The sequence below is a fragment of the Heteronotia binoei genome, chromosome 3 (assembly GCF_032191835.1).
Source record: "Heteronotia binoei isolate CCM8104 ecotype False Entrance Well chromosome 3, APGP_CSIRO_Hbin_v1, whole genome shotgun sequence".
NCBI lineage: Eukaryota > Metazoa > Chordata > Lepidosauria > Squamata > Gekkonidae > Heteronotia > Heteronotia binoei.
The window spans coordinates 16,168,071-16,240,159 of NC_083225.1; positions in this window are offsets into that span (position 1 = coordinate 16,168,071).

A 72,089-nucleotide genomic window follows, 5' to 3' on the forward strand; every position below is an offset into this window, starting at 1 on the left:
TTAAAAAAAAGGTCCCTGAAGGGAAGCTGAAGATGCTTACTCCTGATTTTGCTCCAATATTCAGAAATCCCCATCCTAAGAGGACATGTGGTCATGGTGGAAGAAAGTGTTGTCAAGTCATAGCTGGCTTGTCGATTACACTTGAAATATTGATTCTAGGCAGCCCAAGATGCCTCAATATAGATAGAACAAAATGGGAATTAATCTCAGTTTTGCTGTCAATAGCAAGAAACCTAACTGCAACAAAATGGCTTGACAACAAGCTGTCTTCCATAAACCTTTGGTTAGAAGAAGAAGAATTGCAGATTTATACCTCGCCCTTCTCTCTGAATCAGAGACTCAGAGCGACTTACAATCTCCTATATCTTCTCCCCCCACAACAGACACCCTGTGAGGTGGGTGGGGCTGGAGAGGGTTCTCACAGCAGCTGCCCTTTCAAGGGCAACCTCTGCCAGAGCTATGGCTGAGCCAAGGCCATTCCAGCAGGTGCAAGCGGAGGAGTGGGGAATCAAACCCAGTTCTCCCAGATAAGAGTGCGCACGCTTAGCCACTACACCAAACTGGCTCTCAAAACTATGGGATTATTTTATTTTATCAAAGCTTGCACATTTGACATCAAGTATAGTGTCCAGATCACGTGATGTGATGGCATTGCTTTACTCTGCTCTGGTAAGACCTCACCTGGAGTATTGCGTTCAGTTTACTGGTTTTTTAAGGTTTTAACTGTTTAAATATTTAATTGTTTTTATACTTAAAATTGTTTAAATTTTATGTTTGATTAATTGTTGGAAGCCGCCCTGAGCCATTCGTGGGAAGGGCGGGATATAAATCTCGAATAAATAAAAATAACTAAAATAAAGTTTTGGGCACCACATTTTAAGGAGGATGTAGACAAGCTGGAATGGTTCCAGAGGAGGGCGACAAAGATGGTGAGGGGTCTGGAGACCAAGTCCTATGAGGAAAGGTTGAAGGAGTTCGGGATGTTTAGCCTGGAGAGGAGGCGGCTGAGAGGTGATATGATCACCATCTTCAAGTACTTGAAGGGCTGTCATGTAGAGGATGGTGTGGAATTGTTTTCTGTGGCCCCGGAAGGTAGGACCAGAACCAATGGGTTGAAATTAAATCAAAAGAGTTTCTGGATCAACATTAGGAAGAACTTCCAGACCATTAGAGCGATTCCTCAGTGGAACAGGCTTCCTTGGGAGGTGGTGGACTCTCCTTCCTTGGAGGTTTTTAAACAGAGGTTAGATGGCCGTCTGACAGCAATGAAGATCCTGTGAATTTAGGGGGAGGTGTTTGTGAGTTTCCTGCATTGTGCAGGGGGTTGGACTAGATGACCCTAGAGGTTCCTTCCAACTCTTCTATGATTCTAACAAGCTTCCTCCTCAGGAGATGGTGGGCTCTCCTTCCTTGGAGGTTTTTAAACAGAGTCTAGATGGCCAACTGACAGCGATGAAAATCCTGTGAATTTAGGGGGAGGTGTTTGTGAGTTTCCTGCATTGTGCAGGGGGTTGGACTAGATGACCCTGGAGGTCCCTTCCAACTATATGAGTATATGATTCTATGGTTAGTGCTTGGATGGGAGACCACCAAGGAAGTCCACGGTTGCTAGGAACAAGCAAATCAACGGCAAACCATTTCTTATTGTCACTGGCCTTGAAATCTCTACAGAGCTGCCATAAAACAAAGCAGTAGACAAGTGGCACCTTTAAGATCAGCTAACTTGTATTCAGAATGTAAGCTTTCATATGCTCTAAGCAGACTTCATCAGACAAAATCGGAATGGCAAGCCATCCTTAAGTATAGAGAAAGTGGACAGTGTGTTGGTATGTAGAGTCATGTGAATGTTTTTAGCAGATTTAAAGAATCACAAATTGGGGTCTGGGTTTGTTTGGACTGGACTGGGCTGAAACAACAGTGGAGGGCGATAAAAAGCAGCTTGATGTCATAGGTGTGAAGTCAACACTAACTAACAAACACAGACCCCAATTTGTGATTCTTTTAATCTGCTAAAAGCATTCCCATGACTCTACATACCAACTCACTGCCCATTCCAATTTTGTCTGATGAAGTCTGCCTCTCCCCATATGTGCCCCAGAGAGCACTGAGATCTAGCTCTCAGAACTTACTAACAATCCCTGGGCCAAGAGATGCTAGGTTGAAGGCTACTAGGGAGCAGGCCTTCTCAGTGATGGCCCCTCGTTGGTGGAACCACCTTCCAGAGATGGTGCAAGCCCTGCGGGACCTGAACCAATTCCGCAGGGCTTGCAAAACATTTCTTTTCCAGCTTGCTTTCGAGATAGAACCCGATTAATCTGACATGTGGACATCTAGCCATCTTGTGGATATTATGATTACAGAATTTAGCACCCATTTTATACATTTTATCTATTTTAAATAATTTATTATGCAATTGATATATTTAAAATTGTTTACATTGTTTTATATGAATCAAGGGATCTCCATGTCTGTTAGCCGCCCTGAGCCCGCTTCGGCGGGGGAGGGCGGGATATAAAAATAAAGTTGTTATTATTATTATTATTATTATTATTATTATTATTATTATTATTATTATTATTATTATTATTATTATTATTATTATTATTATTATAGCATGCGAAAGCTTACATTCTGAATAAAACTTAGTCGGTCTTAAAGGTGCACTTGTCTACTGAATAGACAAGGCAGCATCATAGGAAGGCATGGCCTCAGAGCCCTCTTGTTGGACCTCCAGAGGAACTGGGTGGCCACTGGGTGAGACAGGAGGCTGCTCCACTCATCTGATCTAAAGCTCAAGGTAGTCCCCTGGGCAAGCACCAGTCGCTTCTGACTCTGGGGTGACGTTGCTTTCACAATATTTTCACAGCAGACTTTTTAAAGAGGTGGTTTGCCATTGCCTTCCCCAGTCATCTACGCTCCCCCCCCCCCCAGCAAGCTGGGGACTCATTTGAGCGACCTAGGATGGGTGGAAGGCTGAGTCAACCTTGATCCAGCTACCTGAACCCAGCTTCTGCCAGGATCGAACTCAGGTCATGAGCAGAGCTTAGGACTGCAGTACTGCAGCTTTGCCACTCTGCACCATGGGACTCTATCTGATCTAGCAGGGCTCTTTTTTCAGTTCTTATGTTCATGTTAAAAAAAAAATCTCTTTGCTTATATTCTGGCCATGGAGCAGGGGGCCACTTGTGGTGTGGAGGGAGGTATTTGTGGGGTTCTTGTATTGTGCCGGGGGTTGGGCTAGATGACCCTGAAGTGGCCAAGTTTGCGGATGACACTAAATTGTTCAGGGTGGTGAGAACCAGAGAGGATTGTGAGGCACTCCAAAGGGATCTGTTGAGGCTGGGTGAGTGGGCGTCAATGTGGCAGATGAGTTTCAATGTGGTCAAATGCAAAGTAATGCACATTGGGGCCAAGAATCCCAGCTACAAATACAAGTTGATGGGGTGTGAAGTGGCAGAGACTGACCAAGAGAGAGATCTTGGGGTCGTGGTAGATAACTCACTGAAAATGTCAAGACAGTGTGCGATTGCAATAAAAAAGGCCAACGGCATGCTGGGAATTATTAGGAAGGGAATTGAAAACAAATCAGCCAGTATCATAATGCCCCTGTATAAATCGATGGTGCGGTCTCATTTGGAATACTGTGTGCAATTCTGGTCACCGCACCTCAAAAAGGATATTATAGCATTAGAAAAAGTGTAGAAAAGGGCAACTAGAATGATTAAAGGTTTGGAACACTTTCCCTATGAAGAAAGGTTAAAACGCTTGGGGCTCTTTAGCTTGGAGAAACATCGACTGCGGGGTGACATGATAGAGGTTTCCAAGATTATGCATGGGATGGAGAAGGCAGAGAAAGAAGTCCTTTTCTCCCTTTCTCACAATACAAGAACTCGTGGGCATTCAATGAAATTGCTGAGCAGTCGGGTTAGAACAGATAAAAGGAGGTACTTCTTTACCCAAAGGGTGATTAACGTGTGGAATTCACTGCCACAGGAGGTGGTGGCAGCTACAAGCATAGCCAGCGTCAAGAGGGGGTTAGATAAAAATATGGAGCAGAGGTCCATCAGTGGCTATTAGCCACAGTGTGTGTGTATGTGTGTGTGTGTGTGTGTATATATATATATATATATATATATATATATATATATATATATATATATATATATATATATATATATATATATATATATATATATATATATATATATATATATATATATATATATATATATATATATATATATATAAATTTGGGCCACTGTGTGACACAGAGCGTTGGACTGGATGGGCCATTGGCCTGATCCAACAAGGCTTCCCTTATGTTCTTATGTGACACAGAGTGTTGGACTGGATGGGCCATTGGCCTGATGCAACATGGCTTCTCTTAAGTTCTTCTGTGCCTTCCAACTCTGTGATTCTATGAAAAGACATTTCAATCTATGAAATATTGCTGACTCAGATGAGTATACAGCGGGGTATGACAAATGTTGCCTTTGACATGCAATAAAGGACTGTATGGAAGGTTGTTGCACAAATAAAATTGTTATGTACGTTGGGTAAGTGCTTTGAACACAGGCACACTCTATCAGTGTTTTATTGCCTCTGCATTGCCTTGGGCAGTTAGGCAATTGCTTGAAACCTCAAGAAAACATTAGCAATTTCCTGTTCTTCCCCATTATCTTGAGTAACTATTATAATTGCATCAGTTTCTCAATCACAAGGGCGTGGAGTCTTTAATATGCCCAGACGGATGTGTCTTTGTGTACACGTTTGCCTTTATGCACACTGATAAAAATATTTATTATTTTTGTAAATAGGGTTGTCAGCCTCCAAGAGGAGCCTGGAGATCTCCTGAACTTACAACTGATCTCCAGAGTACAGAGATCAGTTCCTCTGAAGAAAACAGCTGCTTTGGAGGGTGGACTGGATGGCCTTATATCCCGCTGAGGTTCCACCCATCTTCAAAGCCCCCTGTCCCCAGGCTCCACCCCCAAAAAATCTCCAGGAATTTTCCAGACCAGAGTTTGCAGTCTTATAATGCCAACCACAAAGTTCTGTCCAAGCAAATTTGTGGAAAGACGGACTTCTCCTGCAGAGGAGATGATGATGAAGAAGATGATGATATTGGATTTATATCCAATTTTGAACTGTTGGTTCTGGTCCTACCTTCTGGGGCCACAGATATTGGATTTATATCCAATATCTGTGGCCCCAGAAGGTAGGACCAGAACCAACAGGTCAAAATTAAGAGTTTCCGGCTCAACGTTAGGAAGAACTTCCTGACCGTTACAGCGGTTCCTCAGTGGAACAGACTTCCTCAGGGTGCGGTGAGCTCTCCTTCCTTGGAGGTTTTTAAGATTATGTGAATTTAGGGAGAGGTATTTGTGAGTTTCCTGGATTGTGCAGGGGGATGGACTAGATGACTCTGGAGGTCCCTTCCAACACTATGACTCAATGATTCTATACCCTGCCCTACACTCCGAATCTCAGAGTGGCTCACAATCTCCTTTACCTCCAACCTCCCAGCAACAGACACCTTGTGAGGTAGGGGCAGCTGAGAGAGCTCACCCAGAAGCTGCCCTTTCATAGACAACTCTGCGAGAGCGATGGCTGACCCAAGGCCATTCCAGCAGCTGCAGTGGAGGAGTGGGGACTCAAACCCGGTTCTCCCAGATAAGAGTCCGCGCACTTAACCAATACACCAAACTGGAATAAACCTGGAAGTAAAATGCAGGGGAAATTTAAAAAAATGAAGAAAAAGAGCTAGAGGGGACCAGCTGAATGGAAAAATTCATCTGAGGAAAAGAGATAGGATTGCCAGTGCTTCTTTGCAAGAAATTGCCTGAATATTTATTTGAAAAGCAAATTTGGACCTGTGCCACTGGTGTGTGATCGTAATCTGTGTGCTCCAACACACCTATGCATTTCCCTTGTATGGCTTCCCGTGTTTTGTCAGGCAGAGTGGGAGAAAAACCCTCAGAAGCGGGAATCTGACCTCACGGATACGGAAGACTTGATTTTTTTGAATGGCACAAATGCTCTTTTGGAGCTGAGCATTTTTTCCCCTCTGAGGAGCTGTACTTTTTGTGTCTAGTTACATTTAAAAAAGAAAAAGAAAAAGCAACAAAACCCTGCATACAGGAGGGAATTCTAAAGAAAAGGAATCCAAAGAGAGTAGAAAAGGCAGTAAACAAACGTTTGATTTGAGAAGCGGCATCCTGCCTAACAAAGCAGCTGAAGGCGTGTGTGAAGAAGAGACGTTCTGTTTCTCATGGCACATCCCCCAGTGTCATTGTTAAGTGTTGCAAGTTTCATCCTAAAGGTAGGCTGCTATTACTCCCAGCAGATTTCCATCTACATGGAGTGAGTTAATGTCAGACTGCGTTCTGTGATAGGACTGAAGCAGCTTGGAAGTCGCTCAGAGAGAAGATTCACAAGCCAAAGATCCTGCAATCTGACCTTGTGGACTTGGGTTTTCTCCTTTGTCGCCAGGCAACCAGCAGGGAATGGGGGACAGGGACATGAGGGGGGGGGGCACTGTCACCAACCTTGTGATGTCACTTCTGGGGAAAACCTGGAAGTGACATCAGTTGCCCCAAGGTAGGGTTGCCAGGTCCAATTCAAGAAATATCTGGGGACTTTGGGGATGGAGCCAGGAGACTTTGGGGGTGGAGCCAGGAGACATTGGGGTGGAGCCAGGAGCAAGGGTGCGACAAGCATAACTGAACTCCAAAGGGAGTTTTGGCCATCACATTTCAAGGGACTGCACAGCTTTTAAATGCCTTCTTTCCATAGGAAATAATGAAGGATAGGGGCACCTTCTTTGGGGGCTCATAGAATTGGACCCCTAGTCCAATCTTTTTGAAACTTAGGGAGTATTTTGGGGAGAGCCACTGGACACCATACTGAAAATATGGTGCCTCTACCTCAAAAAACAGGGCCCCCAGAGCCCCAGATACCCGTGGATCAATTCTCCATTATTTTCTATGGGAATAAGTCTCCATAGGGAATAACAGAGTACCCAGCAGACATTTCCCTCCCCTCCCCCACCAGGGGATTGGCAAGCCTACCTCAAGGATTGGTAAAACCATAGAACCGTCAATTCCTAGCAATGACTGACATTACTTCCAGGTTTCCCTCGGAAGTGACATCATAAGAACATAAGAGAAGCCATGTTAGATCAGGCCAATGGCCCATCCAGTCCAATATTCTGTGTCACACAGCGGCCAAAATATACACACAAACACAAACACACACACACACCCTGTGGCTAATAGCCACTGATGGACCTCTGCTCCATATTTTTATCTAACCCCCTCTTGAAGGTGGCCATGCTTGTGGCCGCCACCACCTCCTGTGGCAGTGAATTCCACATGTTAATCACCCTTTGGGTGAAGAAGTACTTCCTTTTATCCGTTTTAACCTGTCTGCTCAGCAATTTCATCGAATGCCCACGAGTTCTTGTATTGTGAGAAAGGGAGAAAAGTACTTCTTTCTCTACATCATGTGACATATGAGTTCCTGCTGGGCTTTTTCTACAAAAAAGCCCTGTATTTATGTATTACGTAATTTACAGCACTTTTATGTCATCTTTCCAGGAACCTACCCAATCTATCTTACAAAATAAATAACAACAACAGCAACAATAATAATAAATACCAACTAAAAATTGAAATGATTTCATTAAAATCCAGCATTTTAAAAGCCCCAGGAGATCATAAAAAAATCACAGATCACAGACCAATTTTTGTTTACTTAGCCCTAGGGTTTTTGTGGTTCTTTTCCGGGGTTTTTTCTGGGTTCGTCTCTCCAAATTACAACCTCCCCTCAAAAAAAAAAAAAAAAGATGCAAGTCAATGGATTGCTGATGTAAAATGCTCAAAATGGAAAGCAGGATCAGCAATGCACCCCGATAACAGTGGCAGAAGAGGCAAGCTGTTGTGGCAACTATGCAAGAAGTGCAAGATGACGTTGCAGCCTGTAGGGTAAGAGAGAGAGATGGGCTGCGACCAAAGACAGGGCTTTTTCAGTAGTGGGTGGCATCTCTCTTGTGGTATGCCCTTCCCCAATGAGGTTTCCCTGGTGCTTCTGGCACTTTTTTTAAAGCACCAGGCCAAAATGCTTCCGTTCCCCAAGACTTTGAACTAAGGGTTTAGATTTTTAACGCACTTTTAGCCTGAAACCTGTTGTTTTCAGTTGTCTGTGATCTGTTATTTTTTATTATATTCTGGGGCTTTTAAAATGCTGGATTTGAATGGAAATATTTCAATTTGTAGTTGGTATTATTATTATTTTTTATTTTGTAAGCTAGATTGGGTAGGTTCCTGGAAAGGTGACATAAAAGTGCTGTAAATTAATACATACAGCAGGAACTCATATGCATATTAGGCCACACCCCTGACATCACCATTGTTTTATACAGGGCTTTTTTGTAGAAAAAGCTCAGCAGGGACTCATATGCATATTAGGCCACACCCCCTGACATCACCATTGTTTTATACAGGGCTTTTTGTAGAAAAAACCCAGCAGGGACTCATTTGCATATTAGGCCACACCCCCTGACAACACCATTGTTTTATACAGGGTTTTTTATAGAAAAATTCCAGCAGGAGCTCATTTGCATATTAGGCCACACCCCCTGACATCACCATTGTTTTATACAGGGCTTTTTGTAGAAAAAACCCAGCAGGGACTCATTTGCATATTAGGCCACACCGCCTGACATCACCATTGTTTTATACAGGGCTTTTTGTAGAAAAAACCCAGCAGGGACTCATTTGCATATTAGGCCACACCCCCTGACATCACCATTGTTTTATACAGGGCTTTTTGTAGAAAAAACCCAGCAGGGACTCATTTGCATATTAGGCCATACCCCCTGACAACACCATTGTTTTATACAGGGTTTTTTGTAGAACAATTCCAGCAGGAACTCATTTGCATATTAGGGCACACCTCCTGACATCACCATTGTTTTATATATGGCTTTTTAAAAAGAAAAAACCTAGCAGGAACTCATTTGCATATAAGGCCACACACCCTGACAATACCATTGTTTCATACAGGGTTTTTTGTAGAAAAATCCAAGCAGGAGCTCATTTGCATATTAGGCCACACCCCCTGACATCACCATTTTTTAATACAGGGCTTTTTGTAGAAAAATTCCAGCAGGACCTCATCTGCATATTAGGCCACACCCCCTGGTGCCAAGCCAGCTGGAACAGCATTCCTGTGCGCTCCTGCTAAAAAAAGCCCTGCATGAATAATATTAATTGCAGCAGGGAAGGGCAGAGAGTAGGGTAGCCATCCCCCCTCTGGGGGCGGGGGAGACCCCCTCCAAGACCCACACCCCTGCTCCCAAGCAGCTGGTCAGTGGGTGGACTCACCGGCAGCAGGGGGTGCCCACACCAGTGTCTCAGCCTCATTGCCGGCAACATAGCATGGCCATTTCTGGCACCTGCAGGAAGTGATGTCATCATGTAGCTGGAGATGCAGGGAGACTCTGGTGTTTGGGCAAAAATGTCGAGTTTTAGCCCAAATACCAGAGCAGTGCCATATTGCTGGTGATGTGATGATGTCACTTCCAGCGCACAGTGGAAGCGAAGTCACCACATTGCTGTGATGAAGCTGATATGATGGCGTAGGCTGTCTCCTCCTGCCCGTCACTGGTTCACATAGTCATATGGGCGGGGCTCTTTTGAGCAGGAACACACAGGGATGCAGTTCCAGCTGGCTTGGTGTCAGCGGGTGTGGGCTAATAAGCAAATAAGTTCCTGTGGGGCTTTTCCTACCTAAAAAGCCCTACATTGGGGCTGATGCAAGCAAGCAGAGAGTTTTGCTCACAAGACAACCCAGTGGTTTCCTGTGACTTCCCTCCTGAGGAACTGAAGCTTGCTGTGAAAGCTGGTGTGATAAGAGTTCTCCAGGGTCACTTGACTCATGCTAACTGGTTCAAGATGAACATTAGAAGAGCCACTAGTGGGAAGGGCGGGATATAAATCTTAAATAAATAAATAATAAAAAAAAAGAGTGTTGGACTGGATGGGCCATTGGCCTGATCCAACATGGCTTCTCTTATGTTCTTATAGCTTTTGTAGGAGTTGTCCTTGAAAGGGCAACTGCTGTAAGAGCTTTTTTAGCCCAACCTACCTCACAGGATGTCTGTTGTGTGTGTGTGTGTGGGGGGGGAGGTAAAGGAGATTGTGACTGCTCTGAGACTCTGAGATTCAGTGTATAGGGTGGGATATAAATCCAATATCTTCTTCTTCTTCTTCATCATCATCATCATCATCATCATCATCATCATCTCCAACTCCAGGATATCCCAAACTGGATCTGGCAACCCTATCCCCTGACTGTGGCCTGGGAACCTGGCAACCCCACAGGCCAGTGATTCTGCACTGTAATGTTCAGCCATTCCGACCTGCAATGCAAACAGTTCTTTGTTATTCATAATTGTTCGAGATTAATATATGGGCATGAACCGCGATGCAAAGGCCACCGACCGCTGGTGGTTATTTACATAGCAAAGTGCGGCCATGTGCTGTGTGTCTTGTCTCAAAATAATTGGCTCATTAACCTTAAGCATATCATTAACCTGATAATATTATTAAGGTCAAACACAAGAACAGATGAGTGTTTTGGGTTCAGCGTTGCTTCATAAGGCAGGTACGTGCCATGTTTAAGGTTGAACGTTTGTAGGCATTCGGCGAGGGCTGTTCGCGAGGAAGAAAATTATGGAGTAGCAGCTGGAGGTTCAGTGTGAGAAACACTTGGAATTATTTCTTGACGCGAATGGAAATCTGTGCGGATCGACCAACTTTATTAGCACCCAACTATTGTCCAGAGTCATGCACTGTTCAGCTCAAGATGAGTTTTGAATGGTATGCTTAGAAATGGTGGGCAGACACCTCAGCCGGCATCCTTGTGTGGAATAACGGGGTGGCAAATGTGCACAGTACTGAACTCCAACTCTGTCCAATTAAGGCAGGGGTACCCAACCTTTTTGAGGCTGTGTGCACCTTTTGAATTCTTACAGTGTGGTGGGGGAAGCCACGGAATGGCTGCCACAGGAGGTGGAGCCAACCACAAAATGGCTGCTGCGCCTTCCTTTCAATCACACTGTGAAGATCTTTGTGCAGTGGTGGCAACCACTGTTGGGTCATTTAAAATGCATGCATTTTCTCCTTTAGAATTCTAATAATACAGGAAGCTTGTCTTCCCATTGTGAAGCTCAGTGGAAGCTGAAGGATTAACAGTGCAATCCTAGGCAGGGTTACAGCCTTCTAAATCCATTGATGTCAGTGGGTTGGATCCCATCAGTTTTTTTTTTAATCGATGGCATCCAATTCTCCTCCTTACCACACGGCCTTTTCTCCATGTAGGCCTCTGCACAGCCTTGTTTGGTGGTCATAATAAACCTCTCCTCTCTTTTTTCGCCAACAGAAAAAGCTGGTTGAATCCAACCAGCTTTTTTCACTCTGGGCGTTTTCGCACTCACCTTCAGCCAGCGCGACCCCCCTCTTCACCGCGCAGGATCTGCGCGGATTTCGCACTAAATGCTGCGGAGCAGCCGGAAGAGCTGGAAGCTCCCGGCACAAAAGCCGCTCAAATGTAAACCGCCAAAAAGCAGTTTCCGTTTGCGCAGCTTTTGCGACGGGAGTTTCCGGCTGTTCTGGCTGCTCCGCGGCATTTAGTGCGAAATCCGCGCAGATCCTGCGCGGTGAAGAGGGGGGTCGCGCTGGCTGAAGGTGAGTGCGAAAACGCCCTCTAACTCACCCAATTTTCCTGCCTACAGCAGTCCCCGTTTCACATGGCTTTTGCACGCGGAAGTCACATGATCTGCCGGAGAGATTTCCGCGTGGCCAAACAGGATCTCTCTCCATGCTTCTTCACCAGCAAAAAAACCCTGGTTGGATCTAACCCAGTGGGTTTAGAGGGGCGTCGTCCTGGTTAGGAATTTCTAATTTTATTTTTAGAATTATTTTATTTACATTATTTATCGCCTTCTGTTCTCACGGGAGATGATGATGATGGACTTGTGCCACTCACCCCCACTCAAAAACCCAGAAACATCCAACAGACAATTGTTACATTTGTACTGAATGGAACCGCCAGTGTTTTGAACAAAGCAGGAGTCAAGTGGCACCTTTAAGACCAACCCAGTTTTATTTAGAACATGAGCTTTCGTGCGCTCTCTAAGCACACTTCATCAGACGAGGGGATCAGGTATTGTGGCTGGAATACATGCCGTTTGTTGATGAAGAGGGCAAACTAACTGATCACATGGTCACATAAAAACGGTGTGGCTTGGCCATTTGGTCTGGATAGCCATCAAAGGTAATAAAATTCCTTGCCAAATGGTGTTTCTGCAAATCTAGGTAAGTCACAAAAAGACATGTATATCCTAGTGGTAGTCCATCTAATCTACATATCAATGTCAATCTATAATGTATATATAATCTATAATGGGTGGAATACAACTAGGATATACGTGTCTTTTTGTGATTTACCTAGATTTGCAGAAACACCATTTGGCAGGGGATTTTATTACCTTTTAATGGCTATCCAGACCAAATGGCCAAGCCACACCGTTTTATGTGACCATGTGATCAGTTCGTTTGCCCTCTTCATCAACAAACTGCATGTATTCCAGCCACAATACCTGATCCCCTCGTCTGATGAAGTGTGCTTAGAGAGCGCACGGAAGCTGACGTTCTCAATCAAACTTGGTTGGTCTTAAAGATGCTACTGGAATCCTGCTTTGTTCAACTGCCTCAGACCAACACGGCTACCCACCTCGATCTTTCATTGTTTTGGACAGTCGTGTTTGGAGAATCCAGATCTTCACTGTCAAACAAATTCCCCCAATGAAGTCGATGAAACATGTCAAGAATTGGGAACAGTCTGTTAAAGAACCCTGACTTTGTGCTCCCCTTCCCTGATTTTTGGCTATCCAGACCAAATGGCCAAGCCACACCGTTTTATGTGACCCCCCTCTCCTTTTGGTGTTGGAGAGCAGCTGCTGGATCCCGACGGTGATGGTGTGACTCTGTGTCGTAAGAGTTAAGAGCACTCGCATTTGTATTGCATTTGAAGTCAATTATTGTCCAATTATCAAGACCGCAGGTTCCTCGATGAGGGTTTTAATTACTCTCTTTAGAGATTGCGTTCAGTATTTACATTAGAAAAAGTTTCCTCCTCGTCTGTAATTGAAGAAGATTAGAATATCATTTATGCTACACGGAGGCATAATATTGTTATCCAGCGCCAACTGTCCCATTCCTGAAATATTTACAGCATATACTTTATTTACACCAGGTTTTTTTCCCCAGAAGGTGTGCTCAGTGAAACACACAGATAATTACTTTAATTCTTCTGCAGCCCCTCCCTGTGAAGCTTCCAGACCCCTTTTGGCACCTGAAACCATGAACTGGGAGCAATCGTACCCTTCAGTCATGTTCTCTATTGAATTCCCCCCATTCTCCACCACTACAGCCATTTCTATGTCCAGAGCGAGATCCCAATAATGGGTTTCCAATTAAGGGTTCCCAGTTAGGGGTTTTCGACCATTCAAAAGGATCTTCTTGTTTCTGGTATAAGATAAGGCTTAGATATAAAAGGCTGAGATATTTTTAAAAAAAAGCATTGAGGAAAGCGAGAGTAAGTTACACACAACATCGCATTGTCCGTTTCCTCACCCTTCCGCAAAGCAAAACAACAATTTGCTGAGCTTTTAAAAACCGATCAGGCATCTAGAGTGGTGGCGGGAGACCCCCTGCTATTATAACTGTTAAATGCAAATATACAGGAGTGCATCCCTTATGGATTCTCGAGACCATAAAGATACAAGAGGAGAATTCCTGAAGATTCGTCGGAGAGGGTCTTAACCCCCCCTCCCCGGCCCCTACATCCTGACATCTTGGTCTTACCATTCTCTAGGTAGCTTCCTCGTCAACCCTCCCAGACTCTCTCGATCACCCATTTGTTTCACCCTGCCCACCCAATAAGATGTTCACCTTCCCTTGGACAAGCTCTGTCTTTTTCCTTTAAACACTTTTCGTGTGACTTTTAGAATGCAATGTTTGCACGTGCACAGACAGTATAGGTGACTTGGATGGGGCAAGAGGGGACAGAGAGTTTTTTTCTGCAAACATTGACAGAACCAAACTCCTGGTGGGTTCTTCCTTTGTAAATCTATCTATGGCAATTAGGTACTTGATTCAAGGCAAGAGGTGGAGTCTGGCAGGCGATCCCCTCACCCAAGTCCTTTCTCCTGCCATGGAGTGGGTGGGTGGAGGAAGGGGTTTTTTTTTCAAAGCAGCCTTATTTACCAGTTTTTATCAGAGTGGCAAAGGGTAGCTCTAGGAAGAAGAAGACTTCAGATTTATACCCCACCCTTCTCTCTGAATCAGGGACTCAGAGCGGCTTACAGTCTCCTATATATTCTCCCCCCACAACAGACACCCTGTGAGGTGGGTGAGGCTGAGAGGGCTCTCACAGCAGCTGCCCTTTCAAGGACAACTCCTGCGAGAGCTATGGCTGACCCAAGGCCATTCCAGCACCTGCAAGTGGAGGAGTGGGGAATCAAACCCAGTTCTCCCAGATAAGAGTCCGCACACTTAGCCACTACACCGCCAAGTGTTTTTAAAAAGTGGCTGTGGTTGACTGGGGCTTTGACTTAGCAAGGCTTCTGACAGGCCATTGATTTGATTCTTTGTGCAGACCTTGTTTTGATGGCAGCTGCCACCTCAGCACAAGGATCTTCACTGTGTGGCTGAAGGGAAGCTCCGGCAGCCATTTTATGTCTGGCTTCCTCTCCTGCAACAGCCATTTTGTAGCTGTGTCCACCATCCTGTGTCAGAATTCCAAAGAGGCCTGCAGGCTCAAAAGGGGGGGGGGGGGGCTGTTATAGGTTTTCCAACAATTCCTATAGCTACACTTTGGTGCTTCTTGTAAGAACTTCCAGTACTTATATGAGACTGCGTTAATACATATATATATTCTGGAGTGCCACTCCCAGCCTTTCCGTGATTGACAGAGAGTGCCTGGAAACAGTATGTCAGATTTATGCTACTTGAGGGTGTAGGTTGTGACTGGTTTCTGCGAATTGTCTAGTGTAGTCACTGAGGCATGGGGATAATGTGCTTTTGGTGGCCCATCCCCACTAGAGAAGACAAGCTACTTCGTTCTGGACTAACTGAAGCTTCCAAACCCTTCCCAAGAAGGCCCATAAAACTGGTAACCTCACAAACTCTCCGTGGTCAACAGTTGCGATGCAAAAACCCTCCAGGCTTCCGCCAGCCTATCAGCTGAGCTACCACTTGCTGGCATCCAACATCCTGAAATGTCTCCTCACTCCACACCAGCAGGATGCAGAAGGAAGCCAAGTTAGGCTGCCAAAGAGCAGTAACATCAGTGTTGTTCCGCCTGGCAAGCTGCCCTGTCTTCACATCTGGCTTTTCACCACCATCTTGAACACATATCTGAATATTCCAGTTTGCAAAGATGTCCTTAAACATCATGTCCCTGAACACTAGTGTTGTCATTCCATACACAGACTGACCAAACTTTGGGGGCATAAGCTTTGGGAGCCTGTCATACAGCAGGGGACAAGGAAGGGCCTTCTAATAGCTGCCACCACTTTGGTAAGGGCCTGTGTGGTACCTCCCCAATGTGGTACACCTTTCTTGGTGCCCATTATCTTCCCTGTTAACAAGTGCCTTTAAACCATGACCAAAGAGACATGAGGATCCAGGTAGTTTAACGATAACAACGGTTTATTATAAGCGCTAAAGAAAAAACAAGTGGGTTGTAAAACTTTTTAGTGCAACAGTTGATAAAGAAACAAGAGCCCCGTGGTGTAGAGTGTTAAAGCTGCAGTACTGCAGTCCTAAGCTCTGCTCACGACCTGAGTTCGATCCCCAGCGGAAGCTGGGTTTTCAGGTAGCTGGCTCGAGGTTGACTCAGCCTTCCATCCTTCCGAGGACCTTTCCTTTCCTAATAAAGAAACAGCAAAGGTTGCTGCAAAGAAAAACCCTGACGCAACTACCTAAATGTTCCCTTGTTCTAATGCCAAAGACTCACCACCCCCTTGGGGTGAGGGATCTCTCCCCAGTTGCAACTTGCTTCCAGTTCAGCCTTTTCCAGAGAGAACCACCATCTCTCTGTCTGCAGCCTCTCCAGCCCTGTCTGCAGCCTGACCTATTTATGCTTTCCTCCCAGGTCCCACTTCCCTGGGCAAGTATTCCCTCCAAAACTGCTTTCACCCAATCAGAGGGACAGAAGGGATGCTGGGAGATTAGACTTGCCAATCCCCGGGTCCCAGCATGGGTTCTCCCACTTTCCCAGGCTCCTTCCCGCCCCCAATCAGCAGTCTGGCAGGGGAAGCCCCACCTTCACTGCCGTCATGTGCCTTTCCCCCTCCGGAGGCTTCAGTCTCTACTTAAGAAAACCTTCCTCTTTGGATGGTGTGTCTGTGTCTTTAAGGCTGAAGGGGAGCGGGAGGGAGGAGGCAGAACAACATGGCTGTGAAAGGAGCCCAGGCCCTCGGTTGCCTGCACAATCCTTGCAGAGGTTGTTTGCATAGTGTGAAGGTAAACTTGAACCTTTGGTTGCCCTGTGTTACTGTGAAAAACTTGGAAATTCAGCAACTCGTGAGTAGAGGTGCCAATCTCCACGTGGTGGCAGGGGAGCCCCGGTTTGGAGGCCCTCCGGAGCTTCAGGCTCATCAGAAATGGGGGGGTGGGGGGGAGGGAAATGTCTGCTGGTCCACAGGGTATAATTAGGCTTCCCAACCCCCCCGCCCTGGCGGGGGACCCCCGAATTTGCAGCCTCCTCCCCCGCACTCAAAAAATCTGGAAGCGGGGAGGGGGCGGGGGGGAGAGAACATACCTGCAGGCATCATGTTGTTGTAGAGCTTCTGATCCATTTTTAAAATGTGTGCCCCTTTAAGGCTGCACAGGAAACAGGAAGGGCTTCATGGGAAAGGGTCAGTAACAGTTTCCATGGAGAACGGCCCCTCCCTTTCTTCTGCTTTCATTTTCACAGCAAGCAAAGTTCTGCTGGAAGAAGACCACGTAAGGATTTGTGTGTGAGAGAGATGGAGGGGGCAGGGGATTCCCTGGTTTGGAGGCCCTCCCCCCACTTTAGAAAGCGTGGTGGGGAGGGAAATGTCTACTAGGCACTCTATTATTCCCTATGGAGAACGATTCCCATAGGGAATAATAGGGAATTGATCCGTGGGTATTGGGGGCTCTGAGGGGGCTATTTTTTGAGGTAGAGACACCAGATTTTCAGTATAGCATCTAGTGCCTCTCCCCAAAATACCCCCCAAGTTTCAAAATGATTGGACCAGGGGGTCCAATTCTATGAGCCCCAAAATATGGTGCCCCTATCCTTCATTATTTCCTATGGAAGAAAGGCATTTAAAAAGGCGTGCTGTCCCTTTAAATGTGATTGCCAGAACTCCCTTGGAGTTCAATTATGCTTGTCACATCCTTGTTCCTGGCTCCACCCCCAAAGTCTCCTGGCTCCACCCCCAAAGTCCCCAGATTTTTCTTTAATTGGATTTGGCACCCCTAGGTATAATGGAGAATTAATCCCGGGGTATCTGGGGCTCTGGAGGGGTGGTTGTTTGAGGTAGAGGTACCAAATGTTCAGCATAGCATCTGATGTAAATGTAAAGATGTCCTTAAACATCATGTCCCTGAACACTAGCATTGTCATTCCATACACAATATATGGAATGATATATGCCCCCAAAGTTTGGTCCTCAAAATGCTCTCCAAGTTTCAAAAACGATTGGACCAGGGGGTCCAATTTTATGAGCCCCAAAAGAAGGTGCCTCTATCCTTCATTATTTCTAATGTAAGGAAGGCATTAAAAAAGTATGTGGTCCCCTTAAATGTGACGGCCAGAACTTCCTTTGGAGTTCAGTTGTGCTCGTCACAACTTTGCTTATGGCCCCAACCCTAATATCTCCTGGCTTCACCCCCGCCCCCCCCCCCCCCCCCAAAGTCCCCAGATATTTCTTGGATTGGACTTGGCAACCCTATGGGAGATGTAGACTTTGTAGCTACTCCTACGCAGGCTTCTCTGGAGGCTGGAGGCCTCAGGATCATGACAGAGCCAAAGCACCCTTCATCAGATATGAGTTGGGATTGAGGTCTCGGAATCCTTTTATCCCAGTTAGAAGGTGGGAGGGGTATTGTAAAGAAAGGACTCAGGATGCAAAATGAAATCAGCTTGGTTAGAGCAGAGGGGAAATGTTCAGGGACAGAAAACTAGCATGTGTAGTGAGAGAAACATCCTATGTTCCAATGAAGCCCAGGATGGGAGGAGACAGGCGTCCCCCAGGACTGAATGGGAACACAAGATTCTTATCTTAACACAGAGATTTCCGTTCCAACTCATCATCAGAGAAAGGGAGCTTTGAATCTCAAAGACCGATTTCGCACTAGGGCTTGTTCCGGGTGGAGAGCCCTTTTGCTCCCAGGGCTTCTCTCCGTTTTCACACAAGTCGCCCCGGAGCTGCGAGTTGGTGCGGAGCAAGCAGGAACCTCCTCTGAATGGTTTCTGCTTGCCGCGGGAGAATGGTGCGCCAACTCGCAGCTCTGGGGCAACTTGTGCGAAAATGGAGAGAAGCCCCGGGAGCAAAAGAGCTCTCCACCCAGAACAAGCCCTAGTGCGAAACTGGTCAAAAGCTTATTGCCCCGACTCCCAATTTTGTTGGTCCCTAAGGTGCTAGCGGCCACAGATCTAGCTGTTTTATTGTAGACCAGAGCAGCTACCCTCTGAAAGTCTCTCCACACACAGAGGTAGCAAACCTGTGAATCTCAGTGCCAGAGCCCTGGCCTCTGTTCCCTGTTTATTGGCCTTCCATTGAAGTTGGTTGGCCTCTTTTGGGGTGGGGTGTGTGTGTGGAGATGCTGACTAGCTGGACGTAGGGTTGCCAAGTCCAATTCAAGAAATATCTGGGGACTTTGGGGGTAGAGCCAGGAGACATTGAGGGTGGAGCTAAGAGTAAGGATGCGACAAGCATAATTGAACTCTGAAGGGAATTCTGGCCATCACATTTAAAGGGACTGCACACCTTTTAAATACCTTCCTTCCAGCAGAGATGTAGGATAGGGGCACCTTCTTTTGGGGCTCATAGAATTGGACTCCCTGGTCCAAGCTTTTTGAAGCCTGAGGGATGTTTTGAGGAGAGGAACGTGATGCTATGCTGATGTTTTGGTGCCTCTACCTCAAAACAAAACAAAACAAAACAGCCCCTCCCGAGCCCCAGATACCCATGGATCAATTCTCCATTATTCCCTATGGTTTCCATAGGGAATAATGGAGTGCCCAGCAGACATTTCCCTTCCCCCCCTGCTTTCTGATGACCCTGAAGTGGGGGGAGGGCCTCCAAACCGGGGAAATCCCCTGCCCTCACCTGGGGATTGGCAACCCTAGCTGGATGGCTGGTCTGATCCAACATGGCTCCTCTTAAATTCCTGTGAGTTCCTCCTGTCTATTGATTTCAGTGAGCTCAGGCTGCTGTGACTCTGCATAGAACTATACTTTAAGTACCTCACATGTCCTCTGGGGTCCGTTTGGTGTCCTTGTCCCTAAGCCCCTCAGAGCCCCTCATGGGCTGGATCCACGCGTGGTGGGGCTCTGTGGCTGGGCTGCCATAACCCTAATTTGCCTTCTGCCTGCCCAGGATCCAGCAGCTCTGGACCTAACCACATGTGGTCCCGGCGGATTGTCTAAAAGGCAAGAGATCTGCTTCTAATCGCTCAGAAGAAACGAAAAGACACTCTTCCTGTTTATCACGTTTACCCCTGTCGAGAAACAGCAGGGTAGGTTCGTGACCACACGCTTTCGAGTTGTGTGTGACTGCATTTACAGTATATAATTGACTTTCCTTATTGAGCTCCAGATATTGAGTCGCCCGAACTTCAGGGCTTTGTGACACAGAACAGAAGGTAGATCTCCATCATCGTCTTAATTGTGTTAAGGAAACTGAATAAAATAGCATTCTCCTTGAACCATGCAAGTAAGGTGATGAGAGCTCAGTTCTGTATATCGATACACAAGATGGTGTATTTATAGAACAGTTTAAAGTATTTTTATATACAGTGCTAGTAAGTCAGGGCCCTCCAGTGTGAGATTGCCAATACATGTTTCCTGGCACCCAAGGTATGTTTTTTTAGAAAGTGGGCAGAAGTTGAAGCTTCTGAAGGAGAAGAAGACTGTAGATTTATACCCTGCCCTTCTCTCTGAATCAGAGTCTCAGAATGGCTTACAATCCCCTTTATCTTCTTCCCCCACAACAGACACCCTGTGAGGTAGGTGGGGCTGAGAAAGCTCTCCCAGCAGCTGCCCTTTCAAGGAGAACTCTACGAGAGCTACGGTTGACCCGAGGCCATTCCAGCAGCTGCAAGTGGAGGAGTGGGGATTCGAACCCAGATAAGAGTCTGCACAACTAACCACTGCACCAAACTACACTATACCAAACCGCTACTCTAATATTTTCAGAAGCCATTTGCATAGGAAAGGGTAAACTAGAACTTTAAGTTTCCCTGTGTTAGTCTGAAGAACTTGGAATTTCAGCAACTCGTGAGCAAATTGGCCACTGGAGAATTAATTGGCTGTGCAGCTGCCACCTAGGCTTGCCAATCCCTAGCGGGAGATCCCCTCGTCTTGCAGGCTCCTTTCCACCCCCAGTCAGCTGGCTGGTGGGGGAAGCCCCACCTCCAAAGCCATCATGTGCCTTTCCACTTCAGCAGGCTTAAGACGATGCTTGGAAAGGCTTCCTTTTTAGACTTTGTGTCTGTACCTTTAAAACTAGGAGCCAGGCTGAATGGGGGCGGGGTGAGCCGGCAGGACAACATGGCTGCTCCCAGCTAGCTATGAAGCTGTAAGAAAGGAAGTTGTTTGCATAGGAAAGGGTAAACTACAACCTTTGGTTTCCCTGTGTTAGTCTGAAGAACTTGGAACTTCAGCAACTTGTGAGTAAATTGCCCCAGTGAGAATACACAAGTGTGAGATTGAAAACTGTTTATTTTGGTTGCCGTGTGTGTGTGTGTGTGTGTGTGTGAGAGAGAGAGACTTACAGCTGCTTGGGGATGAGGAAATGGAGACTATTCAGGAGAACTGCACTGCTGTATTTTTACTTATTTATTTTAGGCAGGGCTCATTTTCTAGCAGGGGCTCCTCTGCATATTAGGCCACATCCCTATGATGTAGCCAATCTTCAAAGAGCTTACAGCAGGCCCTGTAATAGGAGCCCTGTAAGCTCTTGGAGGACTGGCTACATCAAGAGGTGTTGCCTAATATGCAAAGGAGCTCCTGCTAGAAAATAAGCCCTGATTTTAGGGAATGTGAAAGTCTCCTGGCTTCACCCCCAAATTCCCCAGATATTTTCTGAGTTAGACTTGGCAACCTTACTGCCACCACCACTGTGTGTCTGAAGGGAAACTGTGGCAGCCTCTCCCATGCTGTGTCAGAATTCCAAGAGACTCAGAAAGGTCAAGGACCCCTGTAGTAAGGGCTTGTTTGGTTTAGTGGTTAAGTGGTTAAGTGCGTGGACTCTTATCTTGTAGGAGTTGTCCTTGAAAGGGCAGCTTCTCTGAGAGCTCTCTCAGCCCCGCCTACCTCACAGGCTGTCTGCTGTCGGGGGGAGGTAGAGGAGATTGTGAGCCGCTCTGCAATTCAGAGAATAGGACGGGATATAAATCCAATATCACCACCACCACCACCACCACCATTATCTTCTTCTTCTTCCACCCATTCACCTTGTTGCCCAGAAAGATGCTTTAATGTCTGGTTGGCATAGTAACCTTTCTTTTTGCTCCAATGGCCTTTGTTGCTTGCAAGATGGTCATAGCTTCAAGCCCAGTGAGGGCTCCAACTTGGCATGAGGAGAACAAGTCTTCTGTGCAGCAGGGTCTACTTTGGAGCAAGCCCTCTTTGTGCCAGTGCATAAATATCTCAGTAGCACTGACCTTTCTGGCATTGACCTGGGCTGATGAATTTCTACAATGAACCCTGTCAGTGGGGAAGAAGGAAGGGGGAAGGAGGGGACATGAATTCTCCAGGAAGAAATCTATCATATACTGAGCAGTGCTTGCAGCTTGTCTATTACAAGACATGAAAAATAAATGGATTGGGGATGAAGCTCACTTTTTCACCCAGTGAACGACGGAGGGTATAATGGGCTGAACTAGTCTTTTTGAGTTGGGGTCATCTATATTCCTTTTCATCGCTTGTCAAAATGCATAGTTAATTTCAGTGGAATTTACTCTTTTATGATAGCAAATAACCTTTGAATACCTGAGAAGCGTAATGTGCCTTCTCTTCTAAGTCTCAGCGGGTTTATTTTTTACATTGTCAATACCAGGTTTAAGCTCCTTAAGAAAACCTCTCTGATGTATTGGCAATACCTACACAGTAACTCTTGATACCGCTTCCCAGGTATGCCTCAGCCGCAAAGAAGTCACGGAGTGACAAAGTGACAGCACGGGATTATGATTTAACGAGAAATAAAATTAATGGATAAGGACACAAATCTCTGGCACCGAACTTCTCTTTCTGCAAAGTCCTGAGTCAATCACTAAGCAAACGCAGGGAGATGCTGCAGCTATATAGAAGACACCCCACAGAAAAAAACTGGGTGGGAAGTGCAGGGAAAAGACCCTGCAAACATGGACACAGGCAATTGAAGGTAATATTGGAGCCCAAGCCACCAGGCTGCTAATTGCGGATTGAAATGGAAAGTGCTTTCTTTTATTCAATAATCAATCTATAAAAGGGTCAAGAAGCGACTGTCAGAACAGGATATGGGACAACTGATTGGTTTAGAACAGGAAAAGGAGTTCGACAAGGATGCATATTGTCACCCTGCTTATTTAATTTATATGCAGAGTACATCATGCGGAATGCTGGCCTGGATGAAGCACAAGCCGGAATTAAGATTGCCAGGAAAAACATCAACAGCCTCAGATAAGCAGATGACACCACTCTAACGGCAGGAAGTGAGGAGGACCTAAAGAACCTCTTGTTGAGGGTGAAAGAGGAGAGCACAAAAGTAGGCTTGAAACTCAACATCAAAAAACCTACGATCATGGCATCCGGCCCCATCACTCCTTGGTAAATAGAAGGGGAAGACATGGAAGTAGTGACAGACTTCACATTTCTGGGATCCAAGATCACTGCAGATAGTGACTGTAGCCATGAAATTAAAAGACGTTTGCTCCTTGGGAGGACAACTATGGCAAACCTAGGAAGTATAATAAAAAGTAGAGACATCACCCTGCCAACAAAAGTCCGTATAATCAAGGCGATGGTATTCCCAGTAGTAATGTATGGCTGTGAGAGCTGGACCATAAGGAAGGCCGAGCGTAGAAGAATAGATGCTTTTGAGCTGTGGTGCTGGAGAAGACTTTTGAGAGTCCCTTGGACTGCAAGAAGATCAAATCAGTCAGTCCTAAAGGAAATCAACCCTGACTGTTCCCTGGAAGGTCAGATGCTGAAACTCAAATACTTTGGCCACCAAATGAGAAGGGAGCACTCACTGGAGAAGACCTTGATGCTGGGAAAGACAGAAGGCAAAAGATGAGATGGCTGGACAATGTTACCGGTATAACCAACATGAATTTGAGTGGACTTTGGAGAGTGGTGGAGAACAGGAGATCCTGGCGTGACTTTGTCCATGAGGTCACAAAGAGTCGGACTTGACTGTGCGACTGAACAATAACACCGACAATTAACTAGGCCATTGGCTAAATGATGATCAGGAATTTAAATCACCTCTTGACTTTGTCTAGAAACATGGGATGAGATGGAACTGAGGCACAACCAAAAATGGGTGGGTATGTCTGGGGGTGTGACATGTCAGAGGTGTTTGGAAACCGTCATATTGGGCATTTGGACATTCAGAACTTGTAAGGTTTCCAGTGGAGTTTAATTAATCGCACAATACAGATCTCCACCGGGCATTTATATCAATCACTTTAATACGGTTGGCAGGAAGGGAAACAATCAAGCGCATTGTCTTTCCACGAAAACACAGACAAATTACACACATTTCACAATAACTAAATATGTACATTCAGCATCTTCTCTCCATCAAAACTATACCGAGCCCTGTGAACTCTTAAAATATGCTCACAGCAAAATATCTCGAGGTGAAGCTTTTTTGTCTGGTTGACATATTGTGAATGTCAGCCTGCCTCGTTCCACAACGGTTCTTAGCCATGAACCTCCTGGCCTAGGGTTGCCAACTCTGGGTTGGGAATCCCTGGAGATTTTGGAGTGAAGCCTTAGGAGGCTGAAATTTGGGAAGGAGCAGGTCCTTGGCACAGGATAATACCATATGGACCACCTCTACTGCAGCCTTTTTTTTTTTCCAGAGGGACTGTCTGAGGATGTCAGTGAGGCCTGGGGATCTCCCAGAATAACAGCTCAACTCCAGAGTACAGAGATCAGTTCCCCTGCATAAAAACAGATGTTTTGGAGGGGGGAAGCTATGGCCTTGTATGGCACTGAGGCAGTTAGTCCAAGTAGGCACTGGCCTATGAACCCCCACGCCTTTAGGGCCCCCAGGCTGAGAGAGCCAGTTTGGTGCAGTGGTTAAGTGTGCGGAGAACCAGGTTTGATTCCCCACTCCTCCACTTGCACCTGCTGGCAGGTCTTGGGTCAGCCATAGCTCTGGTAGAGGTTGTCCTTGAAAGGGCAGCTGCTGTGAGAGCCCTCTCCAGCCCCACCCACCTCACAGGGCGTCTGTTGTGGGGGAGGAAGTTAAAGGAGATTGTGAGCCGCTCTCAGACTCTGTCCTTGAGAGGGCAGCTGCTGTGAGAGCCCTCTCAGCCCCACCCACCTCACAGGGTGTCTCTTGTGGGGGAGGAAGTTAAAGGAGATTGTGAGCCGCTCTCAGACTCTGTCCTTGAAAGGGCAGCTGCTATGAGAGCCCTCTCAGCCCCACCCACCTCACAGGGCATCTGTTGTGGGGGAGGAAGGTAAAGGAGATTGTGAGCCGCTCTCTGTCCTTGAAAGGGCAGCTGCTGTGAGAGCCCTCTCCAGCCCCACCCACCTCACAGGGCGTCTGTTGTGGGGGAGGAAGGGAAAGGAGTTTGTGAGCCGCTCTGAGACTCTTGAGTGAAGGGCGGGATATAAATCCAATGTCTTCTTTCCCCCCTAGTTTCCTCCCTCCTTGTGGCCCTCCCAGCCTGCATGAGCAGCCAGCAGCTGGGCTGCTCTTTGCCCAACTTGCCTGGTGAGGCTGCTGCTGGCGTTGTCGCCAGGCTTGCCTCTCTCTCCCTCTCCCCTGCAGCTTTGTCAAAGAAGCTTTCGAGAAGGTGCAGGCCGCAGCGGGGGCTGTGGGTGGTAGGGTGGGCACTCCGACTCTGAGATAATTTGTGAGGGGTCCCCCAGGATTTCAAACCCCTAGGAAAGGCATGGCCAACGGTAGCTCTCCAGATGTTTTTCGCCTACAACTCCCATCAGCCCCAGCCATTGGCCATGCTGACTGGGGCTGATGGGAGTTGTAGGCAAAAAACATCTGGAGAGCTACCGTTGGCCACCCCTGGCCTAGAAGCCTCCACAGGGTTTAATCCAGCACTGCACTGAGGTCATAAGAACATAAGAAGAGCCCTGCTGGATCAGACCAGTGGTCCATTGAGTCCAGAATCCTGTCTCACACAGTGGCTGCCGTGGACTACCAACAACAGGACACAGAGGCCAAGACCTTCCCCTAGCGTTGCTTCCTGGCTCTCAGGGGATTAATGCCTTTAAAATGGAAGTTCCCCTCAGTCACCATGGCTAGCAGCCACTGATAGACTTATCCTCCATGAATCCAGGGATTTTTTGAGCAGGAATACACAGGAACGCAGTTCTGGCTGGCTTGGTATCAGTGGGCTGCGGCCTAAAATGCAAATGAGTTCCTGTTGGGCTTTTTCTACACCGAAGGCTCTATATGAAACAATGGTGATATCAGGGAGTGTGGCCTACGCAAATGAGTTCCTGCTGGGCTTTTCTACCCCTTTTCAAGCAGTTTCTTCCTCTGGCCATCGCTACAACCTCTGGCAGGGAATTCCACATTTGAGTCCCTCTCTGTGTAAAGTGGCATTTCCTTTTGCCAATCCTGAGCCTACTGGCCCTCACATTTATCGGATGCCCTTGAGTTCTAGAATTTGGAGGGAGAGAAAAAAATTCTCACCAACTCTCTCCACCCCATGAATAATTGTATAAACCTCTATCATATCCAGGGCTTTCTCTCTCGCTCTCTTTTTTTTAGCAGGAACGCACAGGAACGCAGTTCCAGCTGGCTTGGTGTCAAGGGGTGTGGCCTAGCATATAAATGAATTCCTGATGGGCTTTTTCTACAGAAAAGACCTGTGTGGAACAATGGTGACATCAGGGGGTGTGGCCTAATATGCAAATGAGTTCCTGCTGGGCTTCTTCTACCAAACAAGCCCTGATCATATCCCTGCCTTCCCCGGACTTCACCACCAAATCTCAAGAGTTTTTCTCCCTGGAGCTGATAACTCTACTGAGGATTCTGGACTCAGTGGTGGACCTGAAAACTCTAGGACTGATCTCTGTTGTCTGGAGATGAATTGTAGTTACAGGAGGGTATTCATCGAAACTGAGTGAAGCTGAAGCCTTTTATGCCCTGCTGTTTGACCCTCCAGAAAAACTGGCTGACCACTGCAAAAAGACAGGATGCTGGACCAGATGGACTTGTTGGTCTGGACATGGAGCAGGCCTCATTAGAAGAAAAAGAAGATATTGGATTTATATCCCACCCTCCGCTCTGAAGAGTCTCAGAGCAGCTCACAATCTCCTTTACCTTTCCCCCTCCACAACAGACCCCCTGTGTGGTAGGTGAAGATATTGGATTTATATCCCGCCCTCCACTCCAAAGAGTCTCAGAGCGGCTCACAATCTCCTTTCCCTTCCTCCCCTACAACAGACACCCTGTGAGGTGGATGAAGATATTGGATTTATATCCCGCCCTCCACTCCGAAGAGTCTCAGAGCGGCTCACAATCTCCTTTCCCTTCCTCCCCCACAACAGGCACCCTGTGAGGTAGATGAAGATATTGGATTTATATCCTGCCCTCCACTCCGAAGAGTCTCAGAGCGGCTCACAATCTCCTTTACCTTCCTCCCCCACAACAGACACCCTGCGAGGTAGATGAAGATATTGGATTTATATCCCGCCCTCCAGTCCGAAGAGTCTCAGAGCGGCTCACAATCTCCTTTCCCTTCCTCCCCCACAGCAGACACCCTGTGAGGTGGGTGGGGCTGGAGAGGGCTCTCACAGCAGCTGCCCTTTCAAGGACAACCTCTGCCAGAGCTATGGCTGACCCATTAGGGGTGTGGAAGGAGGTGGAATTTGGGAATTTCCTGCATTGCGCAGGAGATTGGACGATGTCCCTGGAGGCTGGGGAGAAGAAATGGCCAGAGGGAAGCAGAGTAGTGGCCAGCTTCAACTCTCCACGAAACCCCACAAGCAGAGAGAGGGTGGTTGGGGAGAATGGGCTGGACAATAATTGGAACTAAAGCTTAGAGCAAAGCCAGGGGTCATTTTGTAGAAAAATAGGTGGTGGAGCTCATCCAGGGATTGTTATGCAGCTGCACCTACTATTCAATGGACAAGGAGGTGGAAATCTCAGAAGGATGAGGTGGAACTCTCAGAAGGTTCAGGAGCTGTGCTCCTGTGAGCTCCCACTGAATCCGAGGCCTGAGCAAAGCTATAAACATTTCAAGATGGATGGGGTGTGATGGACAAATCTCCAAGAACTTGGTAAAATAAAGAAAAAATCTTGATACCAGAAGGTACTGCAGGGAGAGAATTCCAGAAGAGAATTCTGGAATTCTCACTGTAAGGAGAGAATTCCATAATGTTACAGATTAGAATACATCCTGCAATAATACCAACTGAGATTGTCACTTGCTCCTTCTTTCTTTTACTTATAAACCGTATATATGTGTGTGTAAAATGCCACCAAGTCACAGCTGAGTTATAGAGACCTGGTAGGGGGTTTCAAGATAACAGACTAGCAGACGTGGTTTACCATTGCCTTCCTCTGCATTTGGATGGGAGACCACCTGAACTTCCATGGTGGTCTTCCATCCAAATACTAACCAGAGTCAACCTTGCTTAGCTCCCAAAGTCTGATCAGACTGGGCTGGACTGGACCATCCAGATCAGGACAAGAGAAGCTCAGAGGTGCTTTGCCATGGCCTGCCCCTGCACGGCAACCCTGGGCTACCTTGGTGGTCTCCCCTCCAAGTACTAGCCAGGCTTAACTTCTGAGATCTGACAAGATCAGGATACCCTGGGCCATCCAGATCAGGGCATAAAAATACATGCAGAATGTTAAAAGCTATGTCAGTAACATTTCTTTTTTTAATGGGAGATTAATTCCTATTTTTGGGATGAGAGCCATGACGTGCTCCCACCCCAAATTTTGAAAGGAGACAACAGCCACTGGTGGGTGAAGATGCCATTTGTATCGTAGCCTGTGGGATGCACTGAGAAGACAGTTTAAGGTCTTCTGTTGCCCACGGCAGTTTGGGACGGCTAAATCTTCTGGACAGTGTTCAAAGTTAGCTCCATGTAGAGTATAGTACAGTAGTCCAGCCTGATAATTTGTCAAGAGTTAACATTGTAAAGAAGGAGAAGAGAAGAGATTGGATCTATACCCTGCCATTCACTCCCCAAAGGATTCTCAAAGCAGCTTACAATCTCTTTTTCCCCTTCCCCTCCCCACAACAGACATCCTGTGAGGTAGGCGGGGCTGAGAGAACTCTTCAAGAACTACTCTTGAGAGAATTATGACTGATCCTAGGTAACTCCAGAAGTTACATGTGGAAGGGTGGGGGATCAAACCCGGTTCTCCCAGATAACAGTCCACACGCTTAACCACTACACAAAAGCATCTCTAAAGTGGTCTAGGAAACCCAAGTTCAAATCCCCACTCTACCATGGAAGCTTGCTGTGTGGCTTGCTTGGGCCACTAATAACACAAGCAGCTTAACCTACCTTATAGACAGGCCTTTTTTTTTGTAGCAGAGACTCCTTTGCCTATTAGGCCACACACCCCTGATGTTAGCCAATCCTCCCAGAGCTTACAGTAGGCCCTGTACTAAGAGCCCTGTAAGCTCTTGGAAGATTGGCTACATCAGGGGTGTGTGGCCTAATATGCAAAAGAGTTCCTGCTACAACCCCCCCCCAAACCCTGATGATCCCCATTTTGCCTGAACTACACATATATTTCAGCTTCTATCCAGTGACTTCCTACCCTGGAATAATCAGAATTTTAGAAGGTAGTCATGGCCTGTCCTGCGGCGCAGAGTGGTAGGCTGCAGTACTGCAGTCCAAGCTCTGCTCACAACCTGGAGCAGTGATGCCCTGTATTCTTGGTGCTTGGGGGGGGGGCAGTGGGAGGGATTCTAGTGTTCTGGCCTCACTGGTGGACCTCCTGGTGGCACCTGGGGTTTTTTGGCCACTGTGTGACATAGAGTGTTGGACTGGATGGGCCATTGGCCTGATCCAACATGGCTTCTCTTATGTTCTTATGTGACACAGAGTGCTGGACTGGATGGGCCATTGGCCTGATCCAACATGGCTTCTCTTATGTTCTTCTGTGACGCAGAGTGTTGGACTGGATGGGCCATTGGCCTGATCCAACAGGGCTACTCTTATGTTCTTATGTGACACAGAGTGTTGGACTGGATGGGCCATTGGCCTGATCCAACATGGCTTCTCTTATGTTCTTATGTGACACAGAGTGTTGGACTGGAGGGGCCATTGGCCTGATCCAACAGGGCTTCTCTTATGTTCTTATGTGACACAGAGTGTTGGACTGGGTGGGCCATTGGCCTGATCCAACATGGCTTCTCTTATGTGATACAGAGTGTTGGACTGGATGGGCCTTTGGCCTGATCCAACATGGCTTCTCTGATGTTCTTATGTGACACAGAGTGTTGGACTGGATTGGCCATAGGCCTGATCCAACATGACTTCTCTTACGTTCTTATGTGACACAGAGTGTTGGACTGGATGGGCCATTGGTCTGATCCAACAGGGCTTCTCTTATGTTCTTATGTGGCACAGAGTGTTTGACTGGATGGGCCATTGGTCTGATCCAACTAGGTTCTTACTTTCTGAAAACATTTATTGGGGCACTAGGACAGATCTAATAAACTACGAACCTGGTCCTTAAGGAATAGAAAAACCAATCCAGGGCAGGAATAGAGAAGACTCCCCAGGTGGCTGCTGTAGTTCTGAACAAAGTACTGGCAAACCTTAGGGAAGTACAGAAATTTTATTTTTACTTGTTCTGTATTTCACATCTTCTTCTGACCGCCTCTGCGAAGTTTCTTTTTTTGTGTTAAAGAAAAAGATTGTTAGATCTCTGCAAGAAACAAAAAAAAGGAACAGAATGTGATTTTGAGAACAGTTTCAATGTGTTTTGAAAGACAATGTTTTAATTCCCAAGCCATAATACAAAGTTATTTTTTTTTCTTCAAAAGTTGTCCCGGCAAACCATAAATATGAAACCATGCAATTTAGGGAAGAAATTTGTATGTTTTGTTGAGTTTCCCCCCCGTGCATAATAATGATATTATGTTTGGATGTTAAGTGAATCTGAACGGGCATTCAATGAAATTGTCTTCAAACATTTCCATTCTCGAGGAGATCTACGGGAGGAAACAGAGGGACTGCGGAGGAAACAGAAAATAGAAAGAAAGGATAGATTGAACAGCATAATAAACAGGGGATGGAGATTAGGTTGGTAGAGGTCACAGTGGAGCAGGAGGGAAGAGATGGATACAGAGACAAGAGGGGGGAAAAACTATTTTCTATCAATAGGGAAAATTTTCTATTAATCTGGCAACCCTACTCTAGTGGGACCGAACATAAATTAAAACACTAATTCACCGACCTTAAAAGTATTAGTAAAGCAGTATAAGCATGGAAGCATCAATCATTTTAAAGAGAATTATTCATATTGTGTGTATTTTACCAGTTTCTCAGAAGACCCATAACACTCTTTTTTAAAAAGCTTTTTAAAGCCTCTCTTTCAAGCATGCGGGTTCAATGACGAGTCGAGGTTGCTACAAAGACTACGTTTATTGACAGACCGATACTTTGGCTCAAACCGTGGCTTGAGAAGAATGAAACCAATACATTGATACACAAGTTTTAAGATACACTTCAAAGGGATTTCTACAGGGAGGGGAAGCAGGGGAGCGTTCACACATAGAATATCAAAACTACATACATTCCCAGGGCGTTATCAGGCATTTGGCCTTGCATTGCCCAGATGGCTCATCCTCCCACAGGAGGATTCATGGGAAGGTGCTGATTGCTTTGTTCCCTCTAATTAACAGTCATAAAGCAAAGAGGAGACAGGAAAGAATAATAAACTAGCAGCATTTGGTTCTCTAGGCTCTTACCCAGGCCTGCTTTTGTCAGACCATAAACCCATCAGTTATTGATCAGAATTAGCCGTGCTTGACACTCTCTAGAATGCCAGCAAACTAGGAGCTCTCTTTACTGCTCCTGGAAGGCTGTGCCTAACAATGGAGCCACCACCCAAAAAGCCTTGTGTGTATTCCGGGACCAAATGGTATGGGGCAGGGGCGGGAGTAGGAACAAATGTGAAGGCAATCAGGGTCATCATGAGTGCTAGTCTCAATTGCTTAGAATTGCATAGAATTCTCATACCCAACTTCTTAAGCTTGGCCCATACTATACATACCACATCATAGTCAGAGCCCACTGAGTACAGGGAATCTTCTAGAACCAGTCAAGGGGGTGGATCCAGCCACGTTTCATGCAATTTGATCAATCCCCCATTGTTATTACAGCCCCTAATGCAGGAGGTGACTTTTATATGTGGAGGTGCCTGATACCCAACTTGGTCTTTTGGTGGTCAACAAAGGTCTCTTCCACCCTTTTTCTCCTGTGGAAAACCTGCATGGACCCAACTGTGTCCATGAGGCGCTGCCTACCTTTATGGGAGCATCCTACAGAGTAGTGGAGTCCCCGGCGTGGGAACCAAAACGGATGCTGCTCATCAGAAACAGGTCAAGTGAAGCCACTCTCTGCAAAGAGTCAGAGAAACTCTTGTTCTGAATACAACATAGGTATTGTAAACATAGGTAGGTAAACCTCTATCATGTCACCCCGCAGTCGAAGTTTCTCCAAGCTAAAGAGCCCCAAGCGTTTTAACCTTTCTTCATAGGGAAAGTGTTCCAAACCTTTAATCATTCTAGTTGCCCTTCTCTGGACTTTCTCCAATGCTATAATATCCTTTTTGAGGTGCGGCGACCAGAACTGCACACAGTACTCCAAATGAGACCGCACCATCGATTTATACAGGGGCATTATGATACTGGCTGATTTGTTTTCAATTCCCTTCCTAATCATTCCCAGCATGGCGTTGGCCTTTTTTATTGCAATCACGCACTGTCTTGACATTTTCAGTGAGTTATCTACCACGACTCCAAGATCTCTCTCTTGGTCAGTCTCTGCCAGTTCACACCCCATCCTCTTGTATTTGTAGCTGGGATTCTTGGCCCCAATGTGCATTACTTTGCACTTGGCCACATTGAACCTCATCTGCCACGTTGACGCCCACTCACCCAGCCTCAAGAGAAAAGGGCCACAAGTTCTAAGCACTGATGCAACCCTTCCTACATTCCTTCTCATGATCTGCATAAGTTCCAAGAAGCAACCTTGCTGTCAGATGGCCATCTAGCCTCTGTCGAAAAACCTCCAAGAAATGAGAGCCTACCAGCTCCTGTTCCACTCAGGAACCGCTCTGTCAGTAAGTTCTTTCTAATGTTTTACCAAAAACTCTTCTGAGTTTCAGCCTGTTAGTTCTGGTTTGACCTTCTGGGACTATAGAAAACAACTCTGCACAATCCTCTAGATGACAGCCCTTCAAATACTTGAAAATGGTGCTCATATCACCTCTAAATTGTCTCCTCTCCAGGCTAAACATGCTCAGCTCCTTCAGCCTTTCCTCCTAGGACTTGGTTTCCACACCCCTCACCATCTTTGTTGCCCTCCTCTGGACTTGTTCCACCTTTCTATATCTATGGCACACTTAGCAATTCAAGCAACCCTTGCAGGCAACATTCCCATAATATCCAACAAAATTTGTTTGGAAACAGAACACTGGAACAGGTGGATCCTAAGTGCCCAGCAAGGCAGTTCTTATGTTGTAAACTTGGAATATATACAACCCCTCCTCCCCCGCTATTACTCAAGGGGACAGAGTTTGTGTTTCCTTTGTAGTCTCCTTTAACCTGTTCAAATCATATTTAACTGCTAAAGGCATAAAATGTGATATTAAAAAAAAATCACCATGGCTACCCTTCCGCATTCCTCAACAAGGGCTTCTTCAGTTGTGCCCTCTTGTTCTAACATGACCTGTGAGAAGTCTTTCCTAGTCTGAAGTCTATGGGGAGTCTTAACCTTTGGCTACAAAGGCATCCCACGATGGGGAGGGGGTTGTAATGGTAATCCCACAGTGCTGAATGAAGACAGATGCTGCTAGAGCTGAAGTGATGAAATCTGGGATGAAATCACTGGCTAGAACTTTTACTAAATCAGACGATTGGTCCATAATAGTCATTATTGTGCAATCAGACTGGCAGAGGATCTTTCACATCACTTATTGCCTGGTCCTTACTAGATGCCGGGGATTGAACCTTGGACGTTTGGCATGCCGATCAGCTACAATACCACTGAGCCATGGCTCCTCCCATCTCCTTTAACACCTTGTGTCTAAGCTGCAAGTGAAGCCACACGGAGCTCGCATTAAAAAAATCTGTCTTCTTCAGTGTGCTCCAAACCATAGGAAAACATAAATAGTTTTTTTTTAACTGATTCAGAGCATCAAGACCGTGAGCTGCAGCAGCTCTAAAAGGACTGAGGTCGAGGCCTTTTCTGGCCCTGTTACATAAGCGTCCTCTTTAAGCTTGGAGAGCCAGTTTGGTGTAGTGGTTAAGTGTGCGGACTCTTATGTGGGAGAACCGGGTTTGATTCCCCACTCCTCCACTTGCACCTGCTGGAATGGCCTTGGGTCAGCCATAGCCCTGGCAGAGGTTGTCCTTGAAAGGGCAGCTGCTGTGAGAGCCCTCTCCAGCTCCACCCACCTCACATGGTGTCTGTTGTGGGGGAGGAAGGTAAAGGAGATTGTGAGCCGCTCTGAGACTCTTCGGAGTGGAGGGCGGGATATAAATCCAATATCATCATCATCATCATCATCATCATCATCTTCTTCTTCTTCTTCTTCTTCTTCTTCTTCTTCTTCTTCTTCTTCTTCTTCTTCTTCTTCTTCTTCTTCTTCTTCTTCTTCTCTTTACTGAGTTTTCACGGATTGAGGCTAAGATCTGCATCCATTTGTGGTCTTCACCCCAACACAGATGAGGAGTGCAGGGTTGACCCATTCCATCTCTCCTCCTGGGGTGTGCAGTTGTTTCTGAGAAGTACCTGCAGTAGTGTGTGTGTGTGTATGTGTCTGGAAAATGCCACCAAGTTGGTGACCAAGTTTTAAAGACAAGATACTTCAGATGTGATTTGCCTACTTCCGGACAGTCATTGTAGACCTTCTTGGTGGCCCTCCATCCAAATACTGAGCGACACTGCTTGGCTTCTGAGAATGGAGAGCTGTATTACGATTACAGAACGTGTGGAATTCTACCAATCTGTAATGAAGTAGGCTTAACTGTTTGAGGTGATAACTTATTGGGGAGATTATTCTCAGCCCTTAGAAAAAGATATTTACTCAAACTTCAAAACTATCGTCAGGTGATGGAATCTTGAAGTAATTTTCTGGTCTTCTTGGGTCTGGTGTTTTTTGGATTTTGAAATAGTCAAAGTGAAACCACCCCAGTGATAGCAAGACGAGACTGTGATAATAAAAGAAAGAGAACAAAAGCAAAGAAAAGCATATGGTCTCTTTGTTTGTTATAGGCTGCTTAGATGGGAAATGTTTTTTTTTTTATATTAATTGTGATAATTTGCAAAACATTCCAGTTTTGTAATAATAATAATAATAATAATAATAATAATAATAATAATAATAATAATAAATGCAAGTTGAGAAATGCCCAGAACTGCTTAAGAATGTTAGTGTTATTTGGTCAAAAAGCCCCAACGCCCATAATGTGGTCTACCTTCCCTCTATAAGGGCAGTGTGTCCTTTCACATGATGGAAAACATTGCACCCAGAGTTTAAAATAAAATAATTTACATATCATTTCACCAGGTCACATTTTTTTGGGGAAAAAAATGTATTTATTTATCTCTTTGTTTTGCAAGATTTATATCCTGTATCATGAGACATTAGAATGTAATTACTTTTCTGAGCCTAGGAATCTTTTAATCCTTCCTTTGCTCCAAAATATAGATCATATGGAGGCATTACCTCTTTTATTAGAAGATAATAGCTGACCTATCGCTCTTTTTGCTGCGCAATGTTATGAATCTGTGATAGATTTTCACAGCCATTCACATGGGGTCTACCTTTTTCTCTATTGTAGAACTTTGCTTAGAACTAATAATTAAAGAAGCAATATAAGACAGACAGACAGATAGATAGATGATAGATAGATGATAGATAGATAGATAGATAGATAGATAGATAGATAGATAGATAGATAGATGATAGATAGATAGATAGGATGATAGATAGATAGATAGATAGATAGATAGATAGATAGATGATAGATAGATAGATAGATAGATAGATAGATAGATAGATAGATAGATAGGATGATAGATAGATAGATAGATAGATAGATAGATAGATGATAGATAGATAGATAGATAGATAGATAGATAGATAGATAGATAGGATGATAGATAGATAGATAGATAGATAGATAGATAGATAGATAGATAGATAGATGATAGATAGATAGATAGATAGATAGATAGATAGATAGATAGACAGACAGACAGACAGATAGATAGATAGATAGATAGATAGATAGATAGACAGACAGACAGACAGAGGATAGATAGATAGATAGATAGATAGATAGATAGATAGATAGATAGATAGATAGACAGACAGACAGATAGATGATATATAGACAGACAGAGGATAGATAGACAGACAGACAGACAGACAGACAGACAGACAGACAGACAGATAGATAGATAGATAGATAGATAGATAGATAGATAGATAGATAGATAGATAGATTACAGATAGATGATATATAGACAGACAGAGGACAGACGGACAGACAGACAGACAGACAGACAGACAAATAGATAGATAGATGATAGATAGATAGATAGATAGATAGATAGATAGATAGATAGATAGGATGATAGATAGATAGATAGATAGATAGATAGATAGATAGATAGATAGATGATAGATAGATAGATAGATAGATAGATAGATAGATAGATAGATAGATAGATAGATAGATAGATAGGATGATAGATAGATAGATAGATAGATAGATAGATAGATAGATAGATAGATAGATAGATAGATAGATAGATAGATGATAGATAGATAGATAGATAGATAGATAGATAGATAGATAGATAGATAGATAGGATGATAGATAGATAGATAGATAGATAGATAGATAGATAGATGATAGATAGATAGATAGATAGATAGATAGATAGATGATAGATAGATAGATAGATGATAGATAGATAGATAGATAGATAGATAGATAGATAGATAGATAGATAGATAGATAGATAGATAGATAGATAGATAGATAGGATGATAGATAGATAGATAGATAGATAGATAGATAGATAGATAGATAGATAGATAGATAGATAGATAGATAGATAGATAGATAGATAGATGATAGATAGATAGATAGATAGATAATATCCTGCCTTTCCACCTTTGCAAGGCTACCAAAGGAGTGAACAAATTAAAAACATAAAATCACATTTTAAAATAATTTAAACCAATCTGTTAATCAAACATCCAACCCTTTAAGTCTCTGGGAGTCATAGTTTAACTGGCTGCAAGGAATTAACTCTACTGAGACTCATTCGACTGTTTCTTGCACCCCAGAAGATGAAATTTGGCATTTTCTCCTCTAAACTAGGGAACAGCTGTCCTTGGACCAAGAGTCAACTACCCATATTCATCCATTTAGGAGGCATTTGGTAGCCTTGGTGCTTCTTTTCCTTTTCTTTGACGTATCCATGTGGGAGTTATTACAGGCACTTCATTGATTTTATTTGGGCTCATTCTGCCTAGCTGTTTGAAGAACGGCTGTCTGAACAGAGCCATCCTAAACAGTGTTACACCATTCTAAGGTCACTTGAAGTCAATGGGTATAGGAGGGTGTAACTCTGCTTAGGATTGCGCTGCAAATCTCCTTGTCTTTTGACTGATGTATCTCAGGCTGCAGTTATAAGCCACTTAAATGGGAGTAAGTTCCCCTGAAATCCAGGGGTCTTAATTCCAAATAAATGTACTTAGGAGTGGAGTGAAAGTCACCTTCAGCAAAACGAAAAAGATCGCTTGTATAGGCTAGAGCCATGGAGAATTTTGTTTAATTTTTTTTATTTCTCTTTTTGCAACTTAACTGCTTTCATACAATTCCACTTTGGATACTTTAATTCCCTCAGATTTTAACAGGCTTTGTGAGTGAAACTCTCGCAACCAATTTTCTCAATCTGTCAAATCAGTTCTGAAAGCTGAGCCACGCATTTCCCCAAATGGGATGCACCCTTTCCTCTTACCATCTAGAAGCTGGGCTTCTGTTCTTAGTCACCAGAACCTGTTGGGTGGGTAGGAGAGCAATGATTTGAATAATTTTGATTGTGATCAATTGATACAGTCCAACTGAGCAGTGGTGGTAGAAAGTGCCATCAAAAGACTTATGGTGACCTCTGTAGGGTTTTCAAGGCAAGAGGCATTAAGAATGATGGGCCATTGTCTCCCTTTGCAACATGACCCTGGACTTCCTTGGTGGTCTCCCATCCACCTACTAGCTAGGCCTGATCCTGCTTTTCTTCCAAGATCTGACAAGATTGTACTAGTTTGGATCTTCCAGGTCAGGGCAACTGAGGAATGGCATGTCACAAATAAAAAAAAGGTAAAGGTAGTCCCCAGTGCAAGCATCAGTCGTTTCCGACTCTGGGGTGACGTTGCTTTCACAACATTTTCACGGCAGACTTTTTCTGGGGTGGTTTGCCATTTCCTTCCCCAGTCGTCTACGCTTACCCCCCCCCCAGCAAGCTGGGGACTCATTTGACCGACCTCAGAAGGATGGAAGGCTGAGTCAACCTGGAGCCGGCTACCTGAACCAGCTTCCGCTGGGATCGAACTCAGGTCGTGAGCAGAGGGCTCCGACTGCAGTAGTGCAGCTTTACCGCTCTGCGCCACGGGGCTCACCATGTCACAAACAGGGATGTGCAAAAACCAGCTCGTGAACTGATGTTCATTTCGGCTGGTTCATGTTTTACAAAGTGAAGTTCGTGGCAAGTCAACCAGCACAAACTTTCCACAAACTTCCTGACTGTTCATGCTGGTTTGTGTACAAATACATCACCAGACTGACTGTCTCTACTTTATTTAAATGTTTACCCAGCTGCAAAGCATTGGGCGTTTTCGCACTCACCTTAATCAGCAGCGACCCCCTCTTCACCGCGCAGGATCTGCGCGGATTTCACACTAATTGCCGCGGAGCACCCGGAAGAGCCGGAAAGTCCCGGCGCTTTTGCGGCGCAAACGGAAACTGCCAAAAACCAGTTTCCATTTGCGCCGCAAAAGTGCCGGGACTTTCCGGCTCTTCCGGGTGCTCCGCGGCAATTAGTGCGAAATCCACGCAGATCCTGCGCGGTGAAGAAGGGCGTCGCTGCTGATTAAGGTGAGTGCGAAAACGCCCATTGTGTGTGGGGGAGATAACTTAAAGGTCATGTAGAAGAGTATCCAAGGGAGGTCCCGTGTGACCTTGATGTCTCGTGTTTGTACATGATACATTCTGTACACTCCTGAACCTTCTGAACCTTGACCTGTCCTAATGGCCACTGTCAATGACGCTTGCTCTTTTCTAATGCCTTGGCCATTGAATTTCCCATTTTGTCACCTGTATGGACTCCCTATGTGTAGTCCACCATAAGTCCCTATGAGAAAGGCAGATTATAAATAACATGAATAAATAAGATCAAGAGTCCACTAGCACCTTAAAGACAAAAAAAAATGTGGCATTGGATGAGCTTTTGTGAGTCACTGCTCACTTCATCAGTAAATAAGTAAGTCTTTTTTTGGCCCTCTGTTTGCTTTAATTTTTCTAGAGCTGAATAGATGATGATGATGACGATGATGATATTGGATTTATATCCCGCCCTATACTCTGAATCACAAGCTCCTTTATCTTCCTCCCCCACAACAGACAGTCTGTGAGGTAGGTGGGGCTGAGAAGGCTCTCGCAGCAGCTGCCCTTTCAAGGACAACTCCTACGAAAGCTATGACTGGCCCAAGGCCATTCCGGCAGGTGCAAGTGGAGGAGTGGGGAATCAAACCCAGTTCTCCCAGATAAGAGTCCACGCACTTAACCACTACACCAAACTGACTCTTGTGCTCTTTTCTTGCTCTGCTCAGGACATGGATTTCCCAAGACTCTCACAATCATTCCACTTTCTGTATTTCTCCATGAACATATTAGCTTGGGTCACTAGACTAACCATAGTTTGGCATAGTGATTTTGACTTTCTTTTTTTTCCCCCAGGAGGGACTGAAACCCTTCTAAGCCAGTGAAGACCTTTGGGAAGATTTTTTGGCAACACTAGCCCACGTTTTGCAGTTGGCATCTTTTTAAATGCCCCATTGGCCAAAGTCCCAGCTGTGTAATTGTTATTCTTTTAAAAAAAACAAACCAATAATTGGTTCTGACATAGAATGGAAACTTTTGGTATGATTTTAATGCAATAACAAAGGCAAGTACTATTAAGATTAAATAGACCTTAGAATGATTCATGCAAAAATCTTTGCTCCAAAAATCCTTTTCCGAGAGGAAAGAGGAGCAGAAGTAGAGTAACCTTTTACAACTTGGAGAGGTTCCCAAATTTTCTGTACGGGGGAAGGCTCCACATAGAAAGTTAGCGGCAACAAAAATAGACTCCAAGTCTTCAAGGCCAATTGTAAATTAGCTGGTTGTGCCTGGCCAGGTGATAGCCGGGACTGGACTGCAAACAATCGACTCCTTGTCCGTACTTAAAAATAATAAGAATGCCAAGTCCTTGAAATCATCACGTTAAACACAGAAGGGCTAAAAAAGCAGCTTAAAACTATCAGAGTCGTGTATACAGCTGTCGGCAACCAACACCCGGAACCGGAACCTCCATAGATCCCCGTCTCTTCAATCTATTAAAGAATTTACAAATACAACTTGCCAGGGACAGTGGCTCAGTGGTGAGAAACCTCAGCTTGAGACTTTGGAGAGCTGCTGCCAGCCTGAGTAGACAATACTGACTTTGAAGGACCGAGAGTCTGATTCAGTAGAAGGCAGCTTCATATGTCCATTTTCATCTGTAGGACACTTAACTGAAAAAAAAAAATACCAGTTTGTAAACGAGTTAAACAAGGGTATGTGTGTTAGCCCCACATCTTTTTAATCTTTTCTTAAATGATATGGCACAATATCTTATTTCCACAAATGGGCACCCACCTAAGTTAAATGATCTCTCAGTCCCAATATTGTACGCTGATGATACAACTATACTTTCCTGCACAAGAGGCCTGCAGCGATACCTGAAAGCTTTTAACAACTACTGCCAGCTTAACTCACTTGCTATAAACTATTCTAAATCTAAGGTTGTGGTCTTTTCCAAAAGTTGGTGACCACAGAAAAACGGTATATAGGCAAGCAGGAAATTGAGCAATCCAAATGCTTTAAATATTTGGGCATAACCTTTAATTACAATCTCAAATGGGCAGTTCACAGTGATGGAATGACAAATATAGCTAGTTGTTCTTCATCTCAAATTAAACAGTTTTATTATATAAAAAAGTAACCAACGTTTGCCTGCTGCAGTCAGAGCTTTTAATGCTAAAACACGATCACAAATTTTGTGTGGTATCCGTTTGTGGCTCAATGCACTGAACCAAAAAACCAAGAAAATATCCAGGCTGCATTTCTGCGACAACTTTTAGGAATCCCCAACTGTGTTCCTTATTTTGTAATCTGTTCAGAAACAGGCCAATCGCTGATCGAAACAAAATTTATTTATTTATTTATTTATTACTTTACATTTATATCCCGCCCTCTCCGCAAGCGGACTCAGGGCGGCTTGGACTCTTAACTTTTAAATATTGGTTATGGATATTTTATAGGGCTGAACCAGCTAGCCTGCTCAACTACCTAAAAAGAGACCCTTATAATGCTGCTTGGCAAGATGGAATCATGTCGAAGCTCAAACACATGGGAATTGCAATTGATGATCTATTTTCATCGGATGGATCTTATAATTTTAGATTTATCAAACAGAGAATCTTAGATCTAGAATCTCATAAACTGTGTCCTGTCCAATTTTATACCTGCTCTCCTGCCTCACTTGGACTTGATCAGACATCCAGGAAAATGGCCAACTATTTATCTGAACTAGATAATCCGCAACATTGGAGAGCTTTTATGCTGGCTAGGATGAATGCATTTCCCTCCAACGTTCTCTATGGGAGATTTCTTCAAGTCCCCTTTAGCGAGAGGCATTGTCTATGCGGGTCAAGCTCGCCGGATTCCATCCAGCATATTTTATTGAACTGCCAACTTTATACTAATCTCCGTGAGGTTCTGTTAGATGGTCTTTCCTTACTGTCCTACATTCAAGAAAATAGGATTGATTGCCGTTTCCTACTAAATGACAACATAATCGATATCACAAAAGCTGTTGCCAGATTCTTGGCTGGAATTGTCAAAAATTATTCTAAGTAGGTTTTAGTGTGATCTTAATCTTAGTTTAGCCTTTTATGCTTTGAACAGACATATCTGATTGTTGTTTGGTTGACAAGTCTCTGTATATCTCTTTTCATTATGCCAATAAAGGCATGACTGGATTGGATTGGATTTTAATGCATCTGAGTGCCATGTTGTCCTCCTGTAGCAACTGACTCACATCTTCTAGCTGCTGAAATAGTTCCGTCCCAGGCAAAAAAGAGAAAGGAGGAATCCGAGCCAAATCCTTTATGACGTAATAATTATTAAATTGATTTTTGCAGTCTACACTCATCATCTGTGTTAGAAAAATGCATTAGTATGCCTATGAAATGAACATATGAACATATGAAGCTGCCTTCTACTGAATCAGACCCTCGGTCCATCAAAGTCAGTATTGTCTTCTCAGACTGGCAGCGGCTCTCCAGGGTCTCAAGCTGAGGTTTTTCACACCAATTTGCCTGGACCCTTTTTTGGAGATGCCAGGGATTGAACCTGAGACCTTCTGCTTACCAAGCAGATGCTCTACCACTGAGCTGCCGTCCCTCCCCCAAAATTATTGAACATATGAAGCTGCCTTCTACTGAATCAAACCCTTGGTCCATCAAAGTCAGTATTGTCTTCTCAGACTGGCAGCGGCTCTCCAGGGTCTCAAGCTGAGGTTTTTCACACCTATTTGCCTGGACCCTTTCTAGTTGGAGATGCCGGGGATTGAACCTGGGACCTTCTGCTTCCCAAGCAGATGCTCTACCACTGAGCCACCGTCCCTCCTATAATGAATTTCAGTGAAAATTAGAATCCAAAGTTTGGGTGTGAAGGACGCTGGAGGAATTGTGTTCATACAACAATCTTTCCTTCCCACTGCTGATCCTTGGACCATTTGAGGGGGAGGGGACTGAGGGATCCCTCAGTGTAGGGCTGATGTGGAATTTGAGACCAGTCGCAAAATGGCTTCCAAGGGGAAGCCAATCACATAATACTTGTTTCTCAAAATACTCCCTGTTAGTCCCATAGGTGACACTGCCTTGGTTCTTCTGAGGCACCTCCCACTGCACTGAAGTGAAAGAAGACCTAAACTGGCCCTTTCCCTATAGGGAAGAGTTTCTTTGGGGAAGGAGCAAGTGGGTGCCAGGCAACAAATAAGCGGGGTCTAACAGTGTCCAGTGGAATCATTGTAGGGATGCCAGCCTCCAGGTGGGACCTGGGGATCCACTGGAATTACAGCTCAACTCCAGACGACAGAGATGAGTTCCCCTGGAGATAATGAATGCTTTGGAGGGTGGAATCCGGCATTGCAACCCACTGACGTCCCTGTCCTCTCCACGCTCCATCCGCAAATCATCAGGAGTTTCCCAACCTGGATCTGGGTTGTGTCCCAAGGCACTCGGCAACTCTGAATCACTAGATTACCCTGTTGGCATGTCAGTTTATAGACATTTGGGCAGGGATGGACCTCAGTGGGATACAATGCAGTGGGATATAATGCAATAGAGAAAGCAACCATTTTTCTCCAGGGGGAACTGATCTCTGCAACCTGGAGACTGGTTGTAATTCTGGGAGATTTCCAGCCACCACCTGGAAACTCAAAAATACAAAAATACAAAATATTGTGCACAAATACTCTTAACTGGTGTAAATAAAGTTCTATTATAATGAAATGAACAGCCTACAACAGTGGGCATACATTCATACAGTATAAATAGAAATAGAAAACAACAGTCTCAAAACAATATTCCAAGGAGGACCCCACACAGTCACAGAGTTTTCAAAATGAGTACAATGACTCAAAAATAAAGTTCCACAGGAGTCCCTCCGTTGTTTGTTGACTTCTGAAGGACAAATTCTAGCCTTCACGCAAACCCCGGATTTGATTGCGTTCCGCTGCTCCTGCAGCTTCCTCGTAAGTCAACTGTAAACAACAAAAGTGACCGATAAAAACCACCCTAAACCCAAGTGATTTTAACAAAAACATACAGATACAGTAGGTAAAACAACCTGAAAAATCCAGCCAAGTTCTTTCTCAAACGCCCATTTTGATATCTTAATTTGCAGCTTGGGCTGCCAGAGCCCACGGCTTTTTTTAAAGGGACGGACACAGCTGTTGTTGTTTAACCATTTAAAAGAGACCACACCACACTCTCCAACATACCCAAGAAACACCAAACATTATATATAACAAGAGAAATCATTGTGTTGGTTAAGGCCAGAGGGTTCAATGGTGTTTAAACGATGTATCCACCGTGCCTCTTTTTGTAACATGGTCCTTTGTAAATCACCACCTCTACTATCACCAATTTTCTGAATCACAAAGAATTTTAAGGCTTCTAAGTTATGATCAGTCTCAGTAAAATGTTGAAGGAGAGGAACACCAGGAACTTGATGGCGAACCCTTGAGATGTGTTCCAGAACACGTGTCTTAATAGCCCTACGGGAACATCCTATGTACATTTTAGAGCAATCTCCACAGACCAGGGCATAGATGACCCCTTTAGAGTCACAATTAGTGAAACCTGTCAATTTAATGGTTGTTTGGGATCTAGGATCCACATACTCTTTTATTTGTAGAGAGTACTTGCACGCTTTGCAACCCTTGCAACGGAAATGACCAGGGGGCAATCGAGAAGACGTCTGTGCAGTATTCAAATCCGTATGTACCAAATAGTCCCTTAGATTCCTAGATCTACGGAAACCAATTATAGGTGGGGAGGCACATCCTGCAATGCTGGAAACAATACCCCAATGGCGCAAAATGATGTTTTTAATCGCTAATGCCTTCGGAGTATATTGTAATGAACAAAATAATCTTTGATTTTCCCTAGCCTCTCCATTCTGTTTGTTCGTACGCTGAAGCATAAGGGAACGTCCTTGTTTGGCAGCCCTCGTCTCCGCCCCTTTGATGACTGTTTCTGGATAACCCCGTTCCTTAAACTGCACTGTCAGTTGATTACACGATTTTTTATACTCAGTGACTGAGGTGCTGTTTCGTTTCATGCGTAAGAACTGCCCATAGGGTATATTATTCCGCAAAACGGGAGGATGGAAAGAGTCATAATGTAGATACCCATTCTTAGCCACCGCCTTTCTATGGTTCTTAATAGCTAGAGTATTATTGGCAGTGCGATACACCACTGTGTCCAAAAATACAATGGTGTCAGGATCTCTATTAAAGGAAAACTTAATGCTAGGGTGACAAGAGTCCATCCATTCAACTAAACTCTCCAATCTTTCTGCATGTTTCATAATCAAAAAGATGTCGTCCACAAACCTAACAAAAAACAATATGTCTTCAAAGAAAGGGTTAACGTCACTGTTACAATAAAAATCATTTTCCAGCACAGCCATAAACAAACAGGCAATAGATGGCGCCAGAGCGCTGCCCATCGCAACCCCTTTACGTTGCAGAAAAAATTCTTGGTCAAAACGAAAATAGTTATTTTCAATAATCACGAATTATTGTTTTTGAGAGAATGGTGCTTCAGGATCTTGAACAACTAGAGCGTCAACAAAACCCTTACTTCAACAATCTGAATAAATATGAAAGGGACATCTTATCCCAACTATCTGATAATCCCGATCTTGTAATTAAATCAGCTGATAAAGGAGGTGGGATTGTGATTCAGGATAGGCAGGACTATCTCTTGATGGTAGGTTCATTATTATCGGATGTGGAATACTATACACGTCTTAACACTGATCCAACTGAAAGAATATCTAAATTGGTGAGGATGGTACTTGTAGACGCTAGAGAAATGGGGTATATCTCCAAGAAAGAGTTTGAATTTTTGGATAACCCCCACCCTAAAGTACCTATTTTTTATGCCCTCCCGAAGGTACATAAAGAAATCAGACCCCCTCCTGGTCGTCCAATTGTGTCAGGAAAGGGTTCGTTACTAGAACCCCTATCTAAATTTGTGGATCACTTTTTGAAGCCTTTTGTTTGTAAGATTCCCAGTTTTATTAGAGACACGACAGATTTTGTCTCTAAGATTGAGGATTTTTATATCCCTGCAGATGCCTCATTAGTAACATTGGATGTTCAATCATTATACACTAATATTCCCTTTGAGGATTTGAGAAGTACAGCTCAGTGTTATTTGGATCAGAGAGAGGACTTGGATCCACCGACACCTTTTTTGTTGGAGCTAGTGGACCTGATTATTGAAAATAACTATTTTCGTTTTGACCAAGAATTTTTTCTGCAACGTAAAGGGGTTGCGATGGGCAGCGCTCTGGCGCCATCTATTGCCTGTTTGTTTATGGCTGTGCTGGAAAATGATTTTTATTGTAACAGTGACGTTAACCCTTTCTTTGAAGACATATTGTTTTTTGTTAGGTTTGTGGACGACATCTTTTTGATTATGAAACATGCAGAAAGATTGGAGAGTTTAGTTGAATGGATGGACTCTTGTCACCCTAGCATTAAGTTTTCCTTTAATAGAGATCCTGACACCATTGTATTTTTGGACACAGTGGTGTATCGCACTGCCAATAATACTCTAGCTATTAAGAACCATAGAAAGGCGGTGGCTAAGAATGGGTATCTACATTATGACTCTTTCCATCCTCCCGTTTTGCGGAATAATATACCCTATGGGCAGTTCTTACGCATGAAACGAAACAGCACCTCAGTCACTGAGTATAAAAAATCGTGTAATCAACTGACAGTGCAGTTTAAGGAACGGGGTTATCCAGAAACAGTCATCAAAGGGGCGGAGACGAGGGCTGCCAAACAAGGACGTTCCCTTATGCTTCAGCGTACGAACAAACAGAATGGAGAGGCTAGGGAAAATCAAAGATTATTTTGTTCATTACAATATACTCCGAAGGCATTAGCGATTAAAAACATCATTTTGCGCCATTGGGGTATTGTTTCCAGCATTGCAGGATGTGCCTCCCCACCTATAATTGGTTTCCGTAGATCTAGGAATCTAAGGGACTATTTGGTACATACGGATTTGAATACTGCACAGACGTCTTCTCGATTGCCCCCTGGTCATTTCCGTTGCAAGGGTTGCAAAGCGTGCAAGTACTCTCTACAAATAAAAGAGTATGTGGATCCTAGATCCCAAACAACCATTAAATTGACAGGTTTCACTAATTGTGACTCTAAAGGGGTCATCTATGCCCTGGTCTGTGGAGATTGCTCTAAAATGTACATAGGATGTTCCCGTAGGGCTATTAAGACACGTGTTCTGGAACACATCTCAAGGGTTCGCCATCAAGTTCCTGGTGTTCCTCTCCTTCAACATTTTACTGAGACTGATCATAACTTAGAAGCCTTAAAATTCTTTGTGATTCAGAAAATTGGTGATAGTAGAGGTGGTGATTTACAAAGGACCATGTTACAAAAAGAGGCACGGTGGATACATCGTTTAAACACCATTGAACCCTCTGGCCTTAACCAACACAATGATTTCTCTTGTTATATATAATGTTTGGTGTTTCTTGGGTATGTTGGAGAGTGTGGTGTGGTCTCTTTTAAATGGTTAAACAACAACAGCTGTGTCCGTCCCTTTAAAAAAAGCCGTGGGCTCTGGCAGCCCAAGCTGCAAATTAAGATATCAAAATGGGCGTTTGAGAAAGAACTTGGCTGGATTTTTCAGGTTGTTTTACCTACTGTATCTGTATGTTTTTGTTAAAATCACTTGGGTTTAGGGTGGTTTTTATCGGTCACTTTTGTTGTTTACAGTTGACTTACGAGGAAGCTGCAGGAGCAGCGGAACGCAATCAAATCCGGGGTTTGCGTGAAGGCTAGAATTTGTCCTTCAGAAGTCAACAAACAACGGAGGGACTCCTGTGGAACTTTATTTTTGAGTCATTGTACTCATTTTGAAAACTCTGTGACTGTGTGGGGTCCTCCTTGGAATATTGTTTTGAGACTGTTGTTTTCTATTTCTATTTATACTGTATGAATGTATGCCCACTGTTGTAGGCTGTTCATTTCATTATAATAGAACTTTATTTACACCAGTTAAGAGTATTTGTGCACAATATTTTGTATTTTTGTATTTTTGTATTTCATATATTGTGCTGCCACTGTTCTTTTGCACCACCTGGAAACTGGCAACCCTACCAGGGAAAAATTTAAGAACACCAATTATTTTCACCTAGGTTGGAGTACAGTAGCATCCTAGAGACCCAACAAGTTTTCCAGGATATAAGCTTTTGAGCTTGGGTGAGTGTCAAATGTGCGGCCAGATCAGGCCCCCGGAAGGCTCTTATCAGGCCCACGAGCATCTCACTGTCATCTGCTTCCTTCTCTCTCTCTCTTGCTTCCTTCTGCATCACAGCTTGCTTTGCCAGGCTTGCTCAATCGCACAGGAGCTACAGAGCAAAGCCAACCTAAGGTCGGTGGAATGCCAAATTCAACACTACCCTGGTGGAATTTCATCCTTCCTCCACTTTGAGCTGGCTGCATCCAAAACTGGGAAACAAAATTCTGGGGAACTCCAAGGGTGGGCGTTTGATTAGAATTGCTGAATAGGGTTGCCAACATTTAGGTGGCACCTGGAGATCTCTCAGGTTTATAACTGATCTCCAGATGACCAGTCCCCTGGGGGGGGGGGGGGAATGGCCACTTTGAAAGCTGGACTGTACAGCGTTATATCCTGCTGAGGGCCTTCCCCTCCCCAAATCCCACCCTCCTGAGGCTTCACTCCCCAAATCTCCAGGTATTTCCCAGCCTGTGGATCAGGCCCAACAATGGCTTTGGTTTAACAAGGCTGCCCAATTTGCAGTGGGATGATGAATATTAATACTTGTTATAGATCCGACATACAATAACAACAGAAGAAAGTCCGGAAGCGCCAGGAGACTCATGCATATGGCTTGTTGAAAGGTGCTTAACAGGGAAAAGATGAGTGGAGGGCTAGCAAGGGAGAGGGATAATAGCGGCGAGAACACACTCTCTGCTTCTCCAACCCATCAATTTGAAGTATTTAAATAAAGCAAACTCTCTTCGCAGCTCTCTTGCATTGTCACACACCGAGCGTAAAACATGGCAGAGAAGGCATGAAACACAAGCGGGGGCCCGTTCTTTCCTTTGAAACAGGAGGAGGGAAAAAACGTGGTGAAAGATGAGTGAGCAAAGACACCTCCCCAAGGCTGCAGCTGCAGAAGAGAGGGTGCTGGGATGGTGGTCGGCTTCACAAGATCTTTAGATCTCAGACGGTTCAGAGCTACACATTCCCCATCTGGATGAGGCGCGAGCGTTTTAATGTATGCGGACGGAGGCACGGCATCTGGACCGCTCTCTGCAATGGTGGGAAGGAAATATTTTTTAAACGGTTGAACATCTGTTGTTTTCCCTCCTTAAAGCAAAAAAAAAAAATATTACATATCTGCTGCTGAGTCCATTACCATTATTGAATCTATTGGGAGAGAAGAGAATAACTGGGCGAGTTTCAGGTCTAACTCTGCAGACTTCTGTACAGCTAAGCCAAAACTCACAGCCTGCTAGTAATCCCCGGGCCGAAGGAGGCCCGTCTGAAGTCAACCAGAGATAGGGCCTTTTCAATCACAGCCCCCTGCTGGTGGAACCAGCTACCGGAGGAGGTGAGGGCCTCGCGGAACCTTGGGCAGTTCCGCAAGGCCTGTAAGACTGTCCTCTTCCGGTTGGCATACGACTGACTGGTATTTAAGAACTGCAAGGGAAGGCCGTCAGAATAGCACCAACCTGTTAGACTGTTTCTTTCTGGTTTTATAGTTTTAATAATTGTAAATTATTGAATGTGTTTTCATACTTACTAATTTTATTGTTCTGGTATTTTACGTTGTGAGCCGCCCTGAGCCCGCCTCGGTGGGGAGGGCGGGATATAAATCGAATAAATAAATAATAAAATAAATAAATCTAATCTGAGCTCTGAAACCCGCACCCCCATGTAATTCCAGGTGCAACTGGGTTACTTTGACTGGGCAAACGTGATGTCCACTTAAGTCTTTTCTCATAACTGTGTACTCACAACTTTTCAAATTTTGGGTTTCCTCCCCAATTATATTTATTGAAACATTTATATCCTGCCTTTTCTCTTCGCTCAGCGTGGCTTACAATAAGATTTTGAACAGCCAGCTCCAATTCCCTCTACCCTCCCCCCCCTTGAAAAGTTGCCTGCCATTCAACCCCCCCCCCTCAAAAGTTCTGACTGATGAGCAGGCCTTGCAGCACCTCCTGAAGATCTCCAAGGAGGGGACCCCACTCACTTCTTCACTGATCCCATCCCACAGAGCTGGAACCATGATGGAAAAGAGACCCTGGGCTCTGGCTGGGGAAAGTTAGGAAAGCTAAAGCTTGATATGAGCTTAGGCTAGTGAGAGATGCTAAAAAACCTTTAAAGAAGGGTTCGTTTCTTATGTTCAGAGTAAGAAAAAGAACAAGGACATGGTACGCCCATTGCAAGGACCGGAAAGTTAAACTGTAACAGGTGATGAAGAAAGGGCAGAACTGCTCAATTCCTACTTTTCCTCAGTCTTCTCTTATGAGGGAAACTGTGCTTAACAAGGCAAAAACAAAACACATGATGAGGGAAGGGAGTTGCAGCCTAGGATCAGCATAGGGGTAGTACATAAACACTTAGTTTCTTTGAATGAAACTAAGTCCTCAGAGTGAGACTCCTAGCTTTATTTTTGATGAGCTATCCCTGCCACAAACAGAAAAACGATGAGTCCATTGAACATGGCACCATATGTGTGGGAGTCTTGAAATAATGCAAGGCAGGATGTTGTGATACCCTTTGTGTTTGGCACTGCAGCTTTCATGACATGCAGCTGTCACTGGCCAAATATGAGACGCCTGTTTTCTGATGAGTTATGCCTTTCAGAAATAGGCCACCTTAGGTTCCATTGTAAATAGCACAGAGATGGCTTGGATTTCTGGAACTGTTGTGGGCTAGGAGGTTCTGAATCCTTTTTATCTTTGGCACTGCAACTTCCAGAGGCATCCTGAAGCTAGTGGCCAGTTTTGATGAGTTCTGGTGTGTTCTGATGAGTTAGGCCTCCCCCCCTCAAAAAACCCCCAACTAAAAACAAAAAAAACCCTTGCCGATTGCAAATAGCATGGAGGATGAATGAGAGGTTTCTTGAGATAACAGGCCAGGTTGGTCCAATTCCCTTCACATTTGACACTGAAACTTCCACAATCACCCTGAACCTGTTAACCAATTGTCAGACTCCTAGCTTCACTTTCTGAGGAGTTATGACTGCCACAGAGAGACAGACCCTTTTATTATTATACATTCCACCTTAGTGGGGAGGAAGATAGTTGCAGGAGGAGCATTGTAATCTGCAAAGGATTATGAGGGATTCATTCATTTTGAGAATTCCAGCATAGTTGATCGGGGGGGGGGGGGGGGGATGCAGTAAGAGATAAATATTTGGGGACAGAAAATTAGCATCTGTAGAACAATGGACAGCTTCCTCAGGAGATGTTGGGCTCTCCTTCCTTCTGGGCATGGAACAGGAGTCACTGTGGATATGTGTGTGGGGAATGAAAAAGGTACATGTGAAGTTCCTGGAGGTCCTTTCCAACTCTATAATTCTATGATTATCTCATTACAGATGCTAATTTCCTGCCCATAAGCATTTCATCCCTGTTTTTAATTAAACTATAATCTAGGGGTGTTAAACATGTGGCCCAAGGGCCAGATCAGGCCCATGGAGGGCCCCTGTCAGCCCTCCAAGCTACTTACTGTTATCTGCTTCCTTCTCACTCTCTTGCTTCCTTCTGCATTACAGCTTGCTGTACCAGGCTTGCTCAATCTCACAGGAGCTACAGAGCAAAGCCTCTATTTTCTCCATTGGCTGACCAGTATGTGAAGCAGCTTATATACAAAAGCTCACAATGCCCAGCCATTTCATGTGTTCCCCTGGGTCTTAGGCTCAAAACATTGACTATGAGATTTTTGTAATGAATCTCAATGAATCAAAACTAGGTTTGCAACTTATAGACACAAACCTGAGCAGCATACTCAAGATTGCTACAGCACAGACTTTGTCTCCAGATGTTGATGCAGTAATTCAGACCAAGAGGTATCAGTTATGAGACTGTTAAATAAACAAAATACTACAAGAGTGCCAAGTTGTTTTTTTTTTTTAAATATTCAATCGTGTTTGTCTGTGTCCTTTATAAAGGTTATATCTGTACTACTTGGCATTACATTTTACGACACACATGGCCCGGCTTGACAAGGTTTCGCTCTCTTTCTTTGGAGGTTTTTAAACTGAGGCTGAATAGCCTTCTGACAGCAATGTGGATCCTGGGAATTTGGAGGTGGGGGTGGTATTTGTGAATTTCCTGCATTGTGTAGGGGGTTGGACAAGATGACCCCGACCTGGAGGTCCCTTCTAACTCTATGATTCTATGATTCATAACAAATGGAGAGCCAGTTTGGAGTAGTGGTGAAGTGTGTGGACTCTTATCTGGGAGAACCGGGTTTGATTCCCCACTTCTCCACTTGCACCTGCTGGAATGGCCTTGGGTCAGCCATAGCTCTTGCAGAGCTGTCCTTGAAAGGGCAGCTGCTGTGAGAGCCCTCTAAGCCCCACCTACCTCACAGGGTGTCCGTTGTGGGGGAGGAAGGGAAAGGAGATTGTGAGCCGCTCTGAGACTCTTCAGAGTGGAGGAAAGGATAGAAATCCAATATCTTCATCTACCTCACAGGGTGTCTGTTGTGGGGGAGGGAGGGAAAGGAGATTGTGAGCCACTCTGAGACTCTTCAGAGTGGAGGGCAGGATAGAAATCCAATATCTTCATCTACCTCACAGGGTGTCTGTTGTGGGGGAGGGAGGGAAAGGAGATTCTGAGCCGCTCTGAGACTCTTCGGAGTGGAGGGCGGGATATAAATCCAATATCTTCATCTACCTCACAGGATGTCTGTTGTGGGGGAGGAAGGTAAAGGAGATTGTGAGCCCCTCTGAGACTCTTCGGAGTGGAGGGCGGGATAGAAATCCAGTATCTTCATCTACCTCACAGGGTGTCTGTTGTGGGGGAGGAAGGGAAAGGAGATTATGAGCTGCTCTGAGACTCTTCGGAGTGGAGGGCGGGATATAAATCCAATATCTTCATCTACCTCACAGGGTGTCTGTGGTGGGGGAGGAAGGGAAAGGAGATTATGAGCTGCTCTGAGACTCTTCGGAGTGGAGGGCGGGATATAAATCCAATATCTTCATCTACCTCACAGGGTGTCTGTTGTGGGGGAGGAAGATAAAGGAGATTGTGAGCCACTCTGAGATTCTTCGGAGTGGAGGGCGGGATATAAATCCAATATCTTCTTCTTCAGCGCCTCTGCTCTAATCAGTCCACCATTCTTAGCTACAACTGCCCTAACTCTCACTTCAACTGTCTGGGGAAGCTAATGCTGAGTCCACAGCACCTCTAGTGGTGGACAAGAGTCACTACAGGGCAGGGACGTGAACTAAGTGCAGGTGATCTAGTACAACAGCAGAGCGTCAATGAAGGCCTGGGAGCCCTGGCGAACAGGGTCAGTCTTTGGGATTTCTGGGGGAGGCTGCCCTTTTTCCGCAGTATCTTAACAGAGCAGAACGCTTGATACTGCTGATTAGGTGTATGAGGAGGGAATAATGGATGCCGAGACATAAATGCGCAATCAGGGCTCAGAGACTCTTCATGCAGAAATATGCCATACCTTTCCAGGAGAAATCTTTTCTTTTTCTTCCCCCCCCCCAAAAAAAAATCAAGAGCGATTCCTTTTCATTCATTATTCAGAGATTCTTAACATGTACTTAACATTAGACAATTGGAGCTAAAGATTAAATCCACCCTGAATGTTTGGAATATGTATTGGGCTCAGTAGCAGAAGAAGGGGGAAAAGGGACAGGTAAGGACGGGCGGATGCACAGGTGACTGAGAAAGAAATTTACACGATCAGCCCCCGGATATTTAGACAGAAGAAAGTAAACACTGGTACATTCTCTCTCTCTCTCTCTCTCTCTCTCTCTCTCTCTCTCTCTCTGCCATTGAGTCGCAGCCAATTTATGGCAATCCTTGGTGTTTCAAAGGCAAGAGATGTTCAGAGGCGGTCTGCCATTGTCTGCCTCTGGGTAGTGATCCTGGCATTCCTTGGTGGTCTCCCATCCCAATGGGAGGCTGACCCCTGCTTAGCTTCTGAGAGCTGATGAGACTGAGCTAGGCTGGGCCATCCAGGTCAGAACACATTTTTTTCAATCATGGCTATCACACCAGAGAGCCAGTTTGGTGTAGTGGTTAAGTGCGCGGACTCTTATCTGGGAGAACCGGGTTTGATTCGCCACTCCTCCGCTTGCAGCTGCTGGAATGGCCTTGGGGCAGCCAGAGCTCTTGTAAAAGTTGTCCTTGAAAGGGCATCTTTCGGTAAGAGCTCTCACAGCCCCACCTACCTCACAGGGTGATTGTTGTGAGGGAGGAAGATAAAGAGGATTGTGAGCCGCTCTGAGACTCTGAGATTCAGAGCGAAGGGCGGGATGTAATATCTTCTTCCTCTTCATAAGAACATAAGAGAAGCCGGGTTGGATCAGTCCAATGGCCCATCCAGTCCAACGCTCTTTGTCACACAGTGGCCAATATATATATATATACACTGTGGCTAATAGCCACTGATGGACCTCTGCTCCATATTTTTATCCAACCCCCTCTTAAAGCTGGCTATGCTTCTGGCCGCCACCACCTCCTGTGGCTGTGAATTCCATGCGTTAATCACCCTTTGGGTGAAGAAGTACTTCCTTTTATCCATTTTAACCTGACTGCTCAGCAATTTCATTGAATGCCCACGAGTTCTTGAATTGTGAGAAAGGGAGAAAAGCAGAAAGTCAGTCGTTAGGGTTTTTTAAAAATGAATTTTATTACATAAGAGAAGCCATGTTGGATCAGGCCAATGGCCCATCCAGTCCAACACTCTGTGTGACACAGTGGCCAAAAAACCCAAGTGCCATCAGGAGGTCCACCAGTGGGGCTAGAAGCTCTCCCACGGTGCCCCACCAAGCACCAAGAATACACAGCCCCAGACAGAATGTTCTAACAATGGTCAACATTTTATTAGTATTGGTCAACATTTGTTTTCTTTCTGTTTGTCTTTGAGGTGCTCACAATAAAAATCAGGTTGAGGAGTTCAGGTGTTGGGAAGGCTCCACAACCAAATGAGATTGGATCTTGCAATAAAATCTGGGTTTTCCCTCTTTGAGATTACTGGTGAGATTGAATTGTACTCCCGGGGCTGCTGAAGAGCAGACCAATTTAGTTCCATTCCTTAGAGACCACGACTTGGGGGGAGAAAATAGCTTCAAATAACACAGGAGTGCACTTGTTGGTTTAGGGACTTCCGAAGTGCTCTCCCAAGACTCCCTCAAAGGCGCCGAGAATTTAGCGGAAGGCCGGGGGGGGGGGTGCATTTGACAAGGTGTCGCTAAATTGCAAGAGGGAATTCTTTCAGGGATGATTTCTAAGAAACGGAATCCTTGCCAAGAATTTCAGCGAAGCCTGAATCCTGCTGAGAGTGCAGTTCTGGGTTTCTGGCAGGGATCTGGCTACTTAACGAAGCTTTCTGGAATTCAGAATTGCTCTCTCAGCTTCCCCAGCATGGATCCTGACCCTTTGAGGGCTTTTGGCTGATTGCCACCCAGGCAGGACACGGAGGAGGATTCCTTCAGGGGTATAGTGCTGCCAGGAAGCGGCCATTTCTGTTGGCTTTCCTCTTTGCCTTCATAGCCCAGAGCCATTTGCTGCCAAGGGAGGAAGTTTAAGGCCGTCTCCATAACATGAGAATCCGGTTTTCCTGCAGTGGATCCTACTTACCTAGGAGACAAAGGCAGCCTCAGAGAGAAAGGAGCTTATTCCAGTTTGGTGTAGTGGTTAAGAGTGTGGACTCTTAGCTGGGAGAACCGGGTATGATACCCCAATCCCCCACTTGCACCTGCTGGAATTGCCTTGGGTCAGCTATAGCTCTCGCAGGAGTTGTCCTTGAAAGGGCAGCTGCTGTGAGAGCCCTCTCAGCCCCACCCACCTCACAGGGTGTCTGTATTTTTTATTGGATTCACGTTATAGTTTTCTGTTATACCTCTGTGTACTTTTTGACAACTTTTGCCTTTGCAGGGTTGTTTTTTTTAATGTTACTAGAGCGTTTTTTTTCTGGGGAAATGTGGTGGAATGGAGTCCTGGAATGTCTTTGCGGAAACAAAATTATATTTAAAAAATGTATAAAAGTTTGTGAAGGGCACCCGTATGTTTCTCCTTCACTTTTCTCTTGAGAGTTCCAGCACCTCTTTTTTCCAGAAAAAAAGTCCCATGTGTTACACATCCTTACATACTATGTGATGGTGCTTGAACAAGAGGATGGGAAGGTCTGCCTCTGAGCACGTACAGAGTGGAATCCCAAACTTCTGCAGAACTGCCTCTCCTGACTTTCTTCTCTTTGAATTATCAAAATGGAATAGATCTGAAACAGAAACTGCTTTCACACACGGTAAATAACCCACTTTCAATCCAGTTTCAGTGCACTTTGCAACTGGATTTTACTGTGTGAAACTGCAAAACCCACTAGCTAACCATTTCTGAAGAGGATTGAAACTGGATTATTCAGCACATGTGAAAGTGAATTCGGAAGGAAGGAAGGAAGGAAGGAAGGAAGGAAGGAAGGAAGGAAGGAAGGAAGGAAGGAAGGAAGGAAGGAAGAAAGGAAGGAAGAAAGGAAGGAAGAAAGGAAGGAAGGAAGGAAGGAAGAAAGGAAAGAAAGAAAGAAAGAAAGAAAGAAAGAAAGAAAGAAAGAAAGAAAGAAAGAAAGAAAGAAAGAAAGAAAGAAAGAAGAAGAAAGAAAGAAAGAAAGAAAGAAAGAAAGAAAGAAAGAAAGAAAGAAAGAAAGAGTGAGAGAGAGAGTGAGAGAGAGAGTGAGTTGGATTTTTGGGAGAAACTAGGAATAAAATGAATTAAGAGAATTCCTCTTAGCAACGTTATTGGAACAATTTGAATTCCTGCTTCAGCACTCTAACCAGTCACTTACAAGTATGGAGTATGGAAAGGTATATTCTTGTGCACATTGGCTGAATCAGAAAAAAAAAAAAAATCTAGAGCACATTGATGGAACTTGACAATCAACACAAAAAGAAACTGATTGACTAAATAAGCAACAATTCCTGGTGGGTTACCATGCCAGTGTGTATCTGCAAAATAAAATGAGTATCTGGGGCACCTTCAGACATCTGAGGAAGTTCCACTCTAACTCTTGGAAACTTGTGTGCAAATTAACTTTGTTGGTTTTCAAGGCGCCACTGGACTCTGATTTCTTTGAAATAAGCAATAAACTTTAAGACCAGGGTCCAGCCGAAATTAAGTAATTTTATGCCTCATTGATTTCAGTGTCTAAGATCAATGGACTGAAACATATTAAAACTTTTCCTGGATCATGCCTTCACAGTGTGTTTCAAAGAACTCTGACTATTCTGTCTTGATAGTATTCATGTATTTATGCTTTCAAATTCGAAGAAAAGGCGACTGAACAGTGTGAAACTATGGAGTTTACAAAATATATTCTTAAAACTCTTCTTCAAGACATTTCAAGTCTTAACAATTCATCTTTAAATTATATATCTACTCAAGGCTTTTTTTGTAGCAGGAACTTCTTTGCATATGAGGCCACACACCCCTGATGTAGCCAATCCTCCTGGAGCTTTCAGAAGGCCCTGTACGAAGAGCCCTGTAAGGAATTCTAGCAGGACCTCCTTTGCCTATTAGGCCACACACCCCTGATGTAGCCAATCCTCCTGGAGCTTTCAGAAGACCCTGTAATAAGAGCCCTGTAAGGAATTCTAGCAGGACCTCCTTTGCCTATTAGGCCACACACACCTGATGTAGCCAATCCTCCTGGAGCTTTCAGAAGGCCCTGTACGAAGAGCCCTGTAAGGAATTCTAGCAGGACCTCGTTTGCCTATTAGGCCACACACCCCTGATGTAGCCAATCCTCCTGGAGGTTTCAGAAGGCCCTGTAAGAAGAGCCCTGTAAGGAATTCTAGCAGGACCTCCTTTGCCTATTAGGCCACACACACCTGATGTAGCCAATCCTCCTGGAGCTTTCAGAAGGCCCTGTATGAAGAGCCCTGTAAGGAATTCTAGCAGGACCTCCTTTGCATATTAGGCCACACCCCCGATGTAGCCAATCCCCCTGGAGCTTCCAGTAGGCCCTGTACGAAGAGCTCTGTAAGGAATTCTAGCAGGACCTCCTTTGCCTATTAGGCCACACACACACCTCTGATGTAGCCAATCCTTCAGGAGCTTACAGTAGGCTCTGTAAGAAGAGCCCTGTAAGCTCTTGGAGGACAGGCTACATCAGAGGTGTGCGGCCTCGTATGCAAAGGAGTTCCTGCTACAAAAAAAGCTCTGCATTTATGCTCCCCCTTTCTCCCCCAGTGGGGACCCAAAGTTGCATACTTCGTTATCCTCTCCTCCTTTGTAGCCACCCAACAACCCTGAGAGGCAGGTTAAGCTGTGACTGGTCCAAGGTTGTCTAGCAAGATTCCATGACAGAGTGCAGATTTGAACCTGGGTCTCCCAAGCCCTGTTCTAACCCTGTAACCACTACATCCCACTTTCTAGCATCATAAGATTTAAAAAAAAAAAAATCTCTAGCAAAACTGACAGGTTTTCTGAATGAAGGAGAGACTGGCTGATCTGAAAACAGCACCTCTGCATCAAAGTATCTTCATCCATGCCTGTTTAAAATAGAATTAAGAACAAGCACATAAGAAGGGCCCTGCTGGGTCAGACCAGTGGTCCATCGAGTCCAGCATCCTGTCTCACACAGTGGCCAACCAGTTCCTCTGGAGGGCCAACAACAGGGCATAGAGGCTGAGGCCTTCATAAGAACATCAGAAGAGCCCTGCTGGGTCAGACCAGTGGTCCATCAAGTCCAGCATCCTGTCTCACACAGTGGCCAACCAGTTCCTCTGGAGGGCCAACAACAGGGCATAGAGGCTGAGGCCTTCATAAGAACATCAGAAGAGCCCTGCTGGATCAGACCAGTGGTCCATCGAGTCCAGCATCCTGTCTCACACAGTGGCCAACCAGTTCCTCTGGAGGGCCAACAACAGGGCATAGAGGCTGAGGCCTTCATAGAGCATAAGAAGAGCCCTGCTGGGTCAGACCAGTGGTCCATCGAGTCCAGCATCCTGTCTCACACAGTGGCCACCCAGTTCCTCTAGATGGCCAACAGTAGGACGTAGAGGCTGAGGCCTTCCCCGATGTTGCCTCCTGGCTCTGGGATTCAGAGGATTAGTGCCTGTAAATGTGGAGGTTCCCCTGAGAGCCAGTTTGGTGTAGTGGTTAAGTGTGCGGACTCTTATCTGGGAGAACCGGGTTTGATTCCCCACTCCTCCACTTGCACCTGCTGGAATGGCCTTGGGTCAGCCATAGCTCTGGCAGAGGTTGTCCTTGAAAGGGCAGCTGCTGTGAGAGCCCTCTCCAGCCCCACCCACCTCACAGGGTGTCTGTTGTGGGGGAGGAAGGTAAAGGAGATGATGAGCCACTCTGAGATTCTTCGGAGTGTAGGGCAGGATATAAATCCAATATCTTCTTCTACCTCACAGGGTGTCTGTTGTGGGGGAGGAAGGTAAAGGAGATTGTGAGCCGCTCTGAGACTCTTTGGAGTGGAGGCTGGGATATAAATCCAATATCTTCATCTACCTCACAGGGTGTCTGTTGTGGGGGGAGGAAGGGAAAGGAGATTGTGAGCCGCTCTGAGACTCTTCGGAGTGGAGGGCGGGATATAAATCCAATATCTTCTTCTTCTTCTTCTTCAGTCACCAGGGCTAGGAGCTGCTGATAGATTTATTCTCCAGAAATCTATCTAATCCCTTTTCCAAGCTATTTCTTCCTGCGGCCATCATTACATCATCTGGCAGCGAATGCCACACTTCAATCACTCTCTGTGTGAAGTCGTATTTCCTTTTGCCCCTCCTGAACCTATTGCCCCTCAGCTTCATTGGATGCCCTCGAGTTTTAGTATTTTGGGAGAGAGCGGAAAAGTTCACTTTGTCAGCTCTCTCTCCATCCCACGCAGAGAGATATCCCATAAACCTTTAACGTGTGTCCCATTAGTCCTCTCTTTTCTAAACCAAAAAGTCCCAGACCCTTCAGCCTTTCCTCATAGGGAAGGTGCTCCAACCCCCTCGTCATCATGGTTGCCTTCCTCTGTTCTCCCCTGAGGAGAGCCAGTTTGGTGTAGTGGTTAAGTGCACGGACTCTTATCTGGGAGAACTGGGTTTGATTCCCCACTCATCCATTTGCACCTGCTGGAATGGCCTTGGGTCAGCCATAGCTCTGGCAGAGGTTGTCCTTGAAAGGGCAGCTGCTGTAAGAGCTCTCTCAGCCCCACCCACCTCACAGGGTGTCTGTTGTGCGGGAGGAAGGGAAAGGAGATTGTGAGCCGCTCTGAGACTCTTTGGAGTGGAGGGCGGGATATAAATCCAATATCTTCTTCATCTTCTTCTTCATCTGTACTCTACACAGCATTCCAAATGAGACTCTACCACAGATTTATACGAGAGCATTACAATAATGTTTTAGTCTCAATCCCTTTCCTAATAATCCCTAAAACAGAGTTTGTATTTTTCACTGCTGCTGCGCACTCAGTTGACACTTTCATTCAGTCATCCACTAGGACCCCAAGATCTTTTTCCCTCTCAGTCTCAGCAAGTTCAGACCCATTTAGTCAGGATTTTTTTGCTCCATGATGTATTAATTCATGTCACAGCTCTGGTTCTGCTTCACCTAACTGAATGACTTTAGCCTCAGGGCTTAACAGAGATATTGGGTTCTTATCTCACTATACACACTGAGGTAGTCAGTGGGGGAAATTTCCATACCCTTTCCATTAGCAGGAAATTTAGCCTTGATCCAACCCAATGTTGACATTAGAAGAGGAGGAGGAGAAGAAGAGATTGGATTTATATCCCACCCTTTAATCACAGTTTCATATTGGTTGACAATTTCCTTTCCTTTCCCTTCCCCTCCCCACAACAGACACCCTGTGAGGTGGTGGGGCTGAGGGAGCTTTGACCAGAAATTGCTCTTGAGAGAACAACTCTGAGAGAGCTTGTGACTGACCCAAGGACACACCAGCAGCTGCCTGCGGAGGAGTGGGGAATCAAACCTGGTTCTCCCAGATGAAAGTCTGTGCTCTTAACCACTAACACCAAACTCGTCCTCTTACAAAGGAGACTGTCAACTTGCTAGTGAACACAGTGGTGTGTACCCTTCCACAAAAGAGGGAGCGTCCCAGAATCCCTCTCTGTTTCTGAACCCCTTCCCAACCTTCAATAAATCCTTTATGAACCTGCCTGATCATTGAAGCCATCTTTGGAGGCTCTGCTTCAGGTGGGGCTGCCACTGAAAAGGCCCTCTCTTGTAAAATCATAGTGTTGGAAGGGACCTCCAGGGTCATCTAGTCCAACCCCCTGCACAATGCAGGAAACTCTCAACTACCTCTCTCTAAATTCACAGGATCCTCATTGCTGTCAGATGGCCATCTAGCCTCTGTATAAAAACCTCCAAGGAAGGAGAGCCCATCACTTCCCAAGGAAGCCTGTTCCAATGAGGAACTGCTCTAACGGTCAGGAAGTTCTTCCTGATGTTGAGCTGGAAACTCTTCTGATTTAATTTCAACCCATTGGTTCTGGTCCTACCTTCTGAGGCCACAGAAAACAATTCCACACCATGCTCTAGATGACAGCCCTTCAAGTACTTGAAGATGGTGATCATATCACCTCTCAGCTGCCTCCTCTCCAGGCTAAACATCCCCAGCTCCTTCAACCTTTCCTCATAGGACTTGGTCTCCAGACCCCTCACCATCTTCGCTGCCCTCCTCTGGACCCGTTCCAGCTTGTCTATATCCTTCTTAAAATGTGGTGCCCAAAATCGAACACAATACTCCAGGTGAGGTCTCACCAGAGCAGAGGAAAGCGAAACCATCCCTTCACGTCATCTGGATACTAGACTTCTGCTGATGTACCCACCAGATGAGTTTCTATTGTAGAGAGCCTCTCTTGGTGATCTTAATTCCCAGGCAAGAACATGTGACAGTAGTACTGTTGCTGGGCCGTCCCTGTGTACTACCTTTATCTTAGTATTCTTGGGGAAATAAAGTTATGCAGCTCAGCATTAAAACTGTGTAGACTTTTCCATGCTATGGAAACAGCGCTGACATTCTTGCCTCCGTCTATTTATGCAGTGAACTTTGGCAGATTGAAATTCAATACAGAACATAAAACCACCACGCGTTTTCCACTGGAGGTTTGAAAAATCTGTTTCGGCACCGATATCCCAATTAAAATGTGCGGTACAACTGGGATATTACAACTAAGTTACACATCTACTGAATGTTTAACAGTAATTGCAAGCTAGTTTCAATAACAGACTCTCTCAAGAAGTCTAGGATTTCATAGTTTGGAAGACACAGATTTGTAGAACATTAATAAGCCCATCTGTTCCACATTATCGCTAAGTTTTATCATTCCGATTTAGCAGTGGGGGGGAAGGATTGACAAAGCCGAAACGAATTTGCTCCCAAATATGAGCTTCAACATTCTATTGTGGAATAACAAAAATTAATATTTAATTTTGGCATGCCTTCAGCATTTAAATAAATTTGAATCTTACTCGGTTTGCAACGATACCTCAAGGAATCCACTGAATGAATTTCAGGAGACGTTTTCCGGGATGCCAGGAGACTGAAGTGGGATTTGCAGGTGCTGTTCCTATATCGGCTGTGGTGTTTTTGACAGAACAGAAAAACAGCTGTGTGATGTCAATCCACTGACAAAGAAATGTATACCAAAACCTCTTCTATTGCCTCAATAAACATATATCATGAGCAACTTAGCAAAAGGTCCAGCGATGCCCAATGATTAGTATAAGTGTCCAAATCATGGAAGGACCCCAACGGTCCTCAAAAAGGCGTCCGCAGCAATGCTCGGCTTCTATATCATTGCACCCAAAGTTCAAAGCATAAAGAAGACGGAGTCCTCCTCAAGTGTGAGTTGATCCTAAAAGTGTTCTTCTTCTTGCATGTTCGCCAGCTGATATTCCACATTCCGCATGCAGGTTGCTTTATCAAGAAGCCGACCTCTCCATGGTTCTGAAAATCTCAAGGACTACTCACAACATTGTGATTGTTCATGCGCTATTTTGAATGAATGAATTTTCGAATTCTCTCCTGTTGGAGTGAGCGACTCAGCATGCCTGAACATGGTGTGTGTGTGTGTGGGTGTGTGTGTGTGTGTGTGTGTGTGTGGAATGTGCTGCATCACTCTAAGTTGTCGGAGATACTTTAGGCTGATCCTGCATGGAGCAGGGGATTGGACTAGATGGTCTGTATAGCCCCTTCCAACTGATCGTATGAAAAAGCCCAGCAGAAGCTCATTCGCATATTAGGCCACACCCCTGATGCCAAGCCAGCTGGAATTGTGTTCCTATGCATTCCTGTTCAAAAAAAGCCCTGAATGTAAATTTAATTTTTTTTTTTTTTTTTTTTTTGCAATATACTTCTTGGGAGATGTATTTGCTGCACTCAGGATCGCGCTTCTATGACCGGGCAAACACTGCTTTGTTAACCAAACGTCCCAGTAGCTCCTCATGGAGATTCATCCATCTTCCTCTATCACTGTCTTCCGCCAGTGAGGAAATACTTCCTTGTTTCGTTTGGTCTACTCCTCAAAACGGTTCTTGACTCTGGTGTTGCTTATTTCTGAGTTTTGTTCAGTCGTTTTATAATTTTTGAACTTTTTTTTTGTTCCATTGTTCAAGTGTGTTAATATTTGTATGCTCAGAAGGAGTCGTGGCTCAGTGCGAGAGCCTCTGCTTGGCATGCAGAAAGTCCCAGGTTCAATCCCCCTGTTTGGTGTAGTTGTTAAGTGTACAGACTCTTATCTGGGAGAACCGAGTTTGATTCCCCACTCCTCCACTTGCACCTGCTGGAATGGGCTTGGGTAGGGTTGCCAAGTCCAATTCAAGAAATATCTGGGGACTTTGGGGGTGGAGCCATTTGGGGGTGGAGCCAGAAGCAAGGGTGTGAGTGTGACAAGCATAATTGAACTCCAAAGGGAGTTCTGGCCATCACATTTAAAGGGACCGCACACCTTTTTAAATGCCTTTCTTCCGTAGGAAATAATGAAGGCTAAGGGCACCTTCTTTGGGGGCTCATAGAATTGGATCCCCTGGTCCAAACTTTTTGAAACGTGGGGCATATTTTGGGGAGAGACACTGGATGCCATACTTAAAATTTGGTCCCTCTACCTAAAAAGCAGCCCCCTCCAGAGCCCCAGATACCCATGGATCTATTCTTTATTTCCCATGGGAATAAGTCTCCGTAGCGAAGAATGGAGTGCCCAGCAGACACTTCCCTCCCCTCCCCCCGCTTTCTGATGACCCTGAAGTGGAGGAAAGGCCTCCAAACCGGGGGATCCCCTGCCCCCACCTGGGGATTGGCAACCCTAGCTTTGGGTCAGCCATAGCTATCGCAGGAATTGTCCTTGAAAAGGCATCTGCTGTGAGAGCCCTCTCAGCTTCACCCACCTCACAGGGTGTCTGTTGTGGGGGGAGAAGATATAGGAGATTGTAAGCTGCTCTGATTCAGAGAGAAGGAAGGGTATAAATCTGAAGTCTTCTTCCTCTCTCCCCCACCCTCAGCTGCAAGCATAAAAGGACCAGGCAATAGGGGAGGTGGAAGACTTCTGTCCGGGATCCCGGAGAGCCGCTGCCAACCTGAGTAGATAATACTGACATGAATGGATCAAGGGTCTGATTCACTATAAGGGCAACTTTATAAATTCATGTGGGGCTTTTTTTTTTTTCTGGGTAGGAATGCACAGGAACGCAGTTCTGGCTGGCTTGGCACCAGGGGGTGTGGTCTGTTATGCAAATTAGTCCCTGCTGGGGGTTTTCTGCAAAAAAAAAAGGCCCTGTATTAATGCTTTGGGGATCCTGATTAGATGGAAAGTCAGCAGGAAAATGTTTAAAACAGACAGACCAAACAAAAGTGTTCAGTGAACTGCTCAGATGTGTCCCAAAAAACCGTGAAGCGTTCATACCATGTGATTATACTGCTTTCTAATATCTGTTGGGAAATACAGTGGCAGATGACAATCTCCATCCCAAATGCTTTCCAGGGCTTTTTTTTTTGTAGCAGGAACTCCTTTGCGTATCAGGCCACACCCTAGTTACATATCTAATCCTCCTAGAGCTTACAGGGCTCTTAGTACAGGGCCTGCTGTAAGCTCCAGGAAGATTGGCTACATCAGGGGTGTGTGGCCTAATATGCAAAGGAGGTCCTGCTAGAATTCCTTACAGAGCTCTTAGTACAAGGCCTGCTGTAAGCTCCAGGAAGATTGGCTACATCAGAGGTCTTGCTAGAATTCCTTACAGGGCTCTTCGTACAGGTCCTGCTGTAAGCTCCAGGAGGATTGGCTACATCAGGGGTGTGTGGCCTAATATGCAAAGGAGGTCCTGCTAGAATTCCTTACAGGGCTCTTCGTACAGGGCCAGCTGTAAGCTCCAGGAGGATTGGCTACATCGGGGGTGTGTGGCCTAATAGGCAAAGGAGGTCCTGCTAGAATTCCTTACAGGGCTCTTCGTACAGGGCCTGCTGTAAGCTCCAGGAAGATTGGCTACATCAGGGGGTGTGGCCTAATATGCAAAGGAGGTCCTGCTAGAATTCCTTACAGGGCTCTTCGTACAGGGCCTGCTGTAAGCTCCAGGAGGATTGGCTACATCAGGGGTGTGTGGCCTAATATGCAAAGGAGGTCCTGCTAGAATTCCTTACAGAGCTCTTAGTACAAGGCCTGCTATAAGCTCCAGGAGGATTGGCTACATCAGGGGTGTGTGGCCTAATATGCAAAGGAGGTCCTGCTAGAATTCCTTACAGGGCTCTTCGTACAGGGCCTTCTGAAAGCTCCAGGAGGATTGGCTACATCAGGGGTGTGTGGCCTAATATGCAAAGGAGCTCCTGCTACAAAAAGGGCCCTGATGCTTGCTATGGTCATGACGTTTTAGGAACTATTGCAGCATTACACAGTTTCTGTTATTCAGCCAGTGTCCTGGCAGAAACTAGGGGAAAGAATGTACAGATCTGTCGGCATGCTTCCCCTGAGTATGAAACAGATGTGGAAGCTCTGCTAGGCCATAGATCAGAATGCACACATTTGCCAACAACGCAAGCTAAAATGTTTCCACTCACTGCAGAGCTGTCTATGTGCATGAGCAGCTGCCTTGTTGCCTGTGCGTTAGCATGGGAAGACTGGACTTTCTGTGCAAGACGTACATTTGTAGCTCAGATGACAGCAACAGAGCAGAGCGCACCAGAGGAGATCACAGACAGAGTGCTGTCATGGCCGGCAGATCTTGGAGCTGAATTTGGACAGAGAGTTCTGCTGTCGATGGAAGCATTCCTTCCTGGAACTGCTGAGGAGCCTGTGGGTGTGATCAGAGGGGCATTCGGACCCCCGTAGCCACCCCCACCCTCAGATTGAATGTGCACAACCTCACACCCATATCTGTTCCCTGCAACCCATTCGTCCTGACCTCATGGTAGGATGGCCTGGGAACAAGTAGCCACTGGGAACTTCCTGGAGTAGGGTTGCCAAGTCCAATTCAAGAAATATCCTGGTGGAGCCAGGATACTTTGGGGGTGGAGCCAAGAGACATTAGGGGTGGAGCCAAGATCAAGGCTGTGACAAGCATCATTGAACTCCGAAGGGAGTTCTGGCCATCACATTTAAAGGGACGGCACACCTTTTCAAAGCCTTCCTTCGATAGGAAATAATAAAGGATAGGGGCACCTTCTTTTGGGGCTCATAGAATTGGACCCCCTGGTCCAATTTTTTTGAAACTTTGGGGGTATATTGAGGAGAGGCACTAGATTCTATACTGAAATTTGGTGCCTCTACCCCAAAAACAGGGGGCCCCCCAGAGCCCCAGATACCCGCAGATCAATTCTCCATGATTTTCTATGGGAATAAATCTCCATAGGGAATAACAGTTCCCAGCAGACCATTTCCCTCCCCTCCCCCCGCTTTCTGATGACCCTGAAGCAGGGGAGGGTCTCCAAACCAGGGGATCCCCCTGCCCCCACCTGGGGATTGGCAACCCTATCCTGGAGGCAAAGTTCTTCTGGCACTTCCATGGCCTTTGCTCAGTCCAGACATGCCATGTGTGCACCGGAGCAGTGTGATCACTATAGCCTGGGTGTGTGCGATGGGGTTGCCAGGTCCAATTCCAGAAAAAATATCTGGGGACTTTGGGGGTGGAGCCAGGAGCAAGGTTGTGACAAAGCATAATTGAACTCCAAAGGGAGGTCCGGCCATCCCATTTCAAGGGACCGCACACCTTTTAAATGCCTTCCCTCCACTGGAAATAATGAAGGATAGGGGCACCTTCTTTGGGGGCTCATAGAATTGGACCCCTGGTCCAATCCTTTTGAAACTTGGAGGATGTTTTGAGGAGAGGCATCAGATGCTATGTTGCAAAGTTTGGTGCCCCGACCTTAAAAACAAAAACAAAAAACAGCCCCCCTTCCGAGCAGCAGATACCCACAGATCAATTCTCCTTTATACCCTATGGGAATCAGTCTCCATAGAGAATAATGAAGTGCCTAGCAGGCATTCTGCCCCTCCCCCCCACTTTCTGATGACCCTGAAGCAGGGGGAGGATCCCAGTCCTCACCTGGGGATTGGCAACCCTAGTGTGCAGCCTGTTCTTCAGCCACCAGCCAGCCAGATGCCATCTGATCGCCGTGGCATGTCTCAACCAGGATCACTTTTAAAAGCTGAGAGACTCCCCATCTGCTTGCATCCTATAGCAAGCACGAGGTTTGTTTGGAGTCTCAGTCAAAGGGGTCATGGATGACTGAGTCCCCTGGGCCTGGATCTTCGTTGGCATGGATACCATGTCATGTTATTTATGCCATGTAATCACAGGATATTTTAAAGGCTGCGAGATTTATTAGACTGTCATAATAAAATGTCAGAAATATTCTAGGCTGCGGATAGTTTTATGCTTTTTGAAATCCATAAACAAAAAGTAAAGCATTTCCCTGATGTTTCCCCCGGCAACATTTTCTCACCCCTTTTTCTTTCATCCCCATGAGCTTTCAAAGTACAAGAACTTGAGGGCATCCGAGGAAGCCGATGGGTAGTAGGTTCAGAACGGACACAAGGAAAGTGTAATTCCAGGGAGATATCCAGGCACCAGCTGGAGGTTAGGCAACAGAAAAAAGTCACACGGCTAGAAGAAGAAGAAGAAGACTGCAGATTTACATCCCGCCCTTCTCTCTGAATCATAGACTCAGAGCGGCTTACAATCTCCTATATCTTCTCCCCCCACAACAGACACCCTGTGAGGTGGATGGGGCTGAGAGGGCTCTCAAAGCAGCTGCCCTTTCAAGGACAGCTCCTGCGATAGCTATGGCTGACCCAAGGCCATTCTAGCAAGTGCAAGTGGAGGAGTGGGGAATCAAACCCGGTTCTCCCAGATAGGAGTCCACACACTTAAAACCACTACACCAAACAACTCCATGTGGAATCTATCTCTTATCAGTTTCTTATCTTCAAGAAATCATTCTCAAATATTGCTTTTGTATATCAAATTTTACTTCACAAAATAAGTCGGATTTGCACAATGTAGGCAGAAAAATACTCCAATACACTTTCCAGTATCAGCTTACTAGGCATAACCGGTCTACAATTCTCTTGTTTCGCAACTGCTTTATCCAAGCCACATTTTCCAATACTTTGCTTATGATTCACCCCACTTCATTAAGTTTCCTCCAACCTTCACTGTTTGAGAGAAAACTTACGAAACTTACTGCGAATGACACAGAACGGTGTGAAACATAAGCAAAGTTTGGGGGAGTGTGGCTTGGATAAAGCTGTTGCGAAACAAGAGAAACCGTCGACCGGTTATGCCTGTAAGCTGATACTCGAAGTGAATTGGAGTATTTTGTGCCTACATTGAGCAAATCCGGACTTATTTTGTGAAGTAAAATTTGATATACCAAGCCAATATTTTGAATGACGTCTTGAAGAGACTGATAAGAGGTATATTCTATACGGGAGCTGTTGCTTTTATTCGGCAAACCGGAGGTTGGCAACCCTTTTCTATCACAAAAACAATGCCAATCCTTTCCACCCACCTTACCCACCCCGAATATATGCTATTCTCTTGTCTTCTGTCCACCTCAGATAACCAAAGATATGAAATTCAAGGTAGCCATCCCAAATATTATCTTTTCTTCCCCTCCTGCCCGCCTCCCCTTGGCAACCATTTCCAATATTTTTTTGGCCAAGATGTCAGCCTTGGAGCTGTATTTGATTCTCAGTTTTGTGGCATCGAGCATTTGGTAACAGGCCCCAGCCGGTGATGCCAGTCCCGTTGGCCGTGCTTCCATTTCTGTATAGAGGGCGAGCGCTTCTATATTTCCAGTGTCACAGTTTCAAGATACTACAGAGAGTGGGATTTAATTAATTCTACATTTTCCTTCCAGAAACTGACTACCTCAGGGCAGCTCTAGTACAAACATGATTTAAGCTGACAGGTGCCCGATGTACCTCCAGTGCCTCTGCAATATCGGCCACAGTCATAGAAACATAGAATCACACGTTGGAAGGGGGTGAAAGATTGTCCAGTCCAGCTCCTTTGCAACATCACCATATTCTGTTTTCTTGATGCTTGTGGGGGCAGGAGTTGGGGGGCTTCTGGAGTTCTGGCTCCACCAATGGACCTCCTGATGGGCACCTGGTGTTTTGGCCACTGTGTGACACAGAGTGCTGGACTGGATGGGCCATTGGCCTGATCCAACATGGCTTCTCTTATGTTCTTATGCGACACAGAGTGTTGGACTGGATGGGCCATTGGCCTGATCCAACATGGCTTGGCTTGGCTTGGCTTGGCTTGGCTTGGCTTGGCTTGGCTTCTCTTCTCTTCTCTTCCTCTTCTCTTCTCTTCTCTTCTCTTCTCTTCTCTTCTTTCTCTTCTCTTCTCTTCTCTTCTCTTCTCTTCTCTTCTCTTCTCTTCTCTTCTCTTCTCTTCTCTTCCCTTCCCTTCCCTTCCCTTCCCTTCCCTTCCCTTCCCTTCCCCTCTCCTCTCCTCTCCTCTCCTCTCCTCTCCTCTCCTCTCCTCCCTTCCCTTCCCTTCCCTTCCCTTCCCTTCCCTTCCCCCTTCCTCTCCTCTCCTCTCCTCTCCTCTCCTCTCCTCTCTCCTCTCCTCCCTTCCCTTCCCTTCCCTTCCCTTCCCTTCCCTTCCCTTCTCCTCTCCTCTTCCTCTCCTCTCTCTTCTCTTCTCTTCTCTTCTCTTCTCTTCTCTTCTCTTCTCTTCTCTTCTCTTCTTTCTCTTCTCTTCTCTTCTCTCCTCTCCTCTCCTCTCCTCTCCTCTCCTCTCCTCTCCTCTCCTCTCCTCTCCTCTCCTCTCTTCTTTCTCTTTTCCTCTAACATAAAATATCCCTCTGACAAATAACCACACTGCGTCAGGATGCCAAAGGTGCCTGCAGGCTCAAAAATGTCGGGGGTCTCTGCTCTAGGCAACAAAATGAAAATGTTCAAAAGGGCCCTCCCTTTGCCCCCTCAGCGGCTGTCTTCAGCGGTTCATCAGGTACAAATGCATGCAGTTTACTACCCGTCTGAGTTACCTAAAGCCATGGTGTTCAAAATGTCTTTTTAATTCGACAGAAAGGAAGCTTGGAGGGCTTGTATTTGTAGAGAGCTGCTCAAAAACCGAGTCTGAATGCCTTTTCTAAGACATCAAAGGCTAAGACAAGAATGAACGCTGCATTTTAATAAGATCCATTATTTTTAAAAATGTAATCTGTTTAGCTTTTTTTTTTTTTTTTGAAAAAGAGAGATTTGATATGGATTCTGGATAATGTGATTATATATGATTACGACTGATCTGAGAAACAGCAATCCTTACATTCTGTATTTCCTTGGACCAATAAGTTATAAAAGAAGACGACTGCAGATTTATACCCCGCCCTTCTCTCTGAATCAGAGTCTCAGAGTGGCTCACCATCCCTTTACCTTCCTCCCCCACAACAGACACCCTGTGAGGTGGGTGAGGCTGAGAGGGCTCTCACAGCAGCTGCCCTTTCAAGGACAACCTCTGCCAGAGCTATGGCGGACCCAAGGCCATGCTAGCAGGTGCAAGTGGAGGAGTGGGGAATCAAACCTGGTTCTCCCAGATAACAGTCTGCACATTTCACCACTACACCAAACTGGCTCTCTCCCTCCCCCACAACAGATACCCTGTGAGGTGGGTGGGGCTGGAGAGGGCTCTCACAGCAGCTGCCCTTTTAAGGACAACCTCTGCCAGAGCTATGGCAGACCCAAGGCCATGCTAGCAGGTGCAAGTGGAGGAGTGGGGAATCAAACCCGGTTCTCCCAGATAAGAGTCCGCACATTTCACCACTACACCAAACTGGCTCTTTTGCAGGCAGATGCAAGGTTTGAACCCCAGGCTCTGTCTCACCCAGGGCCTTCAGAGGCATCTCCTCCCACAACTCACTCCAATTCAAGTACCCTGGCAAACCTGCCCGAGAAATGGTTGAAGATTCCAGTTCCTTGCCTAACAGCTTCTAGAGGAGGCCATTGACATGCAGCTCACTCCTGCTGTGGAGGCTGCGGCTCTGGCAGAAGCTGTTGGGAAGCTGTGTGTTTTTAATCCTACCCACATCTGTTCAGGCCCCTTCAACTTCTCCCAGGGCAAAGAGGGCCTCGTTTTTATGATGTTCTGTATTTTTAGCAGCCGCAACTCTCAACGGCCTCTTCTTGCTAACAAAGGAGATGAAAAGGCAGAGGGAAACTCACGGAGTACATGCAACAACAATAAAGTCAATGCCACCATTCTCCCTCCCCCCATGTCATGTTCCACAATCTCCCCAAGGGGGGGGGGTCTACAACATACGCCAGCGTGCCCTGTGAATAAATAACTCAGTCGGCACCCAGAACATTTTTTAATACATCAACTTTTGAGAAAGAACTTTGCATATGAGTATTTATTTCATTTGCATTCTCCCCTTTTCTGTCGAATGTAAGGCTGAAGGCAAGGGTTTCCGACCCCTGGCCTGTTAGCAACCGGACCATGAGACGTATAATTATTTCATTATATATTACAATGTAGTAGTAATA